Below are 71,925 nucleotides of genomic sequence, written 5' to 3' on the forward strand. Positions count from 1 at the left end.
TGTTTTTCCCAGGCCTGGGTCCAGAAGCAGGTCAGGAAAATACTGGAAACACTTTGAGTTCTGCCTCTGCCTGCAGCCTGATTAATCTGATTCTCTTAATGAGCCTCAGGCTGTAGAGACTCCATGGGGTAGTGGGAGAGGTTTTCCAGCAGGGTAGGGCAATTGCTCCCCCCCCCGCCCCCATGCAAAAACTGCTTGGAAGGTAAATGTCTGCCTCTGTCTTATGGGGAAATGACTCAGCACAGGAATCCAGAGGGGTACCCTATGAGCTTTTTTTTTAGAACCCACAATGCTAGATTCTCCTCACACAGCTCTAGTCCACTCTGCCTTCCTTCTGCTGGGCCCCAAGGTGAGTGGCTGCACACAAAACTTTGTGCCTTGGCTTTTTAAGAGGGTGCCTGCATTTCTAACCATCTCTCTCTAGCAAACAGACACCCATTTGCTCTTCATAGCCAGATATTTTGTGAGCACCTTTCTCAGTTCTGATGCTCTTGGCTGGGGAGCCCAGTGTGGGGTTTAGACCCCAAGACCTCAGTGAGAACCCCCGCAGCTGAGATCTCCCTCTGGACCTTCAGATGCTGCCTGTGGGAGCCCAACCAGCCCTCTTACTCCTTTGCATTTCCGACCATTCCCTATGTGGTCTCCACTTTTCCTCCTTGGTTATGAGGGTGCTCTCCAGCTAGTCTTCAGTTGAAGTTGATTATTCAGGATGTTTTTTCTGTATTTTAATTGTAATACCAGTTTTGTCCTAGGAGAGTGTTAGTCTGGCTTCCATTCAATCCACCACCATCTTGAAAAACCTCTAGCACTCTGTTTTCAATCTGCTGTACCTGTGAGGCTGTTGTCTGAGCCTCACTGGGGAAAAAAATGAGAAGAGCAAGTTAAAATGCCACAGAACCCACTGACCTTCCTGAGATTTAACCATTCATTAAAATAAACATCCTTGCCCCTCCAGCATGGCTTAGAGGTTGAGCATGGACCTATGAACCAGGATGTCAGAGTTAGATTCTGGTCAGGTCACTTGCCCAGGTTGTGGGCCAGATCCCCAGCAGGGGATGTGCAGGAAGCAGGCGATCAATGACTCATCACTGGTGTTTCTATCTCTCTCCCTCTCTCTGAAATCAATAAAAAATATATTAAAAAATAAAAAACACTCCTTGGACTGTTGCAGGCCTTTAGTTAATTTCCTAATATCCAAAAAATTTGATTTCAACAATTTCTGCTGGTGTTCTTGTTGCCTTTACAGTGGGAGTGGCCCTCTGGAAGGCCTTTTCTCATATCCAAAGGGTTTCTTTGCAGTTCAGAATTCAAACACCCCTCTGGAAAAAGAATGGGGTTAAACCCAAGTTGGATTAGAAATATCATTTCTCATTAATACCAAGATCTATATTTCTTCACACTTATTACCTCTGAAGTTGAAAAGCATGCTGCATTAACTACTTCCCATTTAACAGTCCTGAGGAATTTGTCATTGTTTGGTTCTGGACATCAAAATCGGACAATGTGTCCACAGCTTAGGAGAAAGTACTGGAGGTAGCAGGAAGCCCTGTTTGAAAAGTAGCATATCCCCATGGCTTCTGAAGGTGGAAGGGCAATTTTGGATGAAAAAAATAGAAATTAATGACTCATAAAAAGAGTGACTCAGAAGAGGTTGATGCCTCTGAATGTGAATGCTTGAAGAATACCCTAAATGATTCCTTTCACTTACATTTTGCTTTTCTGTATATACAAGGGTGACATGTAATAAAAATTTGTGTCTAAATAAATCTGAAAGTTTTTCAACGAATTAATATTTTTAAATTACTATTGTTTACTGGAAATATGTGAGAAAAGAAAACATTTTAAAATTTCTAGTAAGCCTGTTAAAAATGTAAAAAGGAACAGGTGAAATTAATTTTAATAATATATTTTTGTTTAAACCAATATATCTAAAATATTATTTCAACTTGTCATCAATATAACAAAATTATGGAGCTATTTTACATTCATCTTTTCATACTGGGTCCTAAAATCCAGTGGGGAGGGTTTACATTTCACATCTCAATTCCGAGGAGCTACGTTCCATGTTTGATATCCACGTGTGGCTCGTAACCAGTGTGTTCCCTAGTGTACACCTAAGTGAGGTGTAAGACTCATGTTACAGCCCAATTACAGGAGTTTTCTCTGTAATGTACACATAAAGAAGGATGCATCTCATACCTATGATGTCTTAAGTTAGATGAACTAGGATAGTTTTAATCTTGTGTTGGAAAGGGAATTCAAGATAAAAATTAAGCTTAGTTATGGAAAGAAATGGAGTTACATTTCTTACTCGTCCTACTATGTAGTGTAGATGAGAGTCCTCCTGACACCACAACTCAGTGTTCCCGATCAGCTTTGAGACTCTGTCTCTCTGACCCCTACAGGGGGCAGGAGCAGCACCACCGCTACTGGCTCTTCATCTTCTGGGCCCCAAGGTTCCATGGCCTCTGCATGTCTCCCTCTAGGTCTCCCAGTGCCCTCTGGGCTCTCTCAAACAGCTTTCATAAGTGAGAGTAAGAGCATTTCAAAGCACCCTCTTCAGTCTCTGTGTCAGCACTGTTTTCAGAATAGCCAAGGGCCATGCTGCTATTCTGCGTCCATTCTTGTGAATATCGGAGGTCAGCAATGACAAAGAGAAGATGTATTTTCCAACATTATTGATTTTTCTTTTACTTTGATTTCTGTGATCAGTTTCTCAGCTGGTGTCTCATTTTTCAACTTCAGCACTGTTTTTCATCCAGCATGAAACCATTTACTGAGGGTGGCAGTTGGGAAGAGAACTGATGAATGCCCAGCCTCCTCCACATCTGCTTTCCCTCTGCCACATCAGTAGTCCTCTTACATCGGGCTGTGGCAAACAGGGAGACTGGCTTCTAATAACAAAATAAAAAGTGTATTTTATTGACACATATATTTCAGACACATTTCAATGTTCTAGGAATCTAGAAAACTTGAAAAGCCCAGGTCCTCTTTTAATTTTCATAAATTTCAAAACTTATAAAGGTATAAGTATCCTCCCAAACTGAGCCCTTGGAGCATGTTGGGGTATGGGATTTGGGGGGATTAGAATAGTACCTCAGGGAGAGGCTGACTTCAAAACCCTAATTTACTGGCTCCAAGAATGAGCGTTGAAGTCAGACAAGGAATGCAAGCTTGGCTCTGTCATATCCAGCGCTGTGACTACAGGCTGATGAATTAGCTGACCTGTGGGACCCATCTTTCCTGGAGCAAGTATAATCATCCACATGGACAATGGTTTTGTGAGAACTACACACACACTACCATAGGCTTGCTCTAGGATAGTAAGAGGCTAGGAAAGTTTCAGGGCAGGAGGAATAAGGAAACTGAGGCAGGAAAATTAAAGCCCAAAAGCTCTGCAGGCCACTTGTAGCAGGACCTTATCTTGAGAAGAAAGGGTTAAAACCTCTCCTCACAAAAGAATACAGGAGAGGAGGGGGAAGGGAAGGGAGAGAAGAGGAATCTTAATTCAAACTAATCAGAGAGACTACTTAGTGTGAATCATCCTGAGGCTGTTAAAACAGCAGGGAGGAGGGAAAGAGAAGAGTTCCCAGTGTTTAAACAGTGTAGTCAGTGGTCTTGGGTTTGTCAAGATAAAGTTACCAGGCACTTCTTATAAATCGTAAGAAAACTATAACAGATTTAACCCGTACCAGGATATTTGGCAGAAAATTTTTTTAAAACTTAGAGATAAGTAGGTACATAAGATGGAAACCCCCCATCCCACTTGCTTTTCAGATTAGCTGAGAGCAAGTCTATCTTCATAAGCCAGATGTATAGATTTGCTAGCCTTGTTTGGTTGATAAATGTCCATGCTTCAATTTTTTAATTCACTTGCTTTAATGTTTTAGTAAATTCATGTTATCACAAAGCAATCAAGGCCTCTCGTATAAAATCATTTATATGAGAAGACAAGAACTGAGGTTGGGAACAGCCCTCTCCCATTGACTCAGGGGCTGTCCCATAACCCCCCTCTGGTGTCTGTGAGAGGTGCCTGTCACAGGCTTGCCTGAAAGTTCTCGCTAAATTATACCCGGGGGTATGTCGGTGCACCTTTTCTGTAAAGAGCTGGATAATACATATTTTAAGCTCAGCAGGCTCTAGGGTCTCTGCCTGCCTTTGATGTGGCAGTCATAGACAACGTGTAAGCAAATGAGCGTGGCTGCTGCCAGTGACACTTTATGTACGAAAATAAGCTATGGGCCATGATTTGCGCCAAGAGGAGCCAGCAGGGTTTAGCACAGGAATGCCGTCCCCCTACCAGGTCTGTGCCCCATGGCTTCTTGGGCACAGGCTTCAGTGTCCAGAGCTGGGTCAACAGATGAGCCTGTAGTTTGAGGCAGTTTGGTTTCTGAATGAATGAATTTGATATGCAATGGCACTAATTTTTTTTCTCTCTCACTTCAGCCTTCCTTCTCCCTGCCCTGCTCTTCACCCCCATCTCCTTCCCCTTGCCCCTCCTTCATGTCTGAGGGCTGCCTAAGGCACTTCCATCTGACGGCAGAGGGTGCGGGTCCCTGCAGTACTGGGTCCCAGGGCAGGCCCTCTCAGCTCTCCAAGTGGGGAGCAGCGGCCTCTGAGAGTTCCACCTCCGGGCCATCCCCAACCAGGCCTCACGGAGCCTGGGTCCTCGTCACCTAGGAGCGAGCACTGGCCTTCCAGGGAAAGAAAAGTGCTGAAGATGTGAAGGCAAGGCAGTCCTCTCAGATTCTGCTCAGTCAGGTGACACATCTCCTACATTCCCTAGCTGCTCGCATCAGTCCTCACATCACACGCCCCACAGTCCCCTTCAAGGATTCCTTCACATTCCAACCAAAAAGTGTAAATGCCCAGGAAATTCTTCTTAGGAGCTTAATTAACCGATTTCCCCCGTACATGGCAAGTATGAAAATAGCAGGGCTGATCTGACATTGCAGTGAATGGAGCTAAGTTCGCTGTCTCCAGGCTTTCCTCTAATCACTTATTTAAAGTCTGACTTAAAGCCCTGTCGACCTGAGAAAGTCTGCCAGGGCAATACATTGATCAGAATGTTGGGCTGAGTGTACATCAGGATGTTCACCTGCACTGGCTGTTTCCGCGCGGCTTCGCCACGTCACCGCCCTGCGTACGGGGTTATCCCCGGGCACTCCCAGGCCTGTCATGCTCCCGGTCGGAAGGCTTGAAGTTGCTTCTACGACTTCTAATCAGATTCCAGCTTTGTACCTTGTTTCCAGGGACGGCTCATTATTTTTCCACTCCCTCATCTGTATGTGCAGCTTCCACAAACAAAAAGAGAGGAACTTCTAGACAAATGACAAATGTTTTATTTACAAGAAAAATTCTGTACACTGTGTACACATAAAAATATACAAAACCAAAATAGAAAATATCAAAACGTTAAAATGTGTACAAACACTTTTAAAATGTAACTCCTGGAAACCTCAAGCCTTAGTTTGAAGGGCACACATTTCATTTAAAAAATTATACAAAAAAAGTCCCAATGCTGTTAAAAAAGTTCACTGGTTTCCACCGGAAAAATTCACAGGTATTTTTATCTAAGATAAAACCGAGTGTATGATATTGTAAATGTTAGGTCTTAATGCTACCGGTGCAGTTAACTTGTTTGAAACCTTCCTAATAAGACTCTTCCATAGAACTATGATGTGTTTCTTACCTGAATCTTGTAAAAGCCACGAGCTGTAAACTTCTAATCCAACTGCAGAGTGAGATTAGGCCACCTTCAGGCAGCGGGTTCTCCTTCACAGTGACTTTCAAATACGTCTGCTATACTTTTTCATGGAGCCAGGATGTGTAAAGTACGAGTGTGTGGGAAGACTAAAATGTTTTTAACAGAAGGATATATAACATTTGCTTCCTTCTCTTAAAAAAATTGATGTTTGCATAATTAAAATAAAATGTATTACAAGTTTCAGAAATAAAGTTTGATGAAAAAAGACAATATAAATCCAACCATGTGTGTAGGTAAGTGTATATACAATTATATAACTATATCTATATGCACACTTTTTATAACAAGAGAACTACAGTAATGTCTTTAATTCTTTAAATTCTACTAGCCCAAATGTGTGGAGGAATATGCCGGGTTATTTTTTTCTTACTAAAAGGCTTCATTCATTCTATAAAACAAGAATCAGAGCTTGTGTTTTATCCTTGAATTGACAGAGAACTACCTTTCATTTACTGATTGCGTAGATAGTGCCCCAGTGATAGAAACATGCAGAATATTTCCACACTGGAAATATCCAGAGTATAAAAACAAATTTGAACTTGGGCTCATTTTATGTAAGCAGCTCATTTCTAAATGCAGCTGCTTTCGCCAGCTGTGCAACCCCTGGGCAGAGTCCTGAACTCTCAGGAAGTGAGAAGCCACACAGGTAGTATGGTCGAGGACATGCAGAGACTGTTTGGCCTGTATATCAGTCATGTATTTCTCGATAATCCTCCTACCTTCTCCTTGTTTCTTTCCATAGCTAAGCAGGTGACTTTGGCTGACACCCCAAACACGCACTGTGCCACGCTCTCCAGAGAGGTGGGAGAGAGCACCTGAACCCAGTCGTTTGTGCAGACAGCACACACCACGGCACATGTGAGACTGACCCCACCTAAGGTGGCCCAGCGGGACCTGATTAACCCAGTGGATGGAAGTGCTGCTGCCCAAAAGGGTTAGTTCTTGAGAAAAGCAGATGGAAGGGTCAGATAGACAGGGCCAGCACTGCGTCCCACGGGGACAGCGAGAACGCTCCACCTGCTAACCCTCACCCTCGCGCCTGGTGGAGGGACTGGTGAAGGGAGTGAGGGAGACTCTAGGTGAGGGTGAGTTGTCATTCTTTGCCAACATTTGTTTCTTTGTGATTACAACAACATAAACCAAAAAAGATCAAATGAAATTATGAAATATACAGCAACGTGACCTCTATTAGTCCTGAGAGTGAAACAAGGGACACCCAATGGCCTCGGGTTGTGCCATGAGGACTTGATCAGTGCCCTTCAAGGAAGAGGATGGGGGGCTTAGAAGGGACAGGGCCTGGAGGAAATGAGTGGGGCCCTTTACGACTAACTGCGCCACAAAAGGCCTGTGTGTTTACTGCAGATCATAAGTAGCATTTAAGCACTTAATCAATATCTCGCCAAATACTGCACTTAAGACCATTTGGCCAATCCTCGAAGCAGTGATCACATTCACTCTAACTGCCTATTATTTTGAGAGGCTAAACAACTTAAACCTTTAAAGGGAAGAATGCCCAGCCCATACTGTATTGATATGTGGACCACATGTTTGGAATGTCTAACAGATCCTGATTCCCAAGAGTCTTTAAGACCACAGCAAATTCAAAAATTTGAATTAAACTTCCTCTGTACTCATCAGTCTTTCTTATAGTTTCAGTGAGACTGAAAGTTCTTTTTAAAAGTCTATGTGTTACAACATAATACAATTTAAAAATCTGAGGTGTTTTCTGGGGCTTCTGAACTTGAGTATTTACATTGACCCCAATAAATTGTCCTCTAACCAATCTCTCAAGTCATCCAAGGGGGCTTCCTGGGTAGCAGGATGTGGTAAGGGAACCCCCTAGAATGACTACGGAAGAACCTCAATGCCAGGGCACGTGAGGGCAGGGCCTGGAACCTCGGGGGAAACCAGGACCGCAAGAGACTGCTCACCGCACCTGCCTCACCAGCATCCAGAATCACTGAGCTCATTACCCAGCAAGCACAGGACAAGACTAAGCTTCCAGGAAATAAGAAAAGCACTTCACCATATCTGCTCAGGCATATGCTAATGTGTAGGACAAAATTACTCATCCCTTTCTAGATATAGAAACCAAGCTCTCCATGGGCTTTCCGTGGACACTGTCGTGTTAAACTTCTCAGCCACTCCCACTTCACTATTACAGTGATGATGTCTGTAAGAGACGAACCAAGCAGCTGTGGGTTTCTGTGAACCACTCTTGCTCAAGAAAGCAGCCCCAAGAGGGCTCAGGGAAAAACCAATCTGGAAGAGAACACTTTCCATAAACTCTCTTGACATTCACACATTTTCGAGGGAGAATGTATTTCATTGAGCTGCTATGGTCATTGTGAGGAAGTGTTAACTAGACCACTGAAATATGTTTTGGTTGTATATTGAAATAATACCATTTAATTAAGGTATTTGAAATGTTCCTGTTTCACTATGTTCATATCAAATTTTTTCAATGTATCAGTGACAAGTTAGGATTAAATAAAACAAAAACTGAACATAGCAAGGGCAAGGGTGACAATTTTCCCTCTCGCTGCCTTGCCCCGAAGCAGATCCGCGTTTTCCTGGTTGCTGAGAGCCACGCTTTCACACAAGTTTATTTAGTTATATGGCTTTGTCACTTTGCTGACAGAGAACCTCTCTGTGAAAACAAGGATGGGATTCTGAAAGCCCATCTGCAGGAATTAGTGTCAGGTTTCCAACAGCTGAGAGTAGCCTGCAAGGAACCCTTATAAAAGACACGGCGTGCGCGGCAGAGCCCGGGGTCATGCTGCGCGGCCCCTCCTTGTGGCCGGACGGGGCCCTCTCCCACGGGGGCATCACCGTGCGCGTGACTACGAAGGCCGCGGGGAGGACTGGCAGGTGAGAAGCCCACGCGGTGCACCGGGCCGGGAGACGTTCAGGGCGGGCCACCTTGCAGCCTCAGGACCCGTCACTTGCCAGAGATGTTGCTTCCATGTAGACGGCACTGCGGGGTGAGTAAGGAAATCCCGCAGGAAAACCACGGTCTCCTCTGTGGCCCTGTGCTAGGGCTGGCGCGTTCCCCGCCTGCTCAACACCGACGCTTTGTGGTTTCAGAAACGTGCCTGACACACAGACCAACCCGCTCAGTGGCCATGGCAAGCACAGGTGTCGCATGCAATGGTTTGGAAACCCAGGCGCCTCACAGGACATCCTAAGATCCCTGTGTTAAAATAAACACCTCGCGTGGCCATTCAGGCATTCGTCAAGGCTCTGCAGTCTTTGAGGATGAGCGCCCCACGAGTGACACCCAATGTCAGGGCTTCGAGGTGTAAGCCGCTTCTTAGTATCGGGGCGGCCCGGACACCACCCTGACAAGCTGTGCCCAGGGCTGGAGAAAAGCTTGGGGTTTTGTTCACATTTCCTTTTTCTCCAGCTGTTCTCTTTTGCGCATCCTTCCTGATCTTCCCCCCCTTTAATCCCATTACTGTATTCAAAGCAGGAATAAATCCTCAGTGGCTCAGAAAGACAAGAAGGCGCGAGGCCATCGCTCGGCTGGTTTGGAGGCGGCGAGGCCGAGCGCCCGCCTTCAAGCCCGTCGGGGCGGCGAGCAGGGCGCCCCCGCGGGGCACGCGGGCGGCGGGGCGCCCCCTGGCGAGGGCGCGGGCGCGGGCGCGGGCGCGGGGCAGCGCGCGGCGCGCAGCCCGGGCAGCACCACCTTGCCCTTGCGGCGCAGGTCGCGCGCCGCGCCCGTGTTCAGCCGCTGCACCAGCAGCTTCTCGTAGAGCAGCGGGTGGTAGGCGCCCAGCGTGCAGGCCGCGTCGTGGTACAGCTCGTGGTAGTGGCACAGCTCGGTCTGCCGGACCGACGGGAGGTACTCGTACACGTGCACCTCCCCGCACAGCGACATCATGAGCAGGATCCCTGGGTGGAGAGAGGGGCCGTGAGCTGCGCGGGGCCGGGCCAAAGCTCCTCCGCAGCCCCGGGCGGGCGGGGCGGGGTCGCGGGCGGGGCGTGGGGGTGCCCTCCTGCCCGCGGGCCTGGCGCAGCGCCGACCAGGGCCAGGGCAGCGCACATGCGGGGGCCGCGGGCTCCATCCGGGACGGGCGTGCAGGGCAGCCGCCGGTGGCCCTCTCGCCACTGATGTTCCTCTCTCCCCCTCTCCCTGCCTCTCTCTGGCATCAAGAACGATATCGTTTTAAAAAGCTGTACTACCAGCAGCCCTGGCTGGGTGCTCAGTTGGCCGGCGTGTCCCCTACACCAAAAGGCGCTGGGTTGGATTCCCGGCCAGGGCTGGCAGGGGAGGCAGCTGCTTGAAGTTTGTCTCTCACTTCGATTTTCTTTCTCTCTCCCTCTCTTCCTCTCTCTCCTTTCCTCTCTCAAATCAGTAAATACATATCCTCAGGAGAGGATTAGCAACAAAAAGATGTAAAACTAGTACATGGACTTGTTCAGTTGATTACTGTGGGACAGAAAATAAAAGACAAAGTTAGCAAACATCAAGACCACAATCTAGGGAGTGACAGGTTTGCACCCCCAAGTCAGAACATCATGTGTCACCTTCTACACTCAGGTCCCATCTGATTAGCAATAGGAGAGCTGCTCTGTTCCAAAGAAACACATTCCAAAAAAAATGATTATAAAATAACTGCTTGATTATAAATTAAATAAAAATAGCTGTTTGAATGAAAAGAAATGGAGCTGTAGACAGAGAGTTTAAGGTTCATATTAACAAAGTTATTTTTCTCATTGGAACTGTCAGCGTTGGAGTTGCTTTAATTCCTTTGTCTTAACGTTTTAGACACACAGCTGTAACCCTTATCACCGCTGAGCAAATCTGTGCGTGTCTGGGCCGGCAAGCTTTCTTTCCCTAGTGCCACCTTGTTAACATCCTATAAACATTTAAAAAATGTGCACATCCCTTTCATTACAAAGGTATCCTTTGTTACGGAAAAACAGCCTCACAGTTAGTTTCTGTTAGAGGCAATATTTGTCTGCAGAGGACAATCATATTTCTAATGAATAGGCCCTGCTTGTATCATGAAAATCCCCACAACCAGACAAAGTCCTGTACAGGGGACACCAAGAGGGAAGAGAGGAGGGGCCTAATTTTGCACAGGAGATCCAAAAATCTTGCCCGGGGAGGGGAGGCCTGAACCTAAATGGGCGGCCTGGAGACGAGGGGTGCAAGGGAACAGAAGAAGGGGTGCTGCTCTAGGAATGACAACGGTACCCTGCTTAGGAGACTAAAGATGTCACCTGAGAGCCAGGATGCAGTACTGTGGCTAAAAATAAACACATCCCTAAGGAAGAGAAGATCAGCCCGTTCAAATTAGATGAGGTGACGCTCTCAAGAGCTCTGTCAAAACTCCCAGGTACCGGTCAGTTCCTCTCGGCTCTACCAGTTTCCTCCTTCCCTTCCACGGCTGCCCTGCTGCCCAGCGGTGGCCCCTTCCTTGAGTGGCCGAAAGTGACAGGCTGCAGGCGGAGCCCAGAGACTCACCTAGGACAGCCCCTTCCTCCTGAAGTCGCAGAGGGGAGTGGGCACCAATCTGATACGCAGCGCAGGCGACACAGAAGTCCCGCCTCTGAGAAGCAGTGACTACTCTATGGACATTTTTTCGATTCCTCACCAAATCATCTCTAAGGAACTGACACTGTGAATGAGAAAGCCCTGTGCCCAGGGAGAACTGAATTCTCCTTTATTCCCAGTTACTTTAAACCTGCAGCAAACAAGAACCCCTGAGACGTGTGTTTTCTCTGGACGAAGGCATAGGATCCGTGTCTGTGGAGGGAGAACAGCCTCAGTGTTTCCTACTCAGAGCTACGGCCCAAGCTGGTGGCCAGGCCCAGCACTGGCGCTCTCTCTGCCTGGCCCTGGGGCCCGGTCACTTCTGCGCGTCGCCCACTAGCGCAGAATTGCAGCCGGCCTGAGGGGCAGGGAAGGGCTGCGGGGACTCTGTTCCCCAGGCAGCTCCGGGGGCCAGCAGCACCGCTCACCCACGGGGACGATGGTCAGCGGGATCCGAGAGACCCCTTGCAACTCTGGTTCTCAAAGAGGAAGCTTTCAAAAGTGAATGTTACACTCAAGAAATATGTTAGTCAGTTTTGCTGCTCCCCCTCCTAAGGCAGTTCTCAAACTTCAGCCTGAAATGAGTGGCATGCGCAGCTGCTAAAATGCAGGCTCCTGGGACTTGTCTCCATTCCCAGAGATTTGGGTTCCACTGGCTTATGTTGGGGTCTAGGAAACTGAATTTTTGACAAGCACCCCTGCACTACCTGTGGTGAAATCCCATTTAAGAAAATTCCAATAAGGTAACAATGAATTATTAAGACACGATCACATAGGTGGGTGACATTCTGTGTCAAATTTCTATAAAAATTTTTAAATACTTTCAATTTCCACACTGATCTAGTTGTAGGCCAATCACAAGCATTCCTGGTCCAACGCTGGCCCACCGCCCGTGAGTGGAGGACCATGCTGGCCTGAGACACACATTCTCTGAAGAACTCTGCTGTCAGGGATCCCCTATTGTCCCGCAGTAGCCACACACTCTACCCACCAGACAGCAAACATGCCCAGGAGCCCATAGGTTAGGCTCCCTAGACATCCTTGCTGTCTTTTGTCTTGGTTTCAAAGGGCTATTAGATGCTTGAATATGATTTTTTTTTTAAATTTTCCAGAGAAAATTTTTTATCTTGCTGTGAGTTAATTACATTTTAAATCCTGTGGGACATTTACACCATGGAATACTATGCAGCTGTAAAGAAGAAGGATCTCTCACCCTTTGGGACAGTATGGAAGGACCTGGAGAATATTATGCTGAGCGAAGTAAGCCAGTCAGAGAAAGACAATCATCACATGGTCTCATTCATATGTGGAATGTAATAAACAAAATAAACTGATGAGCTAAATAGATCCAGAGACACAGAAGCATAGAACAGACTGAGGGATCTCAGGGGGAGGGTGGGGGGTGTGGGGGTGGGCGAGGAGAGATTAACCAAAGAGCTTAGATGCATATATGCAAAGCCCATGGACACAGATAATAGTGTGGTGAAGGCTTGGGGTAGGGAGTGGGTGTGGGGTGAAGGGGTCAATGGGGAATAAAGGAGACATCTGTAATATTTTCAACAATAAAAATAAATTTAAAAATATATACAATATAGATTTTGTCATAAGACTAGGCAAAAAGTTATGGTTTTACTATAAATAAATAGGTACATTTCAGCATTTTCATAAATATTTTATATTTTAAAATAACTTCTAGAGCATCAGAACTTTTCAGTTAGTTCATGACAATCCCAATGGAAAGCCAACAGAGGTTAAGAAAGTGTGGCTTCTCATCTGGGCCACCTGTATAGTTCCTATCTGATACAGACTTAGCAACAATGGTTTCCCAGGTCATGGGGTACACGTATAAAGGTGTGGCTTCCCGTGACTATGAGCCTTGGCTGCGCATCCTAAAATTTATGTAATAGCAGAATCTGCTCTAAGTGCTTAGATGGCAGCCAGTGACAGTGAAATTAGTACGGCAGCACTGTGAAAAGGAAGGGAAATTAGTTTATAACTCATTGGGTACATGTAAAAAAGGGACAAGATTTATGGTACCAAAGGTGGAGAATATCTGTATTATTATAACTATTTTTCAGACAGCCTGGTCAATTTACTTAGCGTATGCATACTCTACTTTTTACTACTACACAAAAATTTAAGTTTAGATTCAGACTTTGTCATATAATAATTACTGAAAGTCATTATAAAAAGTGGATAAATCTACACAGCAGTGTTCCTAAGAGTCGTTAATAGTACTTAGCAATAAACAAAATGCTGAAGATGGCATTTCCCCTGGCACAGTTCAGAGTGTGTGCGTCGGGGCGCAGAGGGCATGGGGAGTAACCCTTCAGGGGGCAGGGGCAGGGCAGGGCAGGGCTGGGGAAGCCCAGGGCTTTCAGGTACTGTTGGAGACCTCTTCAACTACATCAACATTTATTCAGCTGGGCACAGTGCAATTATCGAGAATTTAGAGAATGTTTCTTTAAGGAAAAAAAAAAAGCAAGTTAAATTAAAGAATTAACCTTTAAACTAAAAAATGGGCTAAATCTATAACTTAAAATTTTTAGGGTGACTTGAAGAAAGTGTCTTAAATATTGTCCTGAGGAAAACATCTGGGGTCCACACCAGCCTCTGCTGAATGCTGCGATGCCGGGCCCTGTCGTCTACAAAGGACACAGCCACCACCGAGGTCCCATGTCGGGAGTCCCCACCTAACCCCAGGTTTTACAACTGGCTGCGAGGACTACACAAGCAAGGACACAAGGCAAAATCAGCAAAGGAAAAACCACATGGGGAGAAAAGTCCTGGGGGAATAGGGCCGGCCTTCTAGAATCCTGTCCCAGGAGTCACACAGGATTTACTGCAGCAACACCTGTGAAACGCTGCCAACCAGGAAAGCTTCGCAGAGACTTGGTTCTCAAGGTTTCCGCCGGGAGCCGGCCGTGTAGACAGTCTCTGTGTGGCAGAAGCCAAACTCCAGACTTGCGGGAGGAAAGCCGGTGCTCAGTGCGAGCCAGTTGCTTGCAAAAGTCTAGACACAGGAACCGCTCTTATCTTATCAGTCCTGGGAGGGGGAACCCTCCCTGAGCCAAGTCCCAGAGGCCAATCTTGTAAGCAGGCAAACGTTTAAGGGCCAGCGGGCAGGTCTTCTACGTTAGGACTTTTCTGCACAGATACCAAATATGTATAAATTCGAAGCATCATGTTACTTCTGAACATTTCCCCATGCCAGATGGACAGGGGAATTCACATCTGGTTATGCTAAAAACGTTATTACTATTTTTTCATATTCTCTCTGATGACTGCTCAGGACTACCCAAAAAGCAAGATGGATACAAATCATCTTTAAAAAACCACTTAAGGAATTTGTAGGTTAAATCATTTTGTAAACTACTCAAAAGAAGCTGCTCTCATCACTAATAACACTTTACTGCTTTCAGGGGAGAGCTGTTGCTTTGATAGGCAGATTAGTATTTAAGACACTTTTTCATGTATGTTTATAATCCAATCAAATGGGCATGTGGCCAGCTTTTTAAAATAATTAAGCATAATTCAATTAATGCTAAGTTTCTTTGGCCAGATTTTACAAATGAGTCCATACTAGGGATTCATTTGAAGAAAAAAAAGTGTAAAATTTTCCAGGCAATTAGGACTCCGGAGGCACTCATGTGCCAAGCTACGTGATTTAAAATATTGTATAATGCAACACAATTATCAAGCCAATTAAAAAGCATTTCAACTGCTCTTACTAAAATGTCACATTACATAACTCAGCACATCAAGCAATGTGTATTTATTTGCTCCAAAATGTGGATAAAAAGCAAACTTCAACATGTTCCGATGATCACAAATTTGGAATGAATGAGGTTCCTTCTCTAAACTCTACCTTGCAGATATCGATGTGTTTGATGTGCTTTCATTGTCCAGTATAGTTTAATCATTTAGCCTTTAGCGTTACTGTGATTACACTACAATTATCTTGCTTTTCCCCCGGCAATATTTAAAGTAACACCCAAAATCATTAAAAATAATAGAATTTTCTCCTTGATGAACATATGCTTTCAATGTGTGGCAAAATAAGCTAAGTGTAAACAGAACATAAAGGCAGTGTCAGGAAAAATACTGGTTTATCTCACTTCCAGTAACTACTGAATGTAATTTTTATGTTAGGCAAATGAGGAATTTCTGAGACCAACCAATAGAACACATATTTTTGAATGAGTGGTGAGGGGAAAGGTTAAGTGTATTGAACATGCCAGTCTAAGGGAAATCTAACAGCTGTTTTGTGGTTTCTCCATAAATTCATCTTAAAACAGAAAATTATGAGAACTATATTTAAGATTATTTAAAGAACAAAAGTGTTTTTTAAGCGAGATTTCCAGAAAATATTTGTAATTAAAAGGTGGTTTGGAAATTTGAACTTCATGTAATAAAAAAATAATTTAAGAAGCATCTACTACAGTAAGTGAAATCATATAATGTCAGAAAAATACTTAAATGTTAATGGTTAGCTCATTTATTTGATGGTAATTAACACACATTCAGGATTCATTATTTGCAGGGAATTGTATTTCTAATCAACATAATTGCAATGCTTTTTGCACAATCACAAATAGGGATGTTCTGTGGCTTATCATTGTGTGTTAATGTTATTATTTTGTGTTAATCATGAGTTTGGGTGATATATTGGAAAATCAGAACCTGAAAAGCAGTATAAAACAGAAAAAGAACAGAAGTTATGACCTGTTAGGCATATTATGCTCATGCTTATATTAAATAGCCTGAAATTACAGTGTTTGCATCTAAGACTTGCAGAAATACTACTTACAATCAGTAGTGGCTGCCTTTTAAAAGGGTGGGGGAGTGTTGGTGGTCCCTACAATAAAAACATTGTCAGTAGTAGATTTTAAGGAGCCCACCTCTGTGCCTCTGGCTGCCCCTGTGCTCAGCTCAGAGCCCGGCTGGCTGGACGCCTACTTCTGTGTGTGGCAAATCCAGCCATGCTTTGTGACCCCAGGCGAGCTCACCGGCCTTCTAGAAAAATACCCGTCTTGATGAGAGCAAAATGGGAGCTGTAGGTTCCAAGTAAATTACTCTTTATCCTCAGTCAGGCTACAGTACAATCAAAATGACTTCACAGTAGCAAGGAACACGGTAAATGTCTAATACCCAGCCAGGGATGAAGGGAACTGTGAACAGCTAGCTCCCCAATGGGCTGTGGGTAAGCAACCCAATAAGATGAAAGAGCTGTTCCAAAGAAACAAGTCTTTATGGGTCATCGGAACAATTCTGATCCATGTTACTTCCTTTTCATTTAAAAAATGCACTTGTCCAAGAGGCCAAGGACCCCTGCATTGTTTCTCTAGAGAAAAGGGTGGCACAAGGGATACATTCCCAGCGTATCTACTGGGTGCCTATTTCTCTGAATTGTAAGTCAAATATGGACTCATCAGAAATTCAAAGAAAAAGGAGAATATTAGCACTTACCAACAATTATCAAAATGTCATACTCTTTGCTCAGCACCAATACTTCTGGGAACTTATCTTAAGGGAATAGTTTAAAGAAAAAAAATCTATATATTCACATATAGCATAAATTATAGCATATTATTAGTACATACATATAATAATGGTTGATCAATATAATTGTTTGATAATGTCAAATAATTTGAAACAACCTAAATATTCAACAACTAAAGAAAGGCATAAATTATGACACATGTATTTGATGTAATGATATGGCTTCTGTAATATAAAAAATAACCAAAAGTCGATTTTCACCTTGATTTATCTTAATGAAATGAAGATCTTTATACATTTGGGAATATATTCTTATTTGACCTACCATAAAGTTTTAGATGAGGTACATTACAATAACAGCAAACAGTAAATATTAGCTATTGTGCTAGGCACATGCTTCTTCAAAGGTAAACGTACTATTAGAATCTTCATTTTCTGGTTGGGAAAAAGCTGAAGTTTGATACATTCAGGAACTTGCCCGAGATCACATATTTGGTTGGCTATTTGTTAGAGCCAAGATTTGATTCTGGTCTCTGTAGAGCCCAAGTTCTCAACCATAGGGAAGGAGGGAGGTAGCCTCCTACATGTGAGACCAGTTGAACCACAGGTGAGAGTCTATAAGGTGACACAAGGTACGATGTCCTATTATTTTGTTCCTCCCTGCACTTACTAAGCCAACACCTTCTGTGTGCCTACTGTGTGGTGCCACAAACCAGAGGAGCCCCAGTATTACAACAACCTTTAGAATAAGTAAACTGGACAAGATCAAGACTGGGAAGCATACAAGCTGGAGTAAAATCAGGGTGGCATACTGAGAGTAGGGCTAGTTGGTGTTTTAAAAAATGTTTAAATATTTGATTATAATGTATATCTCCTCCCTTTTTAAGTCCTGCACAGGAAACTCTTCAAAAAAAAGTTTCAAAGAAAAGTCTTATAAAGTAAGATGGGATCACTCTCTTCTTTAGGGTTTGCTGAAAGTTTTGCACCTATTCTATGTGAGGGGAAATAGCATCTCTAAATCTCCTCTGATGTACAAATGCAAAAAACCCCACCAGATTTCTTAAAAAGTTAAGTCACATTTTCACTAATATCCACATAAGAACTTGTTCCCAAAAATCAAAATGTATTTGCACAGTTATACTGAATGTTTTGAAAATAATTTAGTAATCAGTTAGATTTCTTATTTAACTGCAGTAAATATTCATCTCTTTAATAAGTTTTCAAAATATTTTGTTTGGTAGAACTGTTTGTGATAATATGATGTTAGAAAAGTAGAAAACATGGTTTAAAAATATTTGTTTAGAAATTTGAGATGACTAACTTTAGTATAATTATAGATATTAAAACTAGTAAGTATCTTATTAATATTAAATATCAAAAGAATGAAACTAGATTACAGTTTGTCCCCATGTACAAAAATTAATTCAAAATGGATCAAAGACCTAAATATAAGATCTGAAACATAAATTACATAGAAGAAAACACAGGTACTAAATTTATGGACCTTGGTTGCAGAGAGCATTTTATGAATTTGACCTCAAAGGCAAGAGAAGTAAAGGTAAAAATCAATCAATCAATCAATCATTCAATCAATCAATGGGACTATCAAACTAAAAAGCTTCTGAACAGAAAAAGGAACTGCCAACAAAACAAAAAGGCAACTGGCTAAATGGGAGATGATATTTGCAAACAACAGCTCCAACAAAGGGTTAATGTCCAAAACATATAAAGAACTCATAAAACTCAATACCAAACAAACAATCCAATTAAAAGATGGGCAGAAGACCTGCACACTCACCTCTCCCTAGAAAATACAAATGACCAACAGATATATGAATAGATGTTTAACTTCACTAGCTACTTGGGAAATGCAAATCAAAACTACAATAAGATACCACCTCACACCTGTTAGAATGGTCATTATTAACAAGACAAATAATAACAAGTGTTGGAGAGGTTGTGGTGAAAAGGGAACCCTCAGTCCCTGTTGGTGGGACTATAAACTGGTATAGCCACTATGGAAACAATATGGTGGTTCCTCAAAAAATTAAGAACAGAGCTATGATATGACTGAGCAATCCCTCTTTTGGGTATCTACCTAAAAAACAAAAAAAATCTATTTGCAAAGACATATGCACCCCTAGGTTCAGTGCAGCATTATTCACAGTGGCCAAGGCATGGAGACCACCAAAGTGCCCTGCGACAGAGGACTAGAGGGTAGAGAAGATGTGGGACATGCACACGATGGAATACACTCGGCCATAAGAAAGGATGAAACACTGCCATTTGCGACAACATGGATGGACCCTGAGGATATTATGTTAAGTGAAATAAGTCAGAAAAAGCTAAGAACCATATGAGTTCACTCGTATGTGGGGTATAAACTGAAACTTGTGGACAGAGACAGCAGTGTGGTGGTTGCCAGAAGGAAGGTGGTGGGAGGTGGTGTGGGGTGGAGGGGGCCTAATATATGGTGACAGAAGATGGTTTGATTTTGGGTGGTGGGAACACAGTGCAATATACAGAGCTTGTATCATAGAAATGCACACTTGAAATCTATATGATCTGATTAACCAGTCACCCCAATACATTTAATTAAAAAAATTTAAAATATATATTAAGTAGGCTTGTAATGAAAGTATAGTTTAAGTGATTTAATATTAAAATGTATTTTTATTACATCAATATTATAATTGTTCACCTGTGTATCTCTAAGTTTTATTATAAAAAAGCATAAAGAATTATTAGCTTTGGTAAGTTCTCGATGGAAGGGAAGCGCACACTTCTGAAGTGTTTTCCCAACACTGACGTGATTTCGGGGTGGAGGTTCTGGCTCCAGTGCCAGGTCGGTGCGCTCTTCCAGTCCCCCACCGTGCTGCCCTTTCTCTGTGCGCAGAAAGCAGTCTTTGCGTTTGTAGATAAAGCAAGAAGAGTTTATGTGGTTGCAGAGTAAGTATTTGTGCCCAAATCTGATTTACTAGGACATCTTCCCAAAGAACACTCCTTCATAAGAGCCGCCAACAAGGCAAGCCCACAGATGCGTGCTGTCAAGCAGGCTGCTGGTGCCGGGCTAGGGGTGGCTAATGAAAGTGTAAAAGGAGGTTATATTTCTTTTTTTATTTTTGTAAATGAAGGGGGGACTTCTTTGTTTAAAAATACATTTTTATTGATTTCAGAGAGAGAAAGGGAGAGGGAGAAAGAGACAAAAACACGGTAAGAAAGACACATCTACTGGCTGCCTCGTACATGGCCCCTGCTTGGGGATTGAGTCCGCAACCTGGGCATGTGCCCTGACCAGTAATTGAACCCGCAACCCTCCAGTGCATGGGGCGACGCTCAACCACTGAGCCACATCTTAAACAAAAAGACATTGGCTGAACCATCTGCCCAAATACTGCTGAGAGGCTGGTTTCCTGAAACCCATGAAGCATTGGGGCCTTTTTGTTTTGGTTCCCAAGCTTATAGCCTAGCACACTAATCAGTATATCCAAGAATCGGTTTGCGAAGATGATAGAACTAACCAACTACCCGAACTAACAGAAATCCACATTTATGAACGGCATCTACAGTCAACTGTTACATGTACCTTTTTACATTAAGTTTTCAGGACATAAAAGGAGTCCATCACAGGAATAAATTTCATAGCTATCCCATCAAAAAAAAAAAAAAGTGTAATGTATTTGTAGAATTCTAGGTTCTCCTTGCTGGTATGTGTATCAAGACAGAACCTGTGGACTAGATTTCTAAAGTCCCCTCCAACTTTAAGATTCTAAGAAGTCAGAAAAGTGGTTCTCCAAGTGCAGTCCCAGGACCAGGCGCATCATCAGCATCGCCGAGAACCTGTTAGAAATGCAAATTCGAGCCACCTCTACCTATCAGAAGCTCTTGGGCTGGGCCCAGGCATCCCTTTTAAAGCTGTGGTAGGCAGCCACAGTGTGGCCCTCATGACCACTGCTTGGTACTCACATCTTGTGTAGTCACATCCACGAGGCTGACTTGTACAGCAGACAGAAAGCAGCCCATGTGATAGTTTATGTCCCTGAAAAGTGCTGCAGCCTCCTCTGTCCCTGCTCACTTGGGGCCGTGGCTCTAGGGAAGCCAGCGCCATATGTTGAAGATGCTCAAGCACTCAGGTGGTCCTATGGACAGATCCTGCGGAGGGAAACTGAGGCCTCTGGCAGCAGCCATTGTACAGGTGAGCCACCTTGAAGGCAGACTGGCTGCCCAAGTCTAAAGAGCTTGGCTGCGGCCTCCTGAGATACAAGCCAAGTCATCCAGCCCATCTGCTCCCAGACGGCTAACCCACAGAACCCGTGTGAGATAAATCCTTTTGGCCTTTTCAGTAGCCGAGTTTTGGGGTATTTCACTTCGCAGCATTAGGAAACGAATCCATACACCCTCTGGGTGATGCCGATGCAATGCTACACTTTGAGAACCACTGAGCTAAAATGTTCGTTCAGCCCTGGCCGGTTTCTCAGCCGTTAGAGCGTCTGCCTGCGGACCGAAGGGTCGCGGGTTTGATTCTGGCCAAGGGCATGCACCTTGGTTGCAGGCTCCGACCCTGGCTCCTGCTGGGGTGTTTACGGGAGGCAACCAATTGATGTGTCTCTCTTGCATCGATGTATCTCTCTCTGTCTCTCCCTTCCACATTCTCTGAAAAACACATTAATAAAATATCCTTGGGTGACAATTAACAACAACAAACCAAAAACATACATTCCTTCTCCAAATAATTACTGTTTGTGCCTACTGTGTGCCAGACTGAAACAGGAGCCCAATGATGGGCAGAACAGACCTCCAGACCTGCTTTTTCCTTCGCTGCCCGCATCACAGCCTGGACATTTGTCCGTGTGCACGTACCGACCCCGTCTGCCACCGCTGCCTGTAAGTCCCGGGCAGGACCCTGCCCGGTTTCCTCGCTCGCACAGCCCTGGGCCCACAGGAGGATGTGCCTTGTGGGTGACCCTTCCCTTCCAGCTCCCCTGCCTTCAGCCCAGGAGCAGGCCTCTAACTGGCACAACATTCCATGTAAGGGGCCAGGTGTATTCCCCCGGGATTCTAACAGCCATGCGCCAATTTACATAAAAGAAATGTCTTTTGTGTTCAAGAGAGTCAGCTTTTAGAGTCCCTCTGTTTCACACATGCAGGTTCATACACATGTAGGGAAAATGTGTGAGGCGGACATGTGTGTAGACATGAGATGGGAGACAGCCTGTCACCACTGGATGAGCAGCTCCTCAAGGAAGAAAGGGGTCCCTGCGCCTGCAGGGGGAGCCCCGTGCTCACCCGGGGAAGCAGGAGCGCAGGGCTGTGCGCACCTCTCCTCAGACGGAGCGTCCTGCTGACCGCACTGGGCAGAACCCGCGACTGCGAGCAGGGGGACATCCCTACCACGCGGGCTGACCGAGCAGGGGGACATCCCAACCACGCGGGCTGACCGAGCAGGGGGACATCCCAACCACGCGGGCTGACCGAGCAGGGGGACATCCCAACCACGCGGGCTGACCGAGCAGGGAGACATCCCACCCACGCGGGCCGGCCGAGCAGGGGGACATCCCACCCACGAGGGCCGGCCACGGGATCTTCTGTTCAGTAGCTGACGTCATCGGTCAGAGTGTTTGGAAATGAGGTGCTGAGACAATCAGTCTGCAGCCATCAATGTGACCTCAGAACAGGAAGGCACACTTGGAGAACACTTTTAGATAAGCGAAGAAAAGACTAATTGATCTTTAAACACTCTCCTGGCAGGCAGACGGAGATGCAGGTGACATCATTTTACTGGTATATAGGAAAGTCACATAAATTATAGAACAGGCTCTGGCTCTGAGCATATTTCTAGCCAGATCCAGGAAGAGGCACAAAGGCTGCAGCACAGCCGGAGACGCGGAGGGGCCGGCCCTGCTGGGCGTGGCTCGCCCAGGCTGATCTGCTCACCTCAGCGCGGGCTCACACTTAGATACCACCAGGGACGGGAGCCGCAGATGGAGTCAGTGACATCAGGCCACGCCTCCTGCACACCTATGTCCCCACAGAGCCAGCCTGCAAGTGGGAATGAAGATGCCCTATCAACTTGCTCTGTTTCATTCTCTTGTGACGAGCCCAGCTTGACAGTGCCCCGCAGAGCTGTCCGTGACAAGGGCGATGCCCTCTGCCTGCGCTGCCGGATCCAGTGCCACCAGGAGCATGCAGCTCCCGAACGCTGAAATGTGGCTGGTAACACTGAGCAACTGAAGTTTTCCTCTTATTAATCCTGATTTAAATTTAAATAGCCATTTGTGGATAATAGCTGCCAGACAAGACAGAAAAGCTCTAGAAAATAACAGCAACTGCAGACCGGCCCCTGACGCATCCCTTCAAAAGTTTTATTATTTGCATTTCTCAGGTGCACGTACGCAGGCTGACAGGATTAAGCATCTTGCCCGTGATGAGAAAGCCAGTGAATGGCAGAGAAGAATTCACACTCACTCTGCCCAACCCAAAGATGCTCTTGCAAAGACACCAAACTGCAATCCCCTTTCTCATGTAGAAGCAGCCGCAAAGGCAGGTATCAGCCTGGGAAACTCCAAATTCTCAGTCAGCAGCCTGAAACAAAGCTGACCCTATACACGAGCCATGATCTCTTTTGGCAAAAACACGGGAATTTTTTTTCTCCAGCTATGACTATGTAACTTGAATATCTCAGACTACATCACAGTGAGTAAATCTGACAACCTCCACTGTGCCCCGAAACTTTTGCTCTAATCAAATATTAGGCAAATAGATTCACAAGAAGACAAGAGTAAGAAAAAGACGTTATTAAATGTCTGTCAAATCCTATGTGCCATCTACGCATTATTCTATCGCCCTTCACTGATACACTAAATCAACAGCAGCCAATGGAACTGCACAAAAGAGACAGAGCTTGGGATTTCAAAAGAGTGATTTGGAAATCAAGAGTGTCAAAGGCATGGCTTTAGAAATTGAGGAAGTAACATGCAGAGTCATAGTGTAAATTTTGTTTGAATTCTGCATAAAATATTCACATTATTACAATACTGAGACCCACCCCAAAGCTACAAGTCTCTGTTCAGATACTGTGCATATCCCCTGTATCTATGACCGAACCAACCCTGCCTTCTTAATCCCGTCTAAGCACAGGATCCACTGTGCAGCCCAAGCCATGGTGCAGGTGATAAAGTCAGTGACATCAGGGTGGAGGGTATGAGTTTCTTTTGCGTGAGACTAATGTCCTTGGTTCTGTTACTGCTTTCATATTGCTAAGGAGATCTAAGAAGTGCTTTACATTACCCAACTCAGTGAAATCAAAGAAATAATGGGGTGATAAGCTGAAACGCAGGCAAATAAATGGGGTAAGACCACAAACTTTGAGGATCAAAGCCTGGCTGAAAAAAATATAATAAGCCACGTGTGATATAATCCTGTTATATAAATTATATTTTGGGGTTAGAGCTGGTGGACTCTGGTGTTGAGAGCTGCGTAAGGTGCTAGAGTCAGTCTGATCAGAGCCTGAGCCCACCTGGCATCAGCCTGTAGCCACAGTCAGCTCCCCCGGGCCTCCTATGGACAGTGTGCTCGGAGTGTGTGGTGGACCAGCAAGGGCTGAGGTGAGGCCTGTGTGTCATCCCCCTGAGGCTGACAGGGCTGGACGCTCTGACCCTGAGAATGCAGCACGGAGATGCTGCGCACATCTCCAGGCCTGGGCCGTAGGACACCGGCAGCTCTAGCTCCCGCCTTTGGCATCACTTGCCAGGGGCCCGTTCAGGAGGTGCAGCTACCCTGAGACCACCGCGTGGGAGACCAGGTGCAACCACAGGTGAGCGGTCCCAGCTGGGCCTGGCCAGGGGGCTGGACACGGAGTGAAGCCGCCCCATAAAACAGCTGAACCGCAACCAAGGGACCCCCATCAACGCCTGCAAACAATAGTGCTGCCCCAACAAGCCTGTCCTGACCCATAAAATCCGGAGAGAAAACAAAGCAGGTCTTCCTTTAAACCTTGGAATTTTGGCGTAGTAGCTACGCAGCAACAGAAACAGGGACAGATGTATCTCTCTTCCTCAGCTGGTCTATTTCCCTCTAAAACCACCTTTTAGCTGTTCTTGCTGTAAAACACGAGTGCGCATTTCTTACCTATCAGGCCTGCCCTGCCTGAGCACCACCCTTTCGGTTCTTCAGATGCACCTACCAATGAAGCCAGAAGACGGGGGGTTGGGCTGGATCTTCTCCCTGGTGTTCTCCTGGATGACGTCCCAGAGCTGCCATATAAACTTGGGGTGGAGAATATAGAAGGGCTGATCTGGGTTTCTCTGGCGATGCTGAACGTACGGAGTGAACAGGTTGTAATCTGGCTTCTTGTACCACTAAGAGGAAAAAAAATCAACACAATCAAGGCCTGAGGACCACACTGGGCAAGGGCCACAGGGTGGCACCGAAGGGAAGGAGGGACTCGGAGGTGGAGGAGGGGCTTCGGACAGAGAGCAAGGGTCCCACAGAGGGACAGACGCTTGGTGCTTGAGTGAAATGGCTTCACAGTGCCCAGTGGACTTCTCTAAAGGGCTTGGTGGGTTATGCAGTCTCTGTGGCAACCACTCAACTCTGCCCCACAGGCAGCCACACAACATGCAAAATGAATAGCATGGCCCGATCTGTCCCTTGGCTGTGGTGTGCTGACCCCTGGGCTCAAAGCTAATCTATAGTGACAGGAAGCACATCAATTAACGCCTGGGCCTGGGCAGGGGCTGGGGGACTCCCTGGAGTGATGAAAATATCCCATTTCTTAACTGTGGTTGCAGATACATGACTATAGATATTTGCTAATACTCATCAAAATGTATACTTACATTGATTGTATATAAATTATTTTCTGAAAAAATGATTGACTGAAAAAAACGGTTGCAGAAGCATGTCAGTTGCCACCATGGAATGGGATTTGGAGAAGGTGAGGGAGGGAGGGGCTGGCTCACAGGGCTCAGGCCCGTGCTCCCTTCAGACAGACACCCTGGTCTAGAGTAAGATCCTGAGGAACAGACCATGGCTGAACGTGTTCTGTTGTTTTGAAAATGTGAGAATGTCTGGGCCAGATCATCTTGAGTGAGGCAGTGGGCAGGGGGCCGGAGGAATGCGGGACTTGGCTTCTTCCCCTCCTCCCCCCGTCCTGACACAGCAAATGGAAAGACAGGCCTGGCCGCAGCAGCCGTGTCACTCAGACCTCAGCACCATCGCACCCACACCCATGGGGTTGCAAGCTCTGCGCCTTGGGCTTGGCTGCTTCCAACAGAGCAACACACAAGGTTAGCCAGCTAGCAGCTTTTGGTCCGTCCAGAGACAGCAAGAGAGCCCTGAGACCGTAAGCCAGAGAAGGGCTGGGAAGGAAGTGGAAAAGCTCAAACACCCACCTGATGCCCGACTGTTAATAGAGGGCACATGTGAGAACCCACAAGGCTCTCAGGAAACACACACACCATGTGCTGCATTTCTGGAGATGGGCTCTGACGGAGCTGGGAAACCCTCTCCTGGTGGTTCTGATTTCAATCCTGGTTAAAGCTCCCTAGTAATCATGCCGGTTAAGGTCCAGCTTCAGCATCAGGGTGAACGGCGACAGAGCACGCCTTTCAGAGGGACCCGTCGACCTTGGGCAGCTCTCTTAGAAAGTGACCTCTTGGTGAGGCCAAGGTTGGTCCCCCTCTCCAGGCTGCATTCCCTTGAGTCACAGCAGAACAAGTGGAAAGACAGTCGCTGGCACAGCTGGCAGCATCTCCCCCGGGCTCTTTAAAAACACCGACACTGACTTTTCACCCCAGGCTTCACCAGAAGCAACTGGCTGCTTGCTGAGCTAGGCAATGATTTGCCAGAAAGTCGCTCATGTAACTCACTCACATTTCACTGGCTAGTGATAACCTCGTTTATGCTTCATCATAAGACCAAACAGGGTTAGAAGCTGAAGCCACAGAGCAACACACTCAAGGAAAGCCTGTTGCAGGTTCATGTAAATAATAAGCTGTTGATACACAAGTTTAGATTTTCTTGCCAAGCACCTCCAATTTATTTCAGAAGGTCTTATAGCTTCTTGGAAGGTAATGTAGCTCTATCATAATGGGAACATTTTCAGTGTAATCAACCCAACCTCCAGCGTAACGAGGAATGTCTGAACATTTGGACATTGGTCACTGAAAAAAATCCTCCACAGCCTAAGCTCTTTACAGACGGACACTGTTCACCAAGCAGCGTTGAGAAGCAGCACCGAGACGGCCTGGGCAGCCACGGCCAGTTTCATTATGTCTATCAAAGCTGAATCCCACGAGTCATCAGTCAAAGGCACCTTCTGACGAGAGGGGCAACAGGTGAGAACTTACCAGGTCCAGGTTTGCAGAATAAGGGGCGGGGTCCCAGGCCACCAAGATGACATCTTTGTACAGTGAACTGTCAATGAAGTGATGGCTGGGGTTGGTCAGGATCTGCAAACACACAGAGAACTCATTCCAGAGAACGTGTTTGGTTCTTTAAAATCATATTTTAAAAAGGGATGAGAAGTTTTTCCTTGCTCTGATTCATTTGTAAAAAGTTCCTCAGATTGTTTTCCTCTGGGGGAGGGAGAGAGGCGAGCATCGCATGCTACAGCACTTAAAAGAAATGTTTGGGGAAATGAGTTTTGTTGCTGTGTTTTTTTTTTTAAATCTACCAGTTCTTACATTTCCTCCAAGCACTGTACTCATATCTAGTGGTATCGAATCAGCTCCTGACAGATGTAGCCCCCCAGCTAATTCAGGGCCCCACAAACTTCTCCAGTGTCTCCACAGGCAATTTGGGAGGGGGCTGCAGATGTGGGTGATGAATTATGTTGGCGCCTCAGCGAGCCAGCCCCAGGACGGAGGGGACACGGTGAGCCAGCCCCAGGACGGAGGAGACACGGTGAGCCAGCCTCAGGACGGAGGGGACACGGTGAGCCAGCCCCAGGACGGAGGGGACACGGTGAGCCAGCCTCAGGACGGAGGGGACACAGCGATGTAGCCTCAGGATGGAGGGGACATGGTGAGCCAGTCACCCCTAGTCAGCGTGGTTGAGGGTCCTCCTCTGTGGCTCTAGCTAGACTGGATGAGTTCTTTAATCTCACCTGCCAATCACCTTTTTTTAAACTACATTTTTGAGAAAAAATAATGTATTGGTTTCGATTTTCACAGCTTTTAAGATGTACTTTCTTTTCTTCCTATCTTAATGTTTCTGAAGTTCAAATGCATCTTACAGGTGACATGTGTTTGAACTGGGTGGGCTTATCTCCTCCGCTCTGAAAAGCTGATGTGAAATGAGGGGCGAGTCTTCTAATCAGCGGCCTCTGTGATTAAGGAAACGCGGCCATTGCTTCTGCCCTGCGGTGACCGCCTGGCTCCGGGCGCCACGCGGGAGTCCGACCTTTCATTCTGCAAGCAACTCACCATAAAGCACTCATCCCCTCATATTTCTCTATACAGTTTGAAACTCTAGAAATTGTAATGGTCTGTTCTGAGAATAATTTTGCTACAAATTTGGAAAACATTCTTATTAAGAATACATAGAAAGGAGATATTTTTGTTTTCAATTCAACAATCCATTTTCATTTTTAAAACTTTCAAATAACAGTTCTCAAGCTACCCGACTAGCCGTGAGTTTTGTATCTCTGCTTGTCTCTCCTCCATCCCCTGCGTCCTCGTGGCCACTACTTGTACGTCGAATGTCTTTTCAAAGTCCACACGAGGCAATGTGGTAAGTCTATGATTTTATATATATCACAGATTTTTCCTTTTGACCTTATTTACTCACTTTTTCCTATTCGTGCCACACACCAGTTCCCGTTTCTCTACATCTTTTCCTCATTAATTCTTTATAATCACAAGACCCACAGCAATAAGGAAGGCCGTGGCCACGGGGACTGAACTCTCCCCACTCGCCAGCCAGGCCGCTGGCCGAGCGCGCACCCGAGCGGACAGCCCAGCGCCTTACCTGGGAGTTAATGATGCGCAGGGTGGTTTTGTTCCCCACATCCCTCTCGTAGCCACGGGTTGGAGCAGCGTTAAATCTCAAGACCGCATCGTGAGAATCTAGGGGCACAGAAGTGACAAACTCACTGTTTTTTCTACTTCTCTAGAATAAGCATAATCTAGGAAAATATCTTTCAAGACCGGAAGCTGATTAGACACCGACAGTGAAGAGACCCATTCACGTATTTTTCAGCGACCTGTGTGTTTAGAAAGAGCTGCTGCCTAGGGGCAGGTCAGCGTGGAGGCACAAATCCGGGCGGTCACACCTGGCCCCGCGTCATCTCAGTCATACAGAGATGCTTACGTGCCCACATTCTTTACAACGGGGGGCTTTTAACAGCCATTCGCCTAAAGTCTCCAAATCACTTTGAGGATGGAATCAGTGGGGACAGGTAAGGATGCTACAAACAGGCTGCTCACCTGCGGCTCCTCACGGCTTGCAGAGCAGGGAGGCTGCTCCTGGGGCCGCCAACGCCGAGGCCTGCGCCAAGGCCAAGTGCGTCTCTCATGCACTCAGAGCCACAGCCTGCAGCGCACCTTGACCACTTTTGGGTGCTGGTTTGTGCTTAAAAAAGAAAACCACCCCTAGTTTCTGTGCACCTTGACATACTGGTGACAATGCCAAGAAGGCCCGTGAGAGCCACCTTGGCACACACTCTTCCTCCTCTTGCAGAAATGGCCGGACTTGCTGCCTGAGCCTGGAGGAAGGGAGGTGCCACCAATTGCACCTGCAATCAAAGCTATTTATAGTATTCCTAGTCCACGGGGCACACCTCGGTTCACAGAGCTTCAACCCCAACACAGATCCACGTCTCTCTGCATTGGACCGGACAGTCAGACTTTCCCAAGTTCTCTGAGGTCTCCAGAACAAGGCTCTGGTGCAGGCTGGCAAGGGAGACAAGAGCTGGGGTAGAGGACCGCGGGCTCACCTGACTAAGGCACGGAAATGGGGGAGATGTTCGCCCCTTTCCACACAGCAGTCTCTATATATACACGTCTTAAAATTTCCTGTGCCGAGTAATTAATTCTTAGAAACTAGCCTGAAAACAGGCGTAATCAGCTATAAGGGAATTTCCATAGGCTATCTTTAGCTTCATAATTCTATGCACATTCTAAGTTCAACTTGGAGCAATGGCAATGCCTATTTATGAGAGAGTGAGAGGGGAGATTATGCATTTCTGATCTGCCAAAGAGTCTTGTGGATACAGGCTGCACTTATGGTGACCATACCCCTCAAGTCCCTGAAGCAGCCTGCCTTCTTCACCTGAGTCCTGCTGTCCCCTCCCGAGGAGTCTCCTGGGAGAGATCTTCCTAACCTCTAAGTGGTAGAGCCTCTGCATGTGTGTCACCCCTAAAACCACTTTGCAAAAGGTGCCTCTCTGAACAAGTGTCGAACTCAAAAGAATCCAGGCTCCAGTGTTGAGAACCAAGATCACCATACTTTTGGAACACAAACAATGCATAAAGGGAAGGTGACTAAGTCATCGAAAAGTACTACAATGTTCTTTTAGGAGAAATTTGCAGTAGTCAGCAAGCTATGACCTGCCTCCAGTTTTAGTAAATAAAGTTGTACTGTGACAGACACACTCACTTGTTTATCTATTGTCTGTAGTGGCAGAGCTGAGCTGTGAGACCCTATGGCTCACAAAGCTCAAAACCTTTACTACCTGGCTCCTAGGAGTAAGAAGTTTCCACTCTCAGGATTCTTACATTTTGGTCTCAGGACCCCTTTACATTCTTGAAGATGTATGACAACCCAAAGATGTTATGTTTATTTAAACTATATCTATCAATATATACCATATTAGAAAATAAAACAGAAAAAAAAAGTTTATTAGTTTAATTTAAAATAACGTATTTTGATGAAAAACACATTTTCAAAAACAAAAAAACAGTGAGAAGACTGGCACTGTTTTAAATGTTTGCAAGTCTCATTAATGAGTGACTTTTCAGAACACTTTCTTTCTCCTGGTTGCTTGTGCATGAGTCAGCTGCAATATACTGCTTCAGTTGAAATACATAAAGACTCAGATGTACTGCCAGAAATGGGCAGAATATCTGAAGTCTTTGCAGATCACTGGGAATAGTCTTCTTCGATAATTCACCAAAACTTGATAAGTTATAGTTTCATAAAAGGTAGTTGCAATGAGGAATGTGACACAGTGTCAATGAACTTTTCATGCGGTTACATTAAAACCCATCTGTTTATCTTGCTCTTACAGTGTATAATTCTGGAACACTGTGCAGTGATCGTCTGGAGCCATCAGTTCAGTAAGTTACCCAGATCTTCCAAATACTGATGCATTTGGTTATAAAGTAAATCAAGCTCATGCTTGAAAGCCTGAATTTTATCATCTGCAGCAAACACTGTCAGCTATTTTCCCAAGAGTGACAGGCTCACTTAATCTGTTTTTTGAGAGAATATCTGCCAATGCCCAAGACTGAATAAAGTCTGTCAGACACTTGTTTGAGGTAAAACGCGTGTTCATGATAAAGCGGCTAGTTCCACTCACAACTCACACAGACGCTCTCCCACTGTGTGCTGGTCTGCCCGGTGCCTTTCAGGTTATGTCCCACTTGGTCTTAAAATTGCGGGTACTCAGAGATTTAATAAAATCATCTATCCATAAGTGAAACTGGCCCTTTTTCTTAATGCTACGCTTGGCAGCGAAAATACCATGCTTAGTAGAGTTGGGTCTCCTGCCTTGTGGGCCCTTGATTTGTGCTAAGAAACAGTTCTCTCCACCAATGCGTCTACAACAGCAGTAAATGTCAACAGTTAAAAAAATCTTTGAGTATTATTTAAAAAATATTTTCTCCTCGTGAGTCCCTGCAAGGGTCTTGGATTTCCAGGAGTAAGCAGACCCCACTGGGTGAACTCAGGCCTAAGGCAACCCCGTGTGACAGGACAGAGCGTGAGGGAAGCTGCAGCAGGGAGGTAAAGTTCAGGCACTGAGAGGGGTCAGGACTCCCACAGCACAGCTCCCCACTGGACCAGGCCGCCCTCAGACAGCCCCGGCGAAGGCTGAGGTCGACAAGCCACAGATCCCAAGTGGTGGCTGCATTTCAAATTAATCAAGCAATTCCGAATTCATCACATCACTCCTGAAAGCATCACAGCTTTTAAATGCTGGAGTTTCACACAGGGTTGTGTTTTAAGCCTTCAAACTACTTCAAAGGCACAGAAATGCAATGCAGCTGACCTCCTTTAGCAGTGGGTTGAGTCTGAAGAGCTAAAAGGCCAGTTTTGTGAGAGGCAGGGAGGGAGAGCCAGAGGCTGGAGGCTGCGTGGATACCGACTGACGCTCCTTAAAGCTGTCTGTGAGCAGCATCAGAGGATGGGAGGGAGGCGTGTGGGGCAGGACTAGCTGAGAGTGCGTCTGTCAGGCTGGCTGGCGTGTTTTGTAAACATATGTCTGGCTGTGTGTGCACTGCCTTGATAATGCACCTTGAAAACTAAGTTGTCCCTTCACATTTAAAAAGAAGGAAGAGATCAGCCAGCAAGCACCAGGGGAATAAAGTAAAGCACCACTTCTGGAGGAGAATTTCCAGGGTAGAGGGGTTCCTGTTGACCTTGAGAACAGAGCCAGGCTAAGTGCACTCACTGAAGGGAGATTAAGGCCCTTCCCCTTCCTGGAGCAGCCAGCCAGGAGGCTCAGGGGCCCTCGGTCTCTGCCCTGTTCTGGGCAAGTCCCCCTCCTCCTCTCCCACACGCATCCGCATCCAGAGCACGGACTCTGCAACAGTGAGCAAGGGAAAGCCTGCAGTCCCCAGGAGCTTCATCGCTCCTCTCCTGGGACTCCTGCAGCGTGACTTATTTTTCCATGCCCTCACATCCCGGCTCTGGAGCGATCTCTCTAAAATAAAAAGTAGACCCCTCACCCCTCTGCTTCAAGGACTGCAGTGCCTCTCCGCATGGCCCAGGGTCAGAGCTGGAGCTTCTGAACACCCGGGTTGGGGTTTGATGGAATCCAGGCTCTGCCCACTGGGCCTTCTAGGTGCCTACGTTTCCTTACCCATAAAACAGGAATAACTGTATCTACTACTTTGGGTTGTAAGGCTTCCAGCAGCTAACACATAAAAGCATTTGGTGCTGGGCCTGGTCTGCTGTAAACACCTACTGTGTGGTGCCTATGACGACGACGACTTAGTGAAGTCTAACTTCTGGGTGTGATGCTCCTGCTGACCTCCTGCGGCCTGTCCAGCTTACTCCCCTCCCCTCCCGGGGGTGCCCCTGCAGCTCCCTGCCCGAGCGCTGCACCCCTGGCCTGGCTTCCCCTCTCCGGTCATTGCCAACCTCCTCTCTGCCCAGGCACCAGCCCTCACAGGGGTTAGGGCTGCGCCCTTCCCTCTCCGTCCATACCTCTCAGTGCCCCTCCTAAACACAGTGCCGCTGCGCGCACAGTCCGCCTTCCCCACAACACTGCAGAGGACTCGAGGCCGAGGTCTGTTCCCTACCATCTCTGGGTCACTCGTAGCTGGCATAGTTGTCAGGCCTCAGAGAGGTGGGGATCAATAAATAATGCTTGTTCAATGACTCTGATCTTTCATGCTTTTTTGAAGGAAACAGGACACACCCAATCCAGCCTCCACCCACTGGGGAGCACTGTAAGTTCCACTCCCTATATACCCCGGCCCCCCCCATCCCACACACTTTGCAGAATTTGAGTTTCAAGTACACAGATCCTGATCTCCGGTATCAAGGCCACCACTGTTAGCGCAGAAAAGACATTGCTCCTCTGCAGTGTGTTTCCACAGGACTGCTGGCAGCCGACCTCGCTACTGAATTACTATTTACATATATGGGTGACAGAAAACCTCACTGGTTCTAGGAAAGAATGTCCCACATTTCCAAAACAGTTTAGTTTGCTTTTCAATAACATATTCCACATGGAGGTGTTGACAACTGCTACAACTTTCTTAAAAACAGTTACAGGGCATGACTCGGTGTAAGAGCTGAGAAACAGGACTGCACTGCCTGTGGAACCAGCAGAGGGAGCTGGAGGGAAGCGCCCGGGAGGAGCCCGAGGGCGAGACCTCCTCCCGGGTGGGGTGTGACTGCTGGGTATTCAGACACGGTTCTGCAGGGAGGGGTCTCCTGGCAGCGCCCACAGGGAGCCAGCCCCAGGGGCTTTACTGGCTTTGCCCTTAATTTTTTGTAAGACTACGTTGGTCAGTGTTTTGATCTTCACTTAGCCAAGCCACATGAGATTTTTAGGGGCCAAGATGAATTTAGCTAACTAGTACAGCATGCCCCAATATTCCAAGCTGCCTAGAGGAATCTGCTAGGCATTGTTTTTATTAAGAGAGCCAATAACAGCTCTGTGTTGATAAGCACTGATAAGCACGTACACAGTCAGGTGAGCAGGAAGAGAGAAGTCACCACCTCACATGCAGCTCTGGTTAAGAGATATCAGCTTATAAAAATGAAGGACTTTTTCTTTTTAAAACTAGTGTTATGCTATGATAACATATTTTTAAAATGGTAGGTACCAAACTGGATTCAAAAAACATAGGCAAAACACTAGAGAATTTGAAAAACTGTGTTTTTCAGTTGAGATTCTACAGTTCTAATCACGAAACTTCATATCAGTGCATACATTAAAATTAAACTTGGGTACTAGAAATTAACAAAGATATAAGTGACATTCCATGTTCCCCACAAATGTGCAATGACCAGTGTCTTTCATACTCGAGTCCAAATTCTGAACAGAGTTTACGAGACTCTGGTCAGAGACATTTATGCCAGAATGGGAGCAGGGGAATTCTCCCTGGCATGCAGGAGCAATCCAAATGTGCAACTATGGTGCAGAGGTGTTTAACACACAGCAAAACCAGACCAGAAGCCAGTTACTGCCTGCTTTACAGCATGATACTTAAATTCCTTCTTACATTATTAATAATGGCCCTGGAAACGGGGGAGAGCTGTGGTGTTACTACGCTCCAGGGACCTCTAACCACTGCTTTCCCTAATCAATTGCAGGCTGCTCTGCTCCAGCTTTGGCTGCCCATTTATGTGACACATGGACAGTTATTATGGGCCTGCTGTAATGTCAGCGTGGGGACTCTGGGACCCCAGACCTCAAGTCTGGACTTGTGCCTTGTTTTGTTTTTTTTACTTAAAGAAATTTTTCACATTCAGCCTCATTCCCAAGAACATCCGAGATGAGGTCTGGGTTGTGGAGCCTGAATACCATGGCATGCAACCCCCCTCCCCAATTTAAAGAGGGTCTGGACATCAACCCCTCCTGAAGGACACAGAACTACTAATGAGTCCAGGAAACAACAGCTGCCCCGAGTGTCACTTCCAGATTAGTAACGAGTAACACTGTCTGTTGTGAGTGTGTATTAGGCTTGGTCCTTTCACGTTGGCTCTTCAGGCTGGGGCTGTGTCTGATTCACAGTGGCCCTCGGGCACCTGTACAGAGCTGGCACACAGTAGGGGCTAAGTAGCTGTTTGCTCACTGGTGCAGCAACAGAATTAGCCTGGGCAGAGAGTGAAGTCTACGTCCTTAAAGCAAAGACTGACGTTCCCTGAAGAAGGAATTCGGCATCCAGACTGCAACAGAGAAACCCAGCCTGGGTTTTCCACCTGCCAGCCTGTCCTGCAGATTTCGGGCTCCAGATATCAACTCATACCTAAACTCCCAGACTACCTGCCAGCACTACGAGTTTCAGAATTTCCAGTCCCCAGAATCACAGGAGCAAGTCATTAAAATATAGCTTTCTCTCTACACGTATATCCCATCAGTCAGTTTCTCTGGACCGGCCTGACACAGGAACTATGAAGTGGAGAAGGGAAGATGGGAGCCCAGGTGTGGTCCTGTTATTTCCCATCTTGGAGAAGGGCCCTGCTAGGTGCACTGGCCCTGACCCAAAAGTTAAATCTGTACCAACAGGTCAGAACTCATTGTTGGGACAGGAATTATGTTCTCTCAACAGCAATCGGGCTCTCCTCAAAGCCCACAATGTCAGTTTAGTCCCCAACTAACTATAATCAGAGCATTGAATGCTTCTCTTTGGAGCTGACACCCCTAACTGCCTTTGATCCGTGGGCATCTGCTTTCCTTTCTCGCCCCTTTGTTTGTTTCCCACAACTCCACCAGACTAGGGCTCATCAGGCGTTTGTGGGCCAGGCTGGGAGACTATCAACTCAGAACATCATTTCTAAGGGAGCAGAAGGGTCTTGGCTGCAAAAGGCTGGGACGCTGGCCTTCCGCTCCCCCTGGACCGAGCTATGGGTCCAAAAGTGCCCCAAACGACACCTCCGCTGGGATCCCAAACAGGCTCCTCGGTCCCAGCCAGAGAGAAGCAGCCTCCAGCTAACGCCCTGGGCACCCAGGGCCAGACCCGCGCTGCCCGTGGGAGCCGGAGGAAGGTGGCGAGGGAGCCAGCCCCTAACCACGGCGAGTCCCCAGGACACCCACCTATCTCCTCCCCCAGGGAGGAGTTGAGGATGGCGCCGGCGGACATGACCACGGCGCAGGAGCGCAGGCCGCGCGGGTGCAGCTGGCCGAGGGGCACGGCGGGCACCAGCGCGCGCCAGCCCAGCGCCGAGAAGGGCGGCTCGGTGCCGTCGAGGGTGCGCACCCGCGCCCGGCGCAGCGCGCACAGCAGGGCGGCGGGGCTGCGGCCGGCCGCGCGCCGCCCGCGGAAGCGCACGCCGTGCTTGTTGGCCGCCAGGTAGTCCCGCATGGCCCTCTGCAGGCGCGGCGCCAGCATCCTGGAGGACACGGCGCCCCGCCAGAGCCGGTGCAGGAAGGCCCGGGACATGGGCGAGCGCAGCCTGTCCCCGTCGGCGCCCTCCTCGGGCGCGCGGCCCCTGCCCGGCTGCCCCGGCCTCTTCTTCACCGGCGACGCGCCCTCCCGCCGGCCGGGGCGCCTGCGGGACAGGGGCTCCGGGGGCCCCCCGGCGTGGCTGTGAGGCCCCGGCTGACCGGCCGCCAAAAAGGAGTGGTCCTCGCGGTAGAAAGTACTTTGAGATTTTCTCCCAATCTGGGATGAAAAGATCTCTTCGCCTTCAACCCCAGCTTGCGCCCGGGCCCATTTCGGCAGGTCTCGCGGCCCCTTGTTCGCGTCCAGGATTTCGGGCAAGGAGGGCTCGTGCATGGCACCCATGATGGCCCTCTGCTTCCCCTGCACGGGCGAGAGCCTCCTGGTCTCCAGGAAGGCCAAGGAGCTGGGCACGGGCTCGGCGGGGTTGCTGTCCGTGAAGTAGATGAAAATCAGCAGGAAGAGGAGCCCCCACGTAAATATCCCGCAAAGCATTCGTTGTCTCCATTGCTTCAAGTGTGGTTTCATGGCAGGTCTCTGGGCTCAGCGGCTGGTGTCCCGAAGCGGGCCGGGCACAGTGAACCTGAAAAACAGGTCTACGGTTAGCCAACGTGGACACCTGCTCAGACATCATCGGGACGATCCATCTACGCAGTGTTCCTGTAGGAGAGGGTCAGAACGGGCATCAGGGACCAGGGTCATGGGGGGGTATATTCACCTGTCATATTTCCCCCAACCCCCACCTCTGCAAAGGGGTCCTGCCATCAGCTGACAGCCTTGGGGGAGAGGCGGTGGAGTGGGTGTACATCTGGAAACCCTCCCCAGGTCACTCTGACATGTTTGTCTCCTGACCTTGCCCACTGGGTGATAGGTGGGGGCCATCCCAAGGACCTGTCCCTGAACTGGGTTTATAGCATTATAATTTGGTAAAGCAAAGCAGGGGAGTTGGGCAGAGTTTGCCATCTCTCCCTGCTTACCAGACAGCCAAAAGCCCAAAGCCCTCATACTGTACAGCAGCATGGCTGTGATTTCTAAGGGGTGACAACCACGTCTGATTCTTCATGGTCTCCCCAGGTCTGGGAGGCTGCCCGGAATGTACCAGACGTCCACCTAGGGTCCCGTGTCTGGGAGGCTGCCCGGAATGTACCAGACGTCCACCTAGGGTCCCGTGTCTGGGAGGCTGCCCGGAATGTACCAGACGTCCACCTAGGGTCAGTGACTGCTGCTGCAGGGCGATGCTATGCCAAGGGGTCTGTGGACTTCAGTAGTGCCCCAAATAATGCCCACCTACTTCACCCTCAGCCTGAGTCTCTGAGGAAATAAGAAGGAAGTATGTTCGATTTTTACATAAAAGAGAAGAGAGCTTGTTGATTCCAGACGAGCCTCCAACAGAGAAAGGCTGACAAAGGCGGCAGAGGCGAAAAGCTAAGGGAACGTTAGTGAGAAGGAGCCTCTTCCATGCAGCATTGCAACCCATGTGTACTGCTACACTGATTCCTGGTAGTACAGTGCTTGGCACTAAGGGAAACAATAAGACATTAACAAGAAATGCACCTAAGTTTCAGGAGTGTAAGCCAAGCCTCAGAAAGGCAAAAACATACGGCATGCTTGTGGAATGATCACCGAGCTTGCTGGCACTTAGAGCTGAGAGCGCAGCAGCCAGCACCAGAGGACCCTGAATTAGTATGAGCTGAAGGATGGCCAGAGCCTGTGTGTGTGCGTGTGTGGCAGGGCCTGCACGCTTGCACGGCTGTGTTTGGGTGACACTGTTGGAAGGGTTACCGCAGAAACCCCGGTGGGGCGCAGGGCTGCCTGTCACTGCATCCAATTCAAGGGAGGCACTGTTGAATCATATAAGGCGTTTATTGAGAAGGCGGACCAACCCAGAAGACAGGGACATAGGAGCACCCCAGGCCTGAGGGATCGGTTATATGGGGCAAACGGGCTGGGAGTGGAATGCAGCTATGTGCAGTCCTGGAAGTCATTCTTTTGATCTTGGTCCCCTGGGGATGTCTCAATAAGGTGAGATCTTCACTCTTTTGATCTTGATGACCTGGCAATGTCAATGACAAGGTGATATCTTAACCCATTGTTCACAGCCACCTCCTTGATTGCTTCAATCTAGCATCGAAAGGTGTGTAGGGTACAAAGGCCTAGGAGAAAGAAGCCTAAGGGGGAAAAACACACACTTAAACCCCTGCTTACACATGTGCTCTACGATTCTGTAAGTAATATAATTATATTTCATATTAATTCAGGTGCTCAATCTTTGGACATTGTAAGTGCCCCTGTCAGAAGTAGGGAGAGCATTTGGTGAACACTTAACTGGAAAGTTATGCCCTTTCAGCCATGGGGAACCTCAAGGGCCTACCTGGGCATCTCGGCTGTGTGAGAAACAGGCAAGTGAAGTTCTCTGAGCAAGGGCAGGATGTGCTGCTTGCATGGGCTTTAGGAAGACGACTTTGTAGCAGGTAAGGGGGGCAGGGAGGAGTGTTAAGAGGTCATTAGTGGAGATCAGACTTTCAGGCAGAGCTGATGGGAGGAGCCGGGGGATCAGTGAGTGGTCTAACCCTTCTCTGGCATGGGCTGCTTGCTGCTCCAACACCAAGGCATGTGAGGTGTGGCCACAACGCAACACCACACTAGGGATTTTACTCAGATGAAAGCTGAAATCAAAATGAGTGACACCTCAGTCAGCATCTTCACCTTGGGAAGCTACACACTGCCTCTGGTGGAAAAAAGATACGCTCAAGTAAGAAAGCACATTTGCCTTGTGGCCCTGCAAGTGATTAAAGATGGACACAGATTCTCTGACCCTCCTCCTGTGGAGAGAAGTGTCTATGTCTCCTCCCCTTGAATAAAGGTGGGGGGAGGTCGGCTGATCAGCTGTTAGGCCCAGATCTAGCTGATTCCACTTTCTGCCTCTTAAACAGCTCACTCTGGAGAAGCCAGCTACCCACAGAGATGTCTCTGTAACCCGAGTCCTCCACGCAGCGAGGAGGCCCCAGCTAGCCTGTGGAAAGGCACACAGACTGACAGATGCCAGCCTTCCCTGGCTGTGCCACCATCCCTGCCCCATCCTGGAGGGCCAGCCCAGTGGAGCTCTGAGGATCTCAGCCCCAGCCCAACTCTGACTACACCCTCAGGGAAGACCCCGGGTAAGAACCCAGCTAAGCCAGTCAACCCACAGAGCATGAGTAACAGTGAGACACTGTTGCTCTGAGCTGCTGAAATTTGACATGATCTGTTACATCATCACAGATGACTGGAACAGGGTCTAATAAAGATGCCAAGTGAGAAGTGCCCAGAATGTTTCTGACAACTGTGGCATTTTGAGGTAAATGAGAGTCTAGCCTCTTAGAGGGATTATATAAAAACCAACATTCATTTCAATGCATAAATTGTGGCTTCTAAAAGTGTTTGCTTTACCTTGTCTTCACAGGGAAGTAAGGCTGTAGACAGTCATAAATTAAAAACATAGAATATGCTCTAACCAAGCCAGAGACATTGACGCCAGAAATGAACATAAAAGAAATAACACCTTCAGTTAGCTTTCCGTGTGCCAGGCCCTGTGCTCAGCACTTTTCCTGGACTATCTCCGAGAGTTTGCTCTTCCCAGCATCTAATAAGGTAGGAAATACTGCTATATCCAATTTATTTTCTCTTTAACTTTATTTTTCCTATCACTATTTATCCCCCCTATACTCTCCTCCACCTCCACCCAACCCTCTTCATCCCCCCCAACGAGCACACTGTTGTCCATGGCCATGAGTTCTCTCTCTCTCTTTTCTTCGCTCAAACACTCCACACCCCCAGACCCCTCACCGAGCTGTCAGCCTACTCACTATCTTTCTCTCTTTTGCTTGTTAGTTCAATGTGTTCATTAGATTCCACATATGAGCGAAATAATATAGTATTTATCTTTCTCTGACTGGCTTATTTCACTTAGCAAAATATTCCCCAGGTCCATCCATGCTGTCCCAAAGGGTAAACTTGTCTTCATTTTTATGGCCAAGTAGTACTCCATTGTATAAATATATCGTAGCTGTTTTATCCACTTACCTACTGATGGACACTTGGGTTGCTTCCAAATCTTGGCTATTGTAAATAACGCTGCAATGACATAGGGATACGTAAATTCTTTTGAATTAGTGTTCCGGGTTTTTCAGATAAATTGCCATAAGTGGAATCACTGGATCACAGGCAGTTTCATTTTTAATTTTTTGAGGAAACTCCATATTGTTTTCTACAGTGACTGCACCAGTCTGCATGCCTACAAGCAGTGCACAGGAGTTCCCTTTTCTCCACAACCTCGCCAGCACTTGCTGTTTGCTGATTTATTGATGATGCCATTCTGACAGGTGTGAGGTGATATTTCATTGTGTTTTAAATTTGCATTTCTCTGATGATTAGTGACACTGATCTTTTCATGTGTCTAGTGGCCATTTGTATGTCCTCTTTGGAGAAATGTCTATTCAGGTCCCTTGCACATTTTTACATTGGATTGTTTGTTTTTTGGTGTTGAGTTTTATAAGTTCTTTATAAATTTTGGATATTAACCCTTTATCAGGTGTATCAGCGAATATGTTCTCTCATTTAGCAGGTTATCATTTCACTTTGTTGATGGTTTCCTTTTCTGTGTAAAAACTTTTTAGTTTGGTGTCTCTTTGTTTATTTTTTCTTTTGTTTCCCTTGCCTAAGGAGATATATCACAAAAATATTGCTGTAAGAAATGTCTGAGATTGTTTTCTTCTAGGATTTTTATGGTGTTGAGTCAAACATTTAAGTCTCTAATGCATTTTGAGTTTATTCTTGTGTATGGTGTAAAAAGGTGGTCTAGTTTCATTTTTTTACATGTAGCTGTCCAATTTTCCCAACACACTTCGTTAAATAGACTATCTTTAACCTGCTGTATGTTTTTGCCTTCTTTGTCAAATATTAATTGACCATATAGGTGTGGGTTTACTTCTGGGCTCTCTATTCTGTTCCATTGACCTCTAAGTCTGTTTTTATGCCAGTGCCATACTGTTTTGATTACTATGGCCTTGAAGTATAGTTTTATATCAGGTAGCATGATTCCTCCAACTTTGTTCTTCTTCCTCAAGATTGCTGTTGCCATTTAGGTGTTCTGTGGTTCCATATGAATTTTTGGAATATCTGTTCTAGTTCTGTGAAATATGCCGTTGGTATCTTGACAGGAATTGCATTGAATCTGTAGAATGTTTTGGGTGGTATGGGCATTTTAATGTTAATTCTTCCTATCATTGAACATGGTATGTGTTTTCAGTCATTTGTATCTTCTTTAACTTCTTTCTTCAGTGCCTTATAATTTTCTGGGCACAGGTCTTTTACAATCTGGGTTAAATTTGTTCCTAGGTATTTTATTCTTTTTGAAGCAACTGTAAATGGGATTGTTCTCTTAAGCTTCCCTTTCTGACAGTTCATTATTGGTGTATAAAAATGCAACTGATTTCTGATTAATATTTTGTATCCTGCTACTTAACTGAAATAACTTATTAGTTCTAGTATTTTTTTTGGTGGAATCTTTAGAGTTCTCTATATAAAGTATCATGTCATCTACAAATAATTACAATTTTACTTCTTCCTTTCCAATTTCGATGCCTTTTATTTCTTTTGCTTGTCTGATTGCTGTGGCTAGAACTTCCAGTACTATGTTGAATAAGAGTGGTGAAAGCAGGCATCCCTGTCTTGTTAAGGATCTTAAGGGGAACACTTGTAGCTTTTGCCCATTTATTATGATGTTGCCTGTGGGTTTGTCATATATGGCATTTTCTACATTGAGATATATTCCTTCTATTCCCATTTTGCAGAGATTTTTATCATAAACGGGTGCCAGATTTTATTAAATGCTTTTTCTGCATCTATTGATATGATCATGTGGTTTTTATCCTTCATTATATTTATGTGGCATATCACGTCTGTTTATTTGTGGATATTGTACCAACCTTGCATCCCCAGAATAAATCCCACTTGATCTTGGTGTATGATCTTTTTAATGTATTGATGGATTTGGTTTACTAATATTTTGTTGAGGATTTTAGCCACTATGTTCATCAGATATATTGGCCATAATTTTCTTTCTTTGTAGTGTCTTTATCTGGTGTTGGAATCAGGATAATGATGGCCTCATAAAATGAGTTTGTGAGTCGTCCCACCTCTTGTATTTTCTGGGAGAATTTGAGAAGGGTAGATGTTAGTGCTTCTCTGTTTGGTAAAATTCACATGTGAAGCCATCCAGTACAGGGCTTTTGTTTGTTGGAAGTTTTTTGATTACTGCTTTGATTTCACTGGTTGTAATCTGTCTATTCAGATTCTCTGATTCTTCCTGATTCAGTTTTGGAAGATTGCATATTTCTAGGAATTATTCTACTTGGTCCAGATTGTCCAATTTGTTGCATATAGTTGTTCTTAATATTTTCTTACAATCCTTTGTATTTCTTTGGCGTCAGTTGTTAACTTTTCGTTCCTTTCTAATTTTACTTATTTGGGTCCTCTCTCTTTTTTTCTTGATGAGTCTGGTTGAAGATTTGTCAATGGTCTATCCTTTCAAAGAACCAACTCTTGGTTTCATTGATTTTATTTTTTAAGACTCTATTTCATTTATTTCTGCTCTGATCTTCGTTATTTCCTTCAACTACTCACTTAGGGCTTTGTTTGTTGTTCTTTTTCAAGTTCCTTTAAGTGTAGAGTTAGGTTGTTTATTTGGACTTTCCCTTGCTTCTTGTGATAGGCCTATAATACTTTCCCTGTGTTCCACAGATTTGGGGTGGTTGTGTTCTCATTTTCACTTGTTTCAGCGTATCTTTTGATTTCTTCCTTGATCTCGTTGTTAACCCATCCATTGTTTGGTAACATTTTATTTAGCCTCCACATATTTGTATTTTTCAGTTTTTTTCTTGTGACTGATTTCTAGTTTCATAGTATTATGGTCAGAGAAGATGCTTGATATGATTTCAATCTTCTTAAATTTATTGAGACTTGTTTTGTGTGCTAACATGTGGTCTAACCTAGAAAATTTAACCTAGAAAGGTGTACTTGAAAAGAATGTATATTCTGATACTTTGGCGTGAAATGCTCTGAAGACATCAATTAAATCCATTTGACCTAGTGTGCCATTTAAGGTCACTGTCTCCTTGTTGAATTTCTGTCTGGAAGATTTCTCCATTGATGTCAATGGAGTGTTAAAATCCCCTACTATGACTGTGTTACTGTTAATCTCTTCTTTTATGTCAATCAAGATTTGCTTTACATATTTAGGTGCTCCCATGTTGGGTGCATAAATATTTATAAGAATATGTCCTCTTGTTGGATTGCTCCCTTTGTCATTATGTAGTTCCTTCTCTGTCTCTTATTATAGCCTCGATTTTGAAGTCTGTTTTGTCAGATATAAGTATTGCTACCTCAGCTTCTTTTTCCTTTCTATTTGCATGAAATATCTTTTCCCATCCCTTTACTTTTAGTCTGTGTGTATATTTCGTCTGTGGTGGGTCACTTGAAGACAGCATATATGTGGATCTTGTTTCCTTATCCATTCAGCTACCCTATGTCTTTTGATTGGAACATTTAATCCATTTACATTTAAAGTGATTACTGACCGGTATGTATTTATTGCCATTTTATTTTTTAAACTTTGTCCTGCTCTTTTTTTCTTCTTCTTAATCTTCTACTTAAATCAAGCCCTTTAACATTTCTTGTCATACTGGTTTGGTGGCAACAAACTCCTTTAGCTTTTTCTTGTCTGGGAAGCTCTTAATTTCTCGTTCAATTTTAAATGATAGCCTTGCTGGGTAAAGTAGCCTTGGTTGTAAGCCCTGGCTTTTCATCAATTTGAATATTTCATGGCAGTCCCTTCTGGCCTGAAATGTTTCTGTTGAGAAACCAACTGACAGTCTTATGGGAGCTCCCTTGTAGGTAACTGCCTTTCTCTTGGGTCTTTTAAGATTTTTCTCTTTGTCTTTAACCTTTGGCATTTTAATTATGATGTGACTTGGTATGTGCTTCATGTACGTCTTGTTTGGAACTCTCTGTGCTTCCTGGACTCGCGTGTCTTTTTTCTTTCACCAGGGAAGGGAAGTTTTCAGTCATTATTTCTTCCAACAGGTTCTTGATTCATGGCTCTCTTCTTTTTCTGGTACCCCTATGATGTGGATGTTGTTACACTTCATGCTGTCTCAAAGGTCCCTTAAACCATCCTTATTTTTTTTTAATTCTTTTTTTCTTTTTGTTGCTCTGATTAGGTGATTTTTTTCTATCTTGTCTTCCAAACCCGAGTCAGTCCTCTGCTTCATCCAACCTACTGTTTATTCCTTCCAGTGTATTCTTTATTTCAGATATTGTATTCTTCATTTCTGACTTGTCCTTTTTTATGGTTTCTATGTCCTTTTTCATACTGTTGAGCATCCTTATAACCATTACTGTGAACTCCATATCTGATAAATTGCTTGCCTCCATTTCATTTAGGTCTTCTTCTTGAGAATCCTCTTGTTTCATTTGGGGCTTCTTTGTCTCCCCATTTTGGCTGCTTCTTTGTGTTTGTTTCTATGTATTAGATAGACCTGCTATGACTCCCAGTCTTGCTATGGTAGCCTTATATAGTAGGTGGTGCAGTGTTCTTGATCACTTGAGCTGGGTGCTCTAGGAATGTCCCTTGTGTGCGGTATGTGGGCCCTCCTGTTGTAATTGAGTCTTGATTGCTATTGTTCTGTATTGACGTGGTATCGACCCTCAGGGTAGCTGATGGTGAGACTCAACCACAAACACAGCATGCAAGCTGCCGTGCAGATGCTGATCACATGAAGTGGAATTCACCTTGGCATGGTATGGTGCTTGCCAAGATTTCCCTGTGGATATGCTGCTTATGAAGCTTATTGGATCCTGCTCTTTTGTTGTCTGAAGCTGGTCACTGGGTGAACTGGTTTTGGGCTTTTTCAGAAGGACTCTGTTGCAGGCCTAAGTCAGATGCTACCTGTTACTAGCCCTGGGCAACCTGTTTGGAGTTATCATCAATCCACAGCTTGTGAGCCCCTCTACTGGGCCTGGGTGCATGCAGAAAGGATAAGCTGCACACCCAGGTCTGCTTTTACTAGCATTGGGCCCTGGGACAGGTCAGCAAAAGTCTCAAAGCACTCAGAGATCCACTTCCACCTAAAGCTTCTGCTAAGCTTAATCACTGAAAGAGCCTCTGGCTGTACTTCTCATCAGGGCACAAGCTCCACAGGGTGGGGAGCAATCCAGTGGGTGGGGCTATTGCTTCCCCTCAGGTTGATGCTGCATTGAGGGGAATGCTCTGTTTGAGAAAGATGGCTTTTGCACTATGGGGAATGACTCAGCACAGGGATCTTGGAAGCTGACCCTTCAACTCTCTCCCCAGAGCCAACAACTCTCCTCACACAGCTCTAGTCCACTCTTCCCTCCCTCTGCCAGAGCCCGGGATGAATGGCTGTTAATGAAATTTTTGTGTACTGACCCTTTAAGATGCTGCCTGTATTTCTAGCCATCTCTCCCCGGCAGACAGAAACCCAGAAACCCTGCTGCTTTTCACAGATGGATGTTATGTGGGCACCTTTCCCAGTTCTGGTGCTCTAGGCTAGGGAGCCTGGCTTGGGGTTTAGACCCCATATTTCTCAGGGGGAACCCCCTGCAGCTATCTCTCTGGAACCTCAGTGCTGCCCATGAGAGTCTGGCCAGCCTTCTCGCGCCTCCACACATCCTACCAGACTCAATGTGTTTTTTCCTATAAGTCCTTGGTTATAAGGTTTCTCTCCAGTCTTCAGTTGATTATTCAGGATGTTTCTATATAGTTGTAATTCTAGTTTGGTCCTGGGAGGAGGTGAGTGTAGCTTCCACCTAATCAGCTGCCATCCACTGCAATATCCATCTTATAGATGAAGAAACTGAAGCCCAGAGAGGTTAAATAACTTGCTCAAAGCCACAGGGATATCAAACAGCACATACTGCCTACAAACCCATCAACTTGACTCTGGAGTTCACACTTTTAACACTAATTTCTGATTCCATCTGATCATACCAACTGAAGCAGTATTTTCCAAATAAGCCTTCTTAAACTATCTGTGGAGAAAGATCTCTTTTTCACAAATTGTAATAGTCTGGTACTTTTATATTTCCACTCCTGAATGTCTAGGCAATACCCAAGTGCTGTAAAAATTCTGAATGCTTACGGTCAGTTCTGTACAGATCTCAATCAGGAACTCAGGACAGTGTGCAGACGTGCACAGTCCCACAAGACCACCACACTTCAGACACCAGCCTTAATTTATAGCTCCTGGCCATCTGCACTTCTCACCGTCTGGCCATCAATCCTGGAGGTTCCCACCATACCCCTCAGGTTCAATAATTTGCTGGAATGACTAACAAAACTGAAAGTTTTACTATAGTAATGATTATAGTTGTTTTTGTTTGTTTGTTTGTTTTTGGTTAGGGATACATGTAGTTTAAGGTGTGCATGTGGGTACCAAATAGTGAGAGATGCCACGCCCACGCCCATAGTGTCAGGCATCATCCTCTTAGGCCATCTGTGTGTTCACCAACCACGAAGCTCCACTGAGCCTTGGCTTCCAGAGTGTTTATTGGGGTTCCATTATGTAGTCATGACTGATGAATCATTGACCATGTGACTGAATTCGATTTCCAGCTTCCTCCTCTCCCCAGGGGTCAGGCTGGCCCAAGGTTCCCTGCCCTTTCATCACAAGGTAGGTCTTTCTGGTGACCAGCCCCCATCCTGACACTATCTAAGGGCCCACTAATCATAACAAAAACACTCCTATCACTGAGGAAAGTCCAAAGGTTTTAGAAACTCTATGCTAAGAACCCAAGACAAAGACCAGACAAAAGATTAAACCACCATAAGGCTCTCATAGGTCATTTAAAAGGCAGTCATTCTGCTTCTGATGGAAATCATATCCTGGTTGCCCTGCAAAAGCTCTGGGGCTTATTCTGATGGATTACTAAAGAGTGCAAAATGGAGGTTTCTTACTTCAGCTTGAGAGACTATTCTTAAAACACAAAGTCAAAAAGGTGAGCTATGTGCATGAATTGCAGTTGATGAAACAATGAACAGGAAACCTTGAAAGGTTGGAGAGGAACTGAAAACTCTGGCCTTGGGCGTCAGAGCGAGGACCTGTGCCCTGTGTGGCAGGCGACCCTCAGCTGCTTCAGGACAGCAGAGTCAGGAAGCCATGGAAATGGAACTGAGAAGGTGAACCTGCTAAACTTCACGTTGGAATTCGGAGTATCAGACATACAGACTTCATTGTACAGAAATGCCCAGTCCCCAACCCAAGACATGTAAAGTCTTTTTTTTCATGGGTAGATGACAGGCATGAAAGCGGGGAGAGAAGAATAAGAGGGAGTCTGTGGACAAAAAGAAAGTAAAGGGAAAGCCTAGCCGGATGGAGGGGCTGCTGTGGGCCAGGACCCTGGGAGAGGTTGTCTCCTCCACCTTCCGGGCTGGGAAGGAGCAGCTCTCTGAGCACCACGGGAGGAGTGTCACAGCGCAGAGTGAGGATGCGCATTAGGTGAGGCGCGGCTCCTCCACAGAAGGAGGAGGAACTGGGGGGATTCTGCCTCAACTTGCGATTAGGCTTCAACTTCTAGCAGATCCCACAGCTGTCCTGTAATTGTTGTCGCTGCAGCCCTGCTGCCGCCAGTTAAGCGAACATTCTCCAAAATGGTAACTCCCACAGCAACGGTAAATCCTCTGCCAGCAAAGTGCTACGAAAACCACTGCACGTATCCTGGATCCCGGCATCAACATAGTTGTAAAAATCCAGGTTAAAGGGGGTGGAGGGCATGGTCAGTGTCACAGCCTTTAGATCAGTTTTTCGGTAAAGTGACCAGACAGCCTATTAGGAGAAATGCCTGGCTAAACAGTAGAAAAAAAAATATACATTTTTCTTTAATATAGTACATCTGAAATATTGTACGAACAGCTTAAAGAAGTGGCTCTGTAGTACTTGTTGCTGTGTCCCATCATTAGCTGGTGTGATATACATCGCATCAGGGACATATAAGTGGCACATCAGGGGAGTGATCTGTCCCAGGCATCAATGGAAAAGTGCTCCCTAATCGTAGGTCGCCGTGCTTTACTGCAGAAGGTCCATGTGACTGCTGCTGGGCTCCCACCAGCTATCCCTCGAGGAGAGGACTGGCAAGACTGCACGCACAGTTTGTGAGGTGTAGCTTTCTCTTCTTTTCCATGTGATTCTGACAGCATTACCTGGCTGTGCTCAGGTTTAAATTCCAAGCAGATGTTCTCTATTTGAATTGCATTGCTCCATTCCCACCCTTCTCCCGCTTTCTGCTGCCTCTAGCCAAGCCTCTGGGAAACCTGCCTGCTAACACCGGGCGGCGACTGCCTGGTAACACCGGGCGATGACTGCAGGCAAACTCAAAAAGGACACACTCCAAGAAATTACTCTGAGTGCTCTACCTGCTGGGAATTTTGGTGCCCATATCTTAGATACTAATACTTAAACAAAGAAATGAGGCACACTTCCACGTGGATATTCGAAACAGTACAAAAGAGTGTCTAAATTCTCCTTCAAGTCGCTCAGAAAAAAAATCACATTTTCCAAAAGGCATAATTTATTACAAGCTGTTGGATGAAATTATGACGCATAAGTACTGCACAGATGAACATTACAGTGCAGCTTGGGGTGAGCACAGCTCCCTTCGGACTCTGTTCAGGGTACAGAGAGGTCCATCCTGGGCTTTACCACTCTAATGATGTCCCCTGTGAGCCTGAGGCGGAACAGCTTTGATCCCTGGTTTTCTTGGACAGCGTTTTTCCGTACGCTTTGATTGACGTGTCTGCTGCAGCAATTTCCTGTGATGTGACAGACACTCGTGTGCTTTTTGTGTAGAAGGTGTCTAGAGTGATCTTAAATCTAAGTATTTATTTTAACACTGAAATAATAAAGAAGATTTAGTGAGACACTCACGGATCTTAATAGCCTTCAAGAGTCCTTTTCTTTCGAGAATCATTTTCTAACATTAGCTCTTGTCCCATATACAAGAAAACACCCATCTGCGTAAAAGAGGAAGGGACCCCTCCCCACTGAGATCCTTCTGTCTCTCCACAGCCTCAGAGGCTCCTTTTACAAAACAAATGACTCCCCTCTCCCTCCCCCTCTCTCTCTTTCCCTCTCCCTTCCCTGCTTTCCTTTTTTGTTTTTTATAAAAGAAAGCTCCAGACTGCTAAATGCATGACCCTGAAGGTCCATCCCCAATGCATTTCCCCTCCTCCATTTGAGCCCCTTCTTAAGCTGATGCCCAGAAGAGCAGAAAGAAAAAGGTCAGCCCAGGTCCCGCAGCTTGATGAAGAGGGCAGCCCCCTTTCTCCTGCAGGGCTGGGGAGGGGAGAGAATGGCCAGCGGTGGTGGGAGCCCTGAGGGCCGGCGGCTCCTGCAGGCGCAGGCCAAGTTTCCCTGTGACCAGGAGCCAGGGGACCCCAGAATGGAAATGGGAGCCTCGTGTGCGAGGAAGGATTCTGCCAGGGCGGCGACCTTGAATAGCTTGGCAAAGGCATGAGCTTACAAACGTGTGTCAGGGCTTCCGGACAGTTTAAAATGTGGGTGTCTGAGCTGTCTCAGTGGGGAGGAGTGTATTCCTAAAAAGCACAATGCACGCTGTTCCATGGAAGGTTCCCAATTAATATTCCTGAAGTAAATAAAATGAATGCCTGAAATCAAAGTAAGTGGGGTTGCCTGCACAGGGCTCTTGGCCGGGTTAGGAGGGGACACGATGCTTACTGTGCTGCCTGGGCCACCAGGAGCGTCAGTGGCTCCAAGCAAATGCAACCAGTGGTCCTGTGGTGAGTCAGTATCGTGAACACTGGTCACAGCAGCAGCTAGTTGTAGTACTATCAGACCCTGCCTTTTACCAGATGCCTACTATGTGCCAGGCACTGCACCTGTACCTCATATTTACTCTCATTTTAAATCTTCATCCTCAGTTTAATCTTTAAAACAAACCCTTTGGTAAGCATTATTATCCTCATGCAACATACAAAGACACTGAAGCTCTAAGGGGCCCCCTCCTTGTAGCTGTTACAAAGCCCCCATCTTTTGCACTTATCACAAAGCCAGGAGGGTGGCACCTTGCCTAAAAATTTAATGACCTTTTCTCTTCTCTCTGCCACGAAGCACGATGCCAAATTTCAGCTTGCTCACTATACTGACTGGACCAAGTGATTCCCTAACTTTCCATTTTCCCTAATATCTGTGGTTTTGTTCGCTGGAGAAACAGCACAGAATCCAGGATCCGCACCTGCCATGCTCCACAGTCCCTCCAGAGAGCACAGCCTTGGCACAACCACCAAGTGGGCTCTGCCAGTCAGAGTGCGCTGCCGAGTCACTGACATCCCCAGAGGCTACAGGTGTGAGGGCCTATGATCTCAAGCAGCTTGTTCCGTAGGTAGGAAGACCGCTCTGCCGCCCTGTCCCAGGATGGTGGGTGTATGGAGCAGTGAGAGCTATTAAAGTAATCCTGGAGAGCTTGAAAGGCGGGGAACTAGAGTTGGACACTGAAGGACACATGGGTATGGAGGGGAGACGGTCACTTCGGGCCAGCAGGACGCCTGGGCCAAGCAGGCCTGGGGTGCACGGACTGGTGACCAGGAGGGACGGCTCAAGCTGGACAGGGTGGGCTACTCTTATTAAGATGATGGCATTAATTTCCGGGAAAATAATTTCAGCTGTACAAGATTTCTCCTCAAGTGGCAGGGCAGATGGAAATAATTTCCCAGGCAGGCTCACATATGGGAGCCACTCCGGGCAGCTTTTAGCTTTCAGAACTTTCAGCAGCGAGGCGGCAGGTGCCGCGGGGCAGGGGAGGCAGGGAGGCCTCCAGGCGGCTATTGCCGGCGCTACAGAGACAACACAGCTGCCTTCTAGCTCGGGCCTGCCGGCTTCCGGAAACAGCACCCGTCTGCTTTGGACACAGTGGCCTGTTTGTTTTACGATAATTAGCATTCAAATATTTACACGTTATACCGATAGTGTGCCAAGGCTCATGATTGAAGCTGCAAATTAGCTTCAGCGCTGATGCTTAATCGTCGAAAAGATGGAAGCTTGCATAGCTGCCATGGAGACTGGAAAGTTTTACTCTGATTCCTCCAGTGTTAGCGGGCTCTGTGGTCCAAGTGGAGGTGGCTGCAGGTGGCTCTGACAGGAGGCCTCTGTATGAGCAGGAGCCACCCTGTCTTAGGAAAGGCACGCCCCTCCGGCGCAGCCCAGGAGAGGTGCCGAGCACCAGTGTGGGCCCACGGGGATGGTGAGGATGGGCTGGCACCAGTCAGGTGGCAAGTCCGAGTCACCATCCCTGGCCTGCACGGGGGGTTATAGACTAAGATGGATGGCCACTCAGGAGGAGTAGAGGCAATGCATGGTTCACCAGAAAGCCCTGGGGTCAGCCAGCCTGTTCAGGTCCTTGTCAGCTGTGTGATTTTGGGTAAATCATTTGAGTCAATGTAAGTCATAACACTGCCTAGATCATCGCCGCTTAGACGAATGAAGAAGGTGTTGTGTGTGATGTGACCAGCACGGGGCCTGCCCACAGTGAGGGCTCAGTGGATACGGTCTTTCAGTTCAGCTTCTGAAGTCCTGTGAAAGCAAAGGAGTGGTGTAGCAAGCACGGCTCTCACTGCGTGAGCACTGGTCCCTGTGTGCAGGGGACACTTTCCCAGTAGGCAACCTCTCTTTAAATGACCCCAACGCGATGGCCCTGGTGCAGATGGGCGCCAACACTGACCCGAGCTGGTAAGACTAAATGAGGCCTGTACATCCCGCCCCAGGGCAGATCCCTCTCTGGTATTACCATCAAAAAAGGATACCGGTCGTGGTCTCACTGCCTGATAAGCATCTACTTTATAATCTTCACTCAAGGATATTTTTTCCATTGATTTTTAGAGAGTGGAAGGGAGAGGAGAGAGGAGGAGAGAGAGAGAGAAACATCTATGTGAGAGACACACATCAACTGGCCGCCCCCCCCCCCCCCCCCCCCCGAGCAGGGCAGGGCACAGAACCTGCAACCAAGGTACATGCCCTTGACCAGGAACCAAAGCCAAGACCCTCTGGTGTGTGGGCCAGTGCTCTAACCACGGAGCACCAGGGCCAAGGCCTGATAAGCGTCTTCTAATGGCTTCATTGTGTTAATCAGCTTATTATAAATTATGCTACTATAATTAAACTCATATTTAGTAAGCCTAATATAAAGCCAAACATATATTATATGACGCTTTGCCCTTGAGGAACTGAATTAAGTTCTTGGGGAAATTTAAATTTAAATTTTGAGTAACAAAAGAATGGACAAAAAGTACACTATAGATTCAAATTCAAAAATCTCTCTTTAGTCCCCACACTCAGGTCTCTGATGACACGCTGAGCAGAGAGGGGTCGAGGAGACGGCTCGTTGTCCTGTTCTGGGAGACCGAGTCCGTGGGGCACTGGTTTCTCCATCAGAAAGTGTTTTATCAGCTGTAACTGAAAAATAAAAAATTATAAAAAAGAAAATGAAGTGTTTTTATGTGGCAAGAGCCACATCTTGGAGAAAAAAAAGCTAAATGCTTTAGCTCCGTCTTCATGAACTAGCAGGAGTGAATCTCAAGTGTACTGCTGTGGGCAAGAGGACTGCAGGGCAAACCCAGAACCGCACTGTTTATGCACAACTTAAAAACACCAGGACACATGCCAGTTAGAAGCCACCGGGGCAGAAGGAAGGAGACCTGGTGCAGTGAAGGGAAGGGAGGGTGCTGTGTCATTGCTAAAGCATTTCCTTTCTTATGAAGAAAAGAACTGAATCAATATGGCAAAATATTAACTTGCATGAAATCTTATATGTAAACTCACTTAATGTATTATTGTCTATTTTACACAGGTGTAAAGGATTTATAATTTTAAACATAAAAAGTTGTAAAAATGATACAAGTTGCAAAAATAAGAGAGAAATTATTGTGTTAATACTGACATCTCTATTTCCTTGTCTCTTTGGGTAATAATTCCTAATACATTAGCACAAAATATAAATCTAACATTTTACACTGAATTCCAGCTTTGGGTAAAACTTTCATGTGACAGTGTCACCAGCCCAGAAAAGAAGAACTGGAAGCTACACTGACTTTTGAAAGCACAGAAGATATCTGAGCCGCAGCACAGGACTCTGGCCACGACTCACCATCCCTGTGAATTTGCGCAAGTTCTTTTACCTGTTGGGGCCTCAGCTTCATCTTCTGTAAAATGCAGATAATCCTGACCTTAAAAGGTTGTTATAGGACAACATATTTAAGTGAGAAAATGCAAATAAAGAATCTACTGTTACTCCCAGAAATATCAGTTATGCTGTTATCCACGGGCTCTGAGCTAAGCACTTCTGTGCACCGCTCTGTTTACCCTCACTGCGGGGAAGAGGGAGTCTCTCAGGCTCTTTGTTTCCATTCTGAGGGATATCTCCAGAGCAGCACCTCTAGCCTCTGCTCCACCTCTTAATCCTCTGCACAGAAAAGGAATCCCCAGTCCAATCACAGCATGAACTTCTGTAGACCCAAAGTGAGTTGGCCAAAACCTAGATTTGGGTGTCTGGGGAATAAGGGGTAAGACTCGTAATCCAGTCTGTTCTCACAGCCAGGCTGCGCATGACTTTATCAGTAATACGCATATTATTTCAGCCTCCATCTGTCACCCTAGGTCATGACTGCCTGCCATGAACTGCTTCTACTTAGGAAGTTTTAATTTGAGATCATCCTACGTGGTTACTTTGATCTCTGAGTTTGCAAGGCCACCACGCAGGCATCTCCTGAGCTTGTCAGGTTTAGTATGCGGCCCCTTTTCATCCACACCTCTGGGCTTTCAAAGCTGAATGTTCTTTTCCATCCTCAGAATTCCCCCTACGGAAAAGTCTGAGCAGCTGGGGTGAGACTCAAGAAGGCCCACCATGGACTTTAGAATAACCCAACATTGCTTAGATGTTTTCTCTCTAGTATGCTTCTCTAGTTTTCATTTCTCAAAGCTAGCAAAAAGTTGCCAGATTATGAAATACTTTCTGAAGTCTGTAACTCTGAGAATTAGCTCACCCTTATAATAGCACCTTATTGCCAACCAACCCTAGTTACGGCCAGTCAGGGAATCACGATTCCCATGGGAACAGCAGCATGCCCTTTGTTGTATCTGTGTGCATTTTTACATGTGACACAGTGGTGCCACATTACACACTCACCCATGACTTTATTCATTAGTTCTATAGGTAGCTAGAAATTAATAAAGGAAGGGACCAAAGGGTATTAGACATTATTAAGTATAATCAACTGGGGAGCATGAGTTTGCTTGTTTTGACAGTGGGGAAGGGCACGTAACAAGAATAGAGCCACAGTTTAATAATCACCTTACTAACAGTAGATAAGAATTTTCTTACAGACCCTGGGAAACTGGAGGGTGAGACAAGGCTGTAAAAAGATAAGATGCCTCAATGGGTCCATTATTCAGAAAGAAATACATTTTGAGAACAGACCAGGCACAGGACACGCTTTGATTAGGTTGCTGTGCCTGGACCCTGACCCCCTCCGGGAGTTTGCCTCAGGAACGCTGACCATTCTCCCGTCCCAGGAACGGGCTGAGCTGTTTGTAACATCATAGAAGATTAGCCACCTGCTGTCAGACTCTGAGCTCCTGAAGGCCGGACTGCAGACCCTCCCCCTTTCCCTGTTACACTTGCAGCTGGCAGCTGCCTGTAGTTACCTTCTTTCTCCCTCTCCCCTCTCCCTCCCTCTCCCCCCTCTCTCCAGTAACACTGGTCCACTGGTCTAGCAGCCACCTGGGGCCCGTGGCAGATTGTGCAAACTCCAAAAGACTAAGCTTTAAATATGAAGCAGACTCCACATTGGCCTTTGTTTTGGCCTCGATGAAGACAAGATTGGACATTTTTCATGGTGGGGTGGAGGGAGACGGGACATTGGAAGCCCACAGGCAGCCTTCTACTTCCACGTAAATCTTGCCACACCACACTCTCCCGTGCGTGGGTCTGTGGAATGCTTTCCTCGTGGTCCTGTGGAAGAACACGATTTCACTGGCAGTAATTCTACAGATATTTGAACACCTACTACATACTGAATTCTAGGTACACAGTGCTGAGCAAGTCCAATATAATTCCTCCCCCCACTGAGCCGGCAGTGATGTGGGAAAGATACAAATAAAATATTCAAATCTTGCGGCATATTGTGCTCTTAATGATTATTTTCACCACATTCCTTCACCCGGTGACATCCTGCCATTCACAGGGATGAACATAAGGCCTGTCATGCCTAAAGGTTAATTGTCACAAATGAACAGAAGACAGGATGTCAATTCGTGGCCTTTAAGTTCAAAAGCTGTATTTGAAGGGTGGGGGGTGGGGAGGCAAAAATTGGGACGGGCACTTGTTAAGTCAATTTTCTCTTGCTTGAGGGGAGATAAAAGCCACCTCTGGGCTCAGAAAAAGGCGAGTGGAAACTGAAACAGAAGAATTAGGTAATGGTAAGGGCTTTGAAGAGGGTTCTACAGTCCTACAAACCCCACAACCGCTGGGTAACACGAGGAGGAAGAAGGCCGTAGAACCCTAGGGGAGTCAAGGGACTAAACGAAAAGAGAGCTTGCCCACTGCGCCTCAAACCTCGGGCCTGAAGGCCTTGCAGGAATTCTCCACCCAGCAGGAAATGGCAGCACAGTGAGGACCATGAGCTAGTTTTCTGTGCCCAGGGTGGCATGGGAGAAAAACCCAATGTGGCCCCAGAACAGAGAGGATCCTCAGACCCAAAGGAGATCTGCAGGCATGGTCAGCACCCAGGTAATATCCTACAAGGGAGGAGGCCAGGCAGGTAGCCCAGCACCCGGACAGCAGCAGTACAGCGTGTGTGCTAGTGGATGCCGAAAGGACTGACAACTCCCCTGATGTCACGAGGATGTCTCAGGCCCAGGAGTCAGAGGGGAAGCGAAGAATCCAAATGTGTATGTCAACTTTGTTTAATTTAATCAATTCAGAAAGACTGGCTGAATTGGCAGTTAAATTTTCCCTTAGTTAGTGGAATTGACACCATTGTAATTAACCTAGTTACTAATTGATTAACAGGAAAGGAGCAAGGGGGAAGGCCAGATAATACAGGCATGCCAATTGTGCTAGGAAGCTGCAGTTTAACACGCTCCAGGTCTGTTCCCCTCAGATCCTGGGGGAAGGGACTGGACAAAGAAAGAATAGGTGCATGCCCAATAAAGTCTAAATGATGCCGAAAGGTGATTTCCTGTCAGTCACACCTGGGAGCAGGTCACTGGCCAGGATAGGTGCGGCTACTGCAAGGGCATGAAATTTGTGATCCATAAGCTCCTGAACCAAGGGAGTTCTGTCCCTTCTCTCTTGACCCTTCCATCTTGCTGCTGGAGCCTGACTCCTGGCTTGCAGGACTCTCATGCTCTGCACTCCCCACATGCCCCACAGCCACGTGGACCCCACACACAATGGACTGATGGACTGGAACCAGTCTGATGCTGAGCCGGACCCAGCTCCACCATGGAACAGAAACTCTGGACACTGGCTTTGCTTTTAGCTCTACTGAAACCTCAGCTGCACCTTTTTCAAAACTGGTTTAGGGGAAATGTGACTTTTGAAACCCAGGGATGTAATTCCACGCAAATAAAGCTTTCTACCACACATCATCCCCCTGTGGGGGCCTCCGAAAATTCTTATTCCAGTGGTGCCCCGAGAACCCCACTCTCTCTAGCAACAGAGAAAGACCATCCATGCAATTCTCTGGTAACAGAATGGGCTCTCAAAATACAGCTGAAGTTGATTTAGATAAAGTTTCATTTTTGAACACGTGTGGGTGGGCTGAAAATCTACCTGCTACATAAATGTCTGGCTGTAACTGTGCTGTTTTCTATCCTCTGAAGCCTCCCCCGTTTACATCCACAGCCTGGGCTTCCTCCTGAGCTGCAGATCCACACGTGCTCCTGTCTGTGTGGCGTCTCCGCTTCCAGGTTTTCTAGGAATCTCAAACGTCACGTATCCACACAAAAACACTGTTACCCTCTTTCCCTTAGTCTTCCCTATAAGTAAACAACACAACCATCCCCCAGCTGCCCAGGTCAGGAACGGTGCTGAGGTGCTTAACTCTTCTTTCCACTTAAACCCATATCCACTCCCAACCACCATCCCGAACTTGGCTTTGGCAGCCCTGACTCTAAAATATATCTAAACTCGAACGACTGGCTGCCTTCTGGGCTGCCCCGCGTGGTCCGAGCCCCCTCACATGTGCCCCTCGGCATGGTCTCCTGGCTTCTGTCCTGCCTCCCCTCTGTCGAGGCCCGAGGCAGCCATATAACTTCTAAACTAGGGATTTAAGGCGGCTGGTTCCCTGCTCTCCTTTCTTCTTCCCTCATTTAAGACATATATGGCCTTGGTCTCCCAAGACTGTGTCTCTGGCCTCATTTTCCCACCACCGCCCTCACCCTCCTCTCCTCCCAGCCCCCTGCCCCAGGGACACACTCAGCTCCCACCCCAGCCCCGCAGGCTGTCGCAGGGCCCCTCCTTCTGCCCAGAGCAACCTCTTCTAGAAACTGGCCTGGCTTCTTCCTGTTCTGTTGCAGTCTCGGCTCCACTCAGAAAGGCTCTGCCCTCCCCTCCCTGTTCTCAGTGGACACTGACCACCAGCAGGTAGGTTCACTTGTTACCACCTTTTTTCGCCAAAGGGCGGATGCTCCAGGAGGGAGGCCGTCCTTCCTCAGTGCCCGGAACAGTGTTGGCACCTGCAAGTGCTCGGCCACTCACAGCAGAGGTCGGAAGGAAAGACATGAAGACTGTAAGACGACATTCTTTGGGGCATAACTTAGATTGGGGACCCTGAGAAGGTCCTGTGGAGGCAGCGAAACTGAAGCTGAGCACAAGCGGATGAGGAGGCGTTCGGGGCTGGCGCTTCCACCTGGAGAAACGAGCTGCCCGGCCAGGCGGGGAGGAAGCTGCAGCGCTGCACCAGGCACTGTCCTCGGGAAGTGACAGGGATGTACAGATGTTCCTTACGAAGATCAGACCTCTTGTCACTGACTCTCCGAGCACAGCAATACGGGAACGCTGGCCTCTAGGAACCACGTGGCCAGGAACTTGGGAGAACACCATCACTTTGGTTTGTCCATCACATCTGGTGACATAAATAGCGAGCATGTCACAATCTCAGTCTCCCCACCAGGGGTCAGTGCAAAGCTCGGCTCACAGACTGCATTACCCAAAACAACCACATGCAACTGAGACATGGGAACTCAGAAGCACTGAGGTAGGGCAGGAAGAAGTCGGGGAAATCCAGACGATGGAAGTAGGAAACAGTAGCTGACATCCTCTCACCTGAGCCCCCACCTCCGGGCATGATCAAAGGGAATAAGTTTATGGCAGGAAAGCCCAAGTGGGGGTCGCAGAAATCAACAAGAAGGGCTGGTCAGAACCAGACCATTCCAACATGGGCAAAAACTGACCAAGACGACACCAAAGCTCATCAGGTTACAGGATAGCAAGAAGCTAGGAAAATTCCAGGGCGGGAGGAATGGGGAAACTGAGGCAGGAGAATGGGAGAGGGCCGAGCAGTTTGGACAGCCTGCAGCTGCCTAGTAAATAACCGGCCATTATCTTCCCCCAGCCAAGGATGCTAGAGAGCAAATGGTTAATATCTCTCCAAAGACAGCAGAGGGGAGGGGAAGGGAAGGAAGGGTGCAGTCTTAGCTCATCCGCCTCCCTGCACAGAAAAGCCAGCAGTCTTGGGGCTTAGCAAGGTGAAACTGCCAGTGTTTCTCACCAATTCTGGGAAGGCCACAGCAAAGTAGAAGGGGGGTCTTGAAAATTAATCTGTAGCAAGATATTCGGCAGAAGAATTTTAACATCTATACACAGAAAAGTATATAAGGCAGGAACCCCCCCACTCCACTTGCTCCTAGGAGGAGCCTTGACAGCCCATCCACACTTTATGCCTGATGATAGATTTGCTTGTCTTGCTCCTTTAATAAATTTGCATGTTTTACTTTCTTAATAAATTCACTTTAACACAACACAATTATCTGGAGTCACTCATTAGAATTCATTCTTATGAGCATGACAAGAATCCAGGAGGGGACATCCCTCTCCCTCCGACTAAGGGGCCTGTCCCATAACACCCCTCTGGTGCCTCAAGAGGTGCCTATAGCAATTCTCCCATCATCATAATGAAAACTGAACCACAAGTGGAAGGGGCTCTGAGGGGGACAAACGCCAGGATACTTCCAGAGGGACCTCAGGAACAAGGCCCCTCCCAACCAGAAGGTGGAGTCAGAATCTGACACCCTAAAGATTGGAGACAACTCCCTCCTACCCCCAAAACACATAAAATCCAAAGAAGTAACTGACTGAGGGTGCAGACTCTCCAGATGGCCCTGGTCAGCTCTGACGCCTGCTTCTGGCTTCTTTCCCAGTGATGCCTGAGCCCTAGCTTCTTTCTCCCCTTGAATAAAATTTCCTTTATTTTTGCTCCAACTCCTTCTTAACATCCTTCCTCCTCCTCGGGCAGATCAAGGACCTGGAGGTCGCCTGCCTTGAAAGGTGGGGACCATGCTGGGCAGGGCCCAGGCCCAGGCCCAGGCCCAGAAGTGGTCCAGTAACAGTATGACTTCTGGATGTTTATTTTAGAATTAGGAAGGAGAGAGAAAAGTGAAAATAATAATATATACACATCCACCCAGCTTTAAATGATAGCACAAATGTTCTCAGCAGAGCCAACCGTTTCAAGTCAACACACTGAGGAAGCACCAATGCCAATGCTGGAGGCCCTGCTCTGCTCCTGAGAGGGGAAGCCTAACTCCTGAAGTTCAGGGACAGAAGCTAAAGGAGGGATGGAAGGGTGAGACCACAGTCGTCTAAATCATCAGGAGCTGAACTTGAAGCTAACCTGGATGACACAGGAAAATGGCTCATCAAAGGCGATGGGAGATGCTGACTGAAAATGGTGTGTTTCTGAGATGACTTCATGAATCATAAAATCATTCTGATGAATTCTGGTCCAATATCTATGCTAAACAGCTACTCCCCAGCCCAGCTCACCCCAGATCCCCTTCCTTACTGTTCTAATTTCTATCTAGCCTGCAAGAGCTCTTCTATGAAATTTTTTAATGAGTCATGGCATTTAAGGTGTTCATCTACCCTTGATGGGAACACACACACACACACACACAAACAGCACTGTGCCTGATGGTGGTCATTAAAGGGGCAACACAACAGTCTTCTTTCATGATCCTAAAATTTGGTGGAAATACCTACTAAAGTTGTCTTCGTAGTACCGGTGTCAGCCAAGAATACTTGATTAGTAAATAAAATTTATGTTCATTTATTTGTATTTCTTACTCATGTAAATATACAAATAGTATTACAATTAGGATATCTGTATCTAATTTCCATGCTGAGTAAATGAAAGTTCTGTAGCAGGAAAAAAAATCGCTGATCCAACATTTATTCACTCAACAAACATCTCTTATAAGGCACACACTCAGACATAAAATCATTAGTAATCACACCATATATCACATGCAGTTTAAATGAGATGCTAACAGCACCGCATCACAGTAAGGAAACAGCACTCATCTTTATTTTGCCTCTCGCTCATTTTACTTCTGCTCCTGGCAAGTTTAAATAAAGGCTTTCTTTCCTTTGCTCCACAGATGTGTGCAGTAGCCATACCACACTGACTTAGCACAGCATTAACCACGGTACGAACATACACTCTCCAGACTGCGTTTTGGAAAAAGAAAACGTTTATGATCTCTATCTCAGAAACACTAAATTCATCAGTCTAAAATTATTTAAAATGTCAGAGGAGTTTGATAAAAAACTCTGCATCTGGAATTCATTTCTGAACCACGCAGAGTTGTTACTTTGAAGTCAAAGGAGAACACTCTCAAATGCGTTCTGCTCTCAGAGTGCAGAGCCCAAGCCGGGCCACGTGTGCCTACTGCGTGTTTACCCTGCGCTGTGGGCTACAGAGCATTTCTGACATGCTCGCCCTTCTCATTTTATTAAAACTTTTAGCCCCAATTCTACCAAAATACCCTTTCAAAGGGAAAACACTGAGAAGCATGTGCACAGACAAATGTAACTTTATTATGTGTTACTTTTTGACCCAGCCATTCAACAGAGGCAGGTCATATAAGAAAAACATGTTTCTAGACACTTTGCAGCCGGGAAAAGTGACTCAACTCAAGAGAAAACAAAAAATTGAACTGTTTTATATCTAATTAACTTGACGGGTAAAATACATTTCTATTTTTCCCAACCCTCAATAAATGGAAATGTGTTATTTTATTTGTCTTGGAAAAGCCAGAGAACATGAAGTCAGTGGTGATATTTCCTCCCTCCATCCTGGCGACTCGGGAGCCCTGGCAAAAGCTGGGATAGACCAAGGAAGAGCCCACAGTCTGGGGAAAGAAAGTGTCCCCTGTAAGCACTAGTTAGAGATGGACACAGAATGAGAAGACAGGTTTCCTGGCTGGAGCTCCTCCCTCTCTCGTCCTGTCTTGTTCTCTCCATTAAGTGATGGAAAGAGACTGCGCACTTAAAACCTATAGAAGTCGAGGCTGCTGGCAACGCCCTCCCTTGTTATCTAATGATACTAAATAGATTGGATCATGGATTTTGCTTCCAGAGTCTTTTTGAGTTCTGTAGCTGAACAGAACTCTGCAGAAATTGAGAATGGGAAGACTTAAGATTAAAATTACTACACTGTAAAGTGTGTAGTCATTTCAATGAAGTTCAAAGTAACTTGGGGGGCATGGTGGCCCTCTGTTTAAGGCACAATGTTTCTGAGGTGGACCCCAGAGAAGATCACCAGGAGGTGGCATCCTGGACACGTGGGCAGTACCCCCTACGGGCACTGTGTTCCCACAGAAAATACACAGGCAAATTCGAGAAGCCTGGGCCCCTCATTTCCTGGTGCTGGGACCTGGTACTGTTTAATTAACCTCTGCCATCCTCAGTTCTCTCAGCTGTAAGATAAGAAAAGTAATGAACTGCTCTGAACATCACACACGGTCACTGTGGGGATGGATAGAGACTGCATGTGAAGTGGAATAAAGCTAGGAATAAACAGCTATTACTATTACGCATGTGTCCTTTCTTCTTATTGGTGAAGACAGCGCAGAAACTACAGAGCAGTAACATTTTCCAGTGTGGTCCCCGGCGCTGCCTCCGAATCTTTATGGATGTACAATGAAATGAAACTTCCCGGGGCCTGTCCCAGGCTTGCTGATCAGATCCGAGGGGCAGGCCCAGGAGCCTGCATGCTGGAAGCTTCCCTTTGGCTGCAGGGCTTGGAAGAGCTGCTGCTGAGCGAGTGAAAGCCAGAGAGGGCAGTGAGAATGGACCCTGCCTTCAACACGTGCCTCAGGTGGGAGCCTGGCAGGAATCCCCAGACCACCCACCGACGCTGGTCTGACCGTAATGCCCGAATTTCTGTCACCTCCACCAAAGCAACCTCCAGCAGAACCCGAGCTCTGAGACAGCACGCAGCGCCAGGCACCCACCGATGAGCCTCTGCAGGGCTGCTTTCTCTACACGGAAACTGCAGCTGTCGCTTTTTCAAAGCCAGCTTAAGCATCATTCTCTGACATCCCTGGCATTTCCTGGGCTACCCCAGCACTGCACACATACCTACTTCTCCCTCAGGTAGAACTCTAAATGACCAGTGGCTGGCACGTACTTGACTTTAAATACTTGATGTACAAAAAGATGAATTGAAACAACAGTATTACTTATACCTAAAAAAACTTACTATATCATTTTACACTATTTCCTTTGCAAAATGTATTCATATGGAAAAAATTAATAAGGAATTGAGTCACAAACACCTACCTTCAAATACTTAAGAAATATAAGTTTCCACATTATTAGCTCTAACAAAGCGAGCAAGTTATTAAACCTCACATCAGTTTCAACTGCAAGACTGAGTTAGTATCACGCAGCCCAGCTGGCCTCTAAGGGGATTTTAACTGACCTCTACATGAAAGTTAATTAATGTACTGCCAGTCACAGGTGCTGAGGAATGGTCATTCCCTTCTTCTCACTCTCCTTTTTCATACATCCTAATGGTTCTGTGATGGTCTACAATAGCCACCGCTTGCAACAAATCTTCCAAAAGAGACTGCTACATGAAACTTCATTCCTACTCAGTCCTGTGCTGATAAATGTTTTACAACTGGCTTCCAGTGAAGGGGTGGGGGGAGGAGACCTGGTTTTTAGTCTCTGCCCATTTCTATGGTGTAAATAGTTCCACTGACGCCCATTCCAATGACCAACGTGACATCACGAACACAGGTGGGAAGAGATATGTAGAAGCCCACCACCATGTTGATACAGACAATACATGGGCACAACTTAAGGCAACAGGCACAGGAAAATGTAATGCAATAATCACTAAATAATGATTTCTGAGAATTTACTATATTTTTAATATAATTTAATAACTGTCTCACAAAGTTCCTGAAAATTTATAAGCTAGCTCCAGCATACCACTGTCCCTTACCCCATGGAGAAAACACTGCCTACACAAGGGAATAATTCCAGGGCCTAAGATTTTGAAGCCTGGCAAGAGGGATTTATTTCTGCAGGGCCCTTGGAATAGATGTAGAAAGTAGATGCTGAGACTTCCTACAAAGGTGAAATATGAAAACAAAATAGCACGTGTCTGTGTAGCACTCAGTGCCCGTGTGCATTGGTCCTGCTGAACAACAGCCTTAGCTGTGGAGATGTGGGCAGTGCAGGCAGGAATGGCACCAGGTGTCAGACAAGTGGGGTCAGATCCAACCTGGGTCCAGTAACCTCAGTACTTGAGTTCTGGGTAGGAAAGAATTCAGAGTCAAGACTCAAACTATAAGAGAACATTTATTTGGAAAATCAAAGAGGAAGTAGTAATTCGTAAAAGAAATGGGCTTAGAAAACAAGTTATAGAGGCAAAGGAAGGGCCCATGGAGCTTGGTCATGAGGAAGGTAATGGTAATGCATCTGGGGGGAGAGGGGTGGGGGAGAATGGAGGTAAGCGCACAGGCATGCTCCCGGAAGGGAGACTGCGCTGGGTCTTCCATCCTAAGGGTTTTAAGGATAGAGATTTTAGGGGAGGTCCCAGGGGAAGATCTTAATAGAATATTCAGCAGCTTTCCAGGTGTGTCCTTTCAGGGTGTGGGTTTCCACTGATTGATTGGTGGGGGCAAGGGAAGGGGGTCTTTAGTCGATGCAGCCGGTCCTGAGGTCACCTGTGGCATCACCTGTCCAGTTTTGCTGCTTCTCTGAGCCTGGAGCTGAAACACAACTGAGGCCTAGATGTTATCTCTAGGGAGGAAAGGTCAGGGGATCTAAAATGCATGACCGGTGATATGAAAGAGTGAGGAGTCCAAACTGTACGACCAGCGATATGGTAGGGGAGGTAAGTTCAGCATGGGAAAGAGGTCCCACCCTACAACTGTCTTTTGCTAGGCACCCAGGGCTTTCTGCCCTGGTGACCTTCTGTACCTGGCCCATCGTCCTTACTCTGCTCATGTCTGTCTAACTGCCGACCCAGGGAGAAAGGTCTGTAAAGCTTAATACAATGTCAACACCCAGCCAACGTGAACGGCGACAATGAAACTGACTTATTCTGGCTCTTCTCTCCATCCTGTCCTTATTACATACATATGTATGTCTTTGTTTTATCTTAGGTACATTCTAATTATGAGACACTGTGCTATGACGTGACAATTTCTAGTAGCCGTGTCCGACGTGCCAATCCCACTTCCGCAGGAGGAAACTGAGGTGCAGAGGGCTGTAAGTTGGCTGTTAGGAAGGAGAGGTGGAGGCAGAGGCTGCGTCTTACATCTCTATGAAACCACTTTGCTCTTCAAAGCCCGAAAGGCACTGTTTTATCTGCTTACTTATTTGCAGACACAGAATTATCACAGAAAGAGGTAACAAGATATATTGTGACCTACACAGTTTGTTTTGCACCTTGCTCAGTTCCAGACGTGACATCCAATGGCTCTCGCTTGCACCTGCATTAGGTTGTCTTCCAACAATAGAGGCATCTTGTTTGAAGACTTGCTCAGTAGTGGAAGTGTGGGAATGACTTTTAAGCAATGACTGAGTGGTACTACGTGAGCCATAAACAGGGATTCATTTAAACATAAGAACAACTGATATGTCTGCTAACAGTGTTGCCTCAATTTAATGATGAGGAAACCAGTTCCTTGAGGTAAGAACCCATTAGCCATCACTAGGGCCAGCTTCATGGGCATGTGCCTTACGTGGTCCCACAGGCCCACAGTCAGAGGGGCCACACTTGCTTTCATGCTCTGCTGTCCCTGTGAGTTTGTGTTGTAGGTGAGGTCCTATGGGACAACGAAGCATGTGCACCAGCAGAGCAGATGCCTATAACACGTCTGCAATACGGTGGCCACCACTCCTGCTGCCCTGTCCTCATATAGCCACAGTGTTGGTGACACTTGGTGAACACAGAGTCCCAGTGAGCTCACAAGCCTGGGAGTCAGCAGGTGTTGGGTGAGAGCCCTGGGGGCACAGGGAGCCCACAGGCCTGGGAGTCAGCAGGTGTTGGGTGAGAACCCTGGGAGCACAGGGAGCCCACAGGCCTGGGAGTCAGCAGGTATCGGGGTCAGAATCCTGGGAGCACATTCCCCTGCAGCTCGGCGGGAGATCTGACAGCCTCCAAGGGGCTACGTTTTGTTAAAACCAGAAGTTGCTTCAGAAGCAATATAGAGAAAGCGATGGTGTTCTCAGAAACACATTCAACCAAGACCCTTAAGGTGTCCTTTTTTATTCCCCTGTACTAGCCATGCACAGTGCTGAACATGAAGACGGGGAAGGAAAGTCCCTCCTTACGGATCAGAAGATGAAGATCGAGAGCTTGGAGAGCGCTTGTACCGTGGAGTAAGGCAACCGCGGCGGAGTTAGTTTGAGGCCTGGCTCTGCTGTTCTGGTAGGAACAAAACACACAGGCATGTGCCTGTTACAAGGTCCATATGGTGTAATTTCGGTGAGTCCTCATGGAAGTTAAATGCTCTTATGTTTGCATTTAAACCAGCACTGCACAGTACAAAGATGAAGATGAAATGCATGCTAATATATAAATCTTATAGTTTCTTCTCTTAAGACGATATTGAAAACACCATTACTAGGCAAGAGAGAAAAGAAAGGGAAGGAAACAGGGTTTTGTTTGGTATCAAGGTACTTTTATTGCTGCTTTTTGAACAAGGGGTCAGCACTTCAATTTTGCCTGGGGTCCCTCAGCCAGTCCTGGACATCACACAGCTTGTAAGTGGCAGGGTCACCTTGGAGCCCAGGCTGAACGCACCGAGCCTCTGCTTCCGCACGGCAGGCTCAGCAGCCCGCTAAAAGCCGTGCGGGCCACACAGTTTCAGGACAATCTTGTCATTAGTCTGTTGTTAGCAATCGGGACACCTGGCAATTAATTGTTTATTCCCTTTGGCTTTTCTTGTTTTTTTCCTTCCCCTCCCTCCTTCCCTCCTTCCCTCCTTCCCTCCCTCCCTCCCTCCCTCCCTCCCTCCCTCCCTCCCTCCCTCCCTCCCTCCCTCCCTCCCTCCCTTCCTTGTTTTCTCTCAGTCATTTAAGCCATATTTTCTCTACTCACTGGGCATGTATTCACCCTGTATCAGGAACATACAACTCTGTTACCCAACAGTATCTCAGCAAAGCCTCCAATTTTAGAGACAGTGACGCCTCAGTCATTTCTAAGATCCTTAAAAACAAATCAATGATGAGTTTTATGAAAACTTAAAGTCTTTCAGCTTCTCTCTCCAGTCCTTAACCTCCTCTACACCCAGAGGCAGGCGGAACCTCTGAAAGGCAGCTGGCTGGAAGGAAGGGGGGAGAAATGGGGTGTGTTTGCCGAGCAGGCACTTGGTTCCAAAGAGGGCTTGTTCCCTAAGGCCAAAGGCGGACCAGCAGCAGCAGATTAAAACTCTGAGTACTTGAGACCCAAAGAGGACTCAGAGTCAGGAAATTTCATCCCATAATCCTCTGCGTCCTCAGGACCCCTGTGCTACAGTCCGGGTTGTAAGTTACATCAACCCTAAGTCAAACAATAGAAAGCGAGCGACAGCAAACAAACATTTACAAGGACTGCTCAAGGAAGGGCCCAAAACACTGCTATTCACGCAGCAACTGCACTTCCTTTGACTATTGTGTTGTGTTCTAATGATAACAGCAACAAATGTACCCTCGAGCCCAGTACAGACATGCTGGTGGAATGTAAAATACTGTTTGTCAAAAAAGAACCAGACCGTTTACTCTCATTTCCAGAGGAGGAAACTGGGATCTAGAAGAGGGGTAACGTTTTCCTATTTTGTTAGAACAAAAAGTAGAAAAGAATCAGAGGCTTAAATGTAAAATGCAAACTATAAACCTCTTAGAAGGTGACCAGAAAAACCTCTGAGATGTCAAGTGAAATGACACCTGCGGGAGAGTGAGAGAGACAGTTAACCTGTTGGTAGCTGTGGGCCGGCTGACAACACACTCCCATTCCTGTATCCTGTTGGCGCTTTGGATCAACTCCAAGGGGGCTAGTTCCAGATTGTCTAAAGAGAGTGACCCGGGGCTGCCGCATCCCAGGAGCCTCAGCTTCCTGCTCACACATGAACTGTCCAGACTATTGGGGCACACGTTCTTCCTTGCAGACTGCACCTGTCCCAGAACCAGCCCCGCTTCACCCTCTCCCACCCCTTCATCTATAGGTAATGTGGATTCTTTCTAGACAACTTACTTAGGTCTCCCCGCTGCTGGCTGTATGACACATCTCCCCAACCACAGGATGGCAGCAGGCCTCTCTTTCCATCCAGCCAAGCTGCCAGAGGTTAGACTTCATGCCCCAGGACCTGCTCATTTCCTTGCTGGCAATGTCCTAATAAGCCCTCTCTTTCAAAAAGGCTCTCAGCCCTGGCAGTTAAAATTTATGTTTAACAAAGATAACACGAGGGAAATCCTAGATGACTTTGGGTATGGTAAAGACTTTTAAGATACAACACCAAAGGCTGAGTCATGAAAGAAATAACTGGTAGGCTGGACTTCATTAACATTAAGCTTCCACTCTCTGACAAATACTGCCAGGAGAAGAAGACAAGCCAGAGTGGGAGAAAATATCTGCAAAAGAAACATCCGGTAAAGGACTGTTATCAAAAATGTACAAAGAACTCTTAAAACTCAAGAAGAAACCACCTTATTGAAAAATGGCCAAAGACCTTAACAGGCACCTCATCAAAGGAGATATATGGGTGACTAATAAGCACACAGAAAGGTGCTCCACATCAGACTTCATGAGGGAAACACAAATTAAAACAACAATGAGACATCACCACACAGCCATCAGAATGACCCAAATTCAGAACACAGCACCAAAGGCAGCCAAAATGTGGGGCTACAGGAGCTCTCACTTGCTGCTGGTGGGGACGCAGCAGTGCAGCCACTCTGGAAAACAGTTTTTCCATTTCTTACAAAGCCAAACATACTCTTACCATACTATAATCCACAACCACACTCCCTGATATTCATCCAAAGGTGCCGAACACTCATGTCCACACAAAAGCCTGCACACGGATACTTACAGCGGCTTTATTCATTACCGCCAAAATGTCCTTCAGTAGATGGGTGCAGAAATCAAGAGATCAAATCAAGACAATGGAATATTATTCGGTGCTAAAGAGAAATGAGCTAGCAAGGCTTGAAAAGACAAAGAGGAAACTTAAATGCCTATCACTAAGTGAAAGAAGCCCATCTGGAATGGTTACACACTGCGTAACTCCAACTATATGACGTTCTGGAGAAGGCAAAGCTATGGAGACAGTGGAGGATCAGAGGTTGTGGGAGGGTGGAGGGAAGGGGTGACTAGATGAGCACAGATCTGTTAGGGGAGTGAAACTACTCTGTGTGAGACTCTGTGTGAGACTACAGTGATGGATGCAGGTCCACACCCAGAGACTGTGCAACACCCCGTGAACCACAAGGAAGCTGGTGGGGATGCTGTGAGTGGGGGAGACGGTGCATGTGTGGGGGCAGAGGGTATGTGGGAAATCTCTGTACAGTTTGCTCAACTTTGCTGTCAACCTAAAACCACTTCAAAAGTCTTAATTTAGTCCGGCCGGCGTGGCTCAGCAGTTGAGCATTGACCTAGGATCCAGGAGATCCTGGTTCAATTCCCAGTCAGGACACACGCCTGAGTTTCAGGCTGGATCCCCAGTAGGAGGTGTGCAGGAGGCAGCCGATCAATGGCTCTCATCATTGATGTTTCTCTCTCTCCCTCCCACTCCCTTTTTCTTTCTGACAGCAATAAAGACATATTCAAAAAATAAAGCCTTAATTTTTTAAAAAAGTAGGGGAAAAAAGGAAAAAAAAGAGAAAGAATAACTCACATGAATCCCCCCTCCTCCCAGGGGAGGCCTGGAATTCGAGATTCAGTGTGCGGGCCCCAGGGCGGTGTCTCTCCTCTACAGTGTACAGGGAGCTTTCACCTACGGGCAACTCCAGGCCACATGGATTTCAGGTTAAATGCCCAATTCTGGCCTCAGTTACACTGAAAATAAACTTTTCATAGGCCAAAAATTTTTAGAATCTGCCATAATAAACTAAATATCTGTGTACAGCCCTGAAGCAAAGAAAACTGTCCTGAGAGCCTCGAGCAGAGCTTCAACAGTGCCTGCTGTTGATGGTCAAGCACCTCCCTGTGTCAGAGGAAGAGATGGGAGACTGGAAGCTGAAGAAAGGCGAGGAAAATCCAGTATTTAAAAAGAACTGTCACCAATCTAGCATCGATGTAGAGTTTGGGAGCTTAAGTGACAATTAGAATAAGCCAAATTCCTTCCATTCTTTAGAGGAAACTTTTTAATCTCAGAATGTTCCATGAATTTCTGTTTCCACATATGTTAGTATGGCTAGAGAGCAAGAATAAGGGAGCGCAATTTAAAAAACCCTGTTAAACAACTATTTGTTGAAAGAGTGCCATTATATTCTGCAGTGTCTGTAGTAAGATAAAAACGTAGCTGGTGGCAATCCATGGCTAGGTTGCCACAAACCTGTCTCTACCATGAAAGAAAGTCTCTTTCATTCAACAAACATCTAAGGAAGAAACTTGCCAGCCCCTGGGGACTCAAAGGTGAATTAGCTAAGCTCCTGGATCTAAGAATTTCGGGGGAGGGGTTGAAGAGGACTTAGGGGTGGGAACCAGAATATTCACAAGTACAAGACAGGTACCCCAGGAGCTGCACGCGGCACTGAGGAGGCCCCGGGAAGGAGCTCTGGACTCTGCAGAAGGAGCCACCCCGAAGGACGCCTTTCACCAGGTGCAGCCAGTGAGCTCGAGCGGCATCTGGGCCTCGGCAGCTTCCCTGGTACAGAGCTTTACTCTTCCATTCAGATAGTCCGGGAAAAGCCGCACTTGGACTCCTCTGTTGATGTCCAGCAAACAGAACACATCATTTCATTTCTCCAGAAGCCCCCAAACAACAACTTCCCTTTGAACTCAGGGGCACTGTTCCTGAGATCAGGGGCAGAGGGCCCCCGTACTGTGTCCTAGGTCAGGGAGGGGAGTCTGACAGGTTACAAAGTGCAGTCTACCATCCTTCAGGGTGCCAGGTACAATGCCTCCAACTCTCTCTTCCAAATAAAAGGTGGGGAAGATCTCACTTCCTGGTCCCAGCTCTCTGGGCAAAAGTGGGGTCTTCAAAGCTGTCCGTCGGGCCCCTCCAGAACTTTGAAGAACCCTGGAGAGGTAAGAAACAATTTGTTTGGTTTTAAGCCCTTCTTATTAACTTGACTGACAGCCGAGGTGGGATCCCAGGCTGAGGTTGACGCATCGGAGGGGCAGAGGGGGCCCAGCTGGGAGGCACCTCACCTCTGAGCCTGGGAGACAGATGGTCCTTTATTCATTCATTTGTGAAGACTGTACTCAGGCAGACCTCTGTGTTGAGCCATGCCCCACTTTTACCTGGCCGACCAATACAGGGACATGCGGTGTCTGTGAAATGGCCAGTGAGGAGAGGGAGGGAGAGCCAGCTCTGGACAGCCATCACCTGTCACCTGGGCTCACTGTGCTCAGCTGTTGTTTGGACGAGGAACTTTTCTGATCACCACATAGTGAGATCCTCCACCTTCATTTGGGGGGAGAGTTGAAGCCATTACACACGTCACCCTGAAGGGTGGTCGTCTTCCCCTCCCAGCGCACCGAGAGCAGGCCTTTCTTTCCGGAAGAATAAAGACAATTACTTGGGTGTGCAAACTGCACA

The 71,925-nt window shown here is 46.6% G+C and overlaps 1 protein-coding gene across 1 annotated transcript; it reads right to left on the bottom strand.

Annotated features, from left to right (window-relative positions):
• Positions 1-9,326: 9,326 nt before the first annotated feature.
• ST6GAL2 (ST6 beta-galactoside alpha-2,6-sialyltransferase 2) lies at positions 9,327-40,679 on the bottom strand. Its single transcript, XM_087820732.1, has 6 exons — positions 40,655-40,679; positions 36,247-37,175; positions 28,782-28,879; positions 27,161-27,262; positions 24,994-25,168; positions 9,327-9,661 (listed from the first exon to the last, which is right to left on the bottom strand). Exons 2-6 carry the CDS (start codon positions 37,118-37,120, stop codon positions 9,327-9,329), a joined length of 1,584 nt encoding a protein of 527 aa, XP_087676858.1. The 5' UTR covers positions 37,121-37,175; positions 40,655-40,679.
• Between the last annotated feature and the right edge of the window lie 31,246 nt (positions 40,680-71,925).

The sequence above is a fragment of the Miniopterus natalensis genome, chromosome 9 (assembly GCF_054644295.1).
Source record: "Miniopterus natalensis isolate mMinNat1 chromosome 9, mMinNat1.hap1, whole genome shotgun sequence".
Lineage (NCBI taxonomy): Eukaryota > Metazoa > Chordata > Mammalia > Chiroptera > Miniopteridae > Miniopterus > Miniopterus natalensis.

Excerpts from the sequence above, each read along its gene's own strand:
- ST6GAL2 (XM_087820732.1), bottom strand. The coding sequence starts at position 37,120 with ATGAAACCACACTTGAAGCAATGGAGACAACGAATGCTTTGCGGGATA. Across the intron at positions 27,263-28,781 it reads TGCGCATCATTAACTCCCAG|ATCCTGACCAACCCCAGCCA; the intron begins GTAAGGCGCTGG and ends GTGTGTTTGCAG. Across the intron at positions 25,169-27,160 it reads ATTCTGCAAACCTGGACCTG|TGGTACAAGAAGCCAGATTA; the intron begins GTAAGTTCTCAC and ends TTTTCCTCTTAG.